A 72,089-nucleotide genomic window follows, 5' to 3' on the forward strand; every position below is an offset into this window, starting at 1 on the left:
ATTCTATTAGAGGAATAAGTTTATTTGATAGAATTCAGTTTTGATATGGCTGACATCCAAAAACAAAATAAAACTAAGTGGTCTTAATAAAAGGTGGGATTCCATCTTGTATTAAGACTACTCTTTTTTTTCTCTTTTTTTTTTAGGGGGGGGGGGAATCTTAGCCATTCCAAAACTGAATTTTATCAAATAAACTTTTAATTCTTCTTAGAATCGTATACTCTTCAATATTTCATATAAGTGGTTTCTAATCATCTCACAAAGAGTTAAAACCTGAATCCCCATGTCAACCAAAACTATACCGTCTCCTTAATTATTTCCCATTCGAGAGATGGTACACGTACACTTGTACATGTATGCAGTCCATCTTTGTGTTAGAGGCATTTTTTCTTTTTTCTGGTAGTTGTTTACTTTTGTTTTAGAACAAGCATTTTTTCTTCTGTTAGTTGATTGTTCACTTTTGATAAATTTGAATTGTTACCATCAACTGACTTGTCCCAGTCACTCAACATAGACAGTATGCATCTGGGTTGCCAAAATCACACCTGGGTGACCACAAGGTGACCTACAATGTACATGCATACACAAATGCACCATGCTGTACCTCAGGTACCATCATACCCTGGGTTGCAGCATTGTGTAAGTAGCACCATCTAGTGTTTGTAAGCTGTACAATTACACACTGCCATCTTTGATAACAGTTAACCCATTGAGGACGAGTCCCGAGTATACTCGGGCAGGTGTCTGTCAGAAAAGTGTGTTGTACCATCAAGTTCAGTTAGAAGCCTGGGTGTCGAAATTGACTCCTCAATGAAGCTGAATCACCACGTTTCTTCTCTAAGCAGTTCGCTTCATTTCCATCTCTCAAATATTGCACGTATCAGGCCTTTTCTCGATCAGAAAGCTTGTGAGCATGCTGTGAGAGCTCTCATTACCTCAAGAATAATGCCTCCATGTTGTCCGGTACTTCTTCAAGTAATGTCCAGCGCCTTCAACGTGCTCAAAACCGAGCTGCAAAGCTGGTTTTTCTAGCCAAGAAGCGTGACCATGCCTCTCGTCTTTTTCAGCAAGTACACTGGCTCCCTGTGCAAAAGCAAATCGCCTACAAAATCCCGTCAATCACGTACAAATGCCTTCAGAATTGTGCTCCATCTTACCTCCTGAATCTACTTTCACGTCACCAATCTGAAAGACAAGGATTGCGGTCAGGCCAAGACCCAACCCGCCTATCTGTCCCTAGGACTCTCACTCGGACAGGAGACAGATCCTTCTCAGCAGCTGCCCCACGCCTATGGAATCAGCTCCCTCAAAGTATCAGGGAATCACCATCTTTGCCAGTGTTCCAGAAATCGTTGAAGACTTTCCTTTTCAATAACTGATTGATTCTGATTATGTACTTTTATTTTTCTTTGTCTGTTGTACTTTTTTTTTCTTTTCTCCTACCTCCCAAGTGCAAGATGGATTTGTGAAGCACTGTGATACATTTGCACTATTTGTAAGAGCGCTATATAAATACCAATATTGTAATTGTAATTGTAGCAAAATCAGTCCATCCTCAACAGGTTAAGTTTCACCAGTCGGCAACAATAATCCTAGTACCACTTCAGCCCTGTTTTGACTCTTTCTTTTGCACAATAACAATAACAATAACAATATTCAGTAATACTTTTTATAATTTTTAAACATATTTTCACAATCTTGAACTTTTAATTCCAAAGGAGATCATTTAAATCCATGAGCTCATCCCATGATTACTTATTTTTCATCTTATATACCTGGAGTGGTAATGCACAGTGCGGTGCTGCTGTCTGTGCATGACACAGATCACTGGTGTAATATGTGTGATGAGTGCTGATGTTATGATGCTGTGCTGTTGTTGCAACCAAATTTTCTTCCATAGAGCACTATTGATCTCTGTCACCCATTATTTGGTAACCAAGAATACAGTGCTAAAATAATGATGATAATAATGATAATAATAATTCAACAAAATAGTGGATTTCCATTTGGTACCACAGAGTACTGAAAATCACTTTAAATGCTGAAATGTTTACAGTCATTTTTCGTATTTCAATTTGACATCACAACAGGTTGTATTGAATGTATTTGACATCATATACATGATACATACAATTGTGTTGACTCATTGTTTGTCAGAACTTCATACAGAGTACACCCTAGATGCAGAATGGATAGCAGTGGGTATGGAAGTACATCTGTATTGTCTTTTAACTTTGAACTAAACTGTTTTATCACTCATACACAAAGAGTTATTGACTTTTAATGTTGTATCTTTAGAGTGATGATTAGTGATGTCACTGGCAGGTTGTATTAAAAAATGATCAATTTTTTTGCTTATCTTTGCAGAAGAGACCTCCAGATAACAGCTTCTACGTCAAAACATGCAATAAGAGCCCAAAGAAGACAAAATGGTGGTATCACGGTAAGTGTGTATAGCATGCAATGATACTGATATGATGCATCTATCCATGATAAAACCCACCTTAATTCAGTTTGCAAAAAGGCCTGAAATGATGACTTCTCACTTGAGCATATTTTTCTGAATGTGAAGTCCTTCTCGTTTCAGAAGCCCTCACAGTTTGAAAACAGTGATCAGTGAACATTATGCCAGGGAGGATCCAAGAATTCCATAAACGGAGGGGGGGGGGGGGGGGGGGGAATGTAAAGCAAGGAAATGTAGGGACTGAGCCCGAGCCAGGGCCGGTGCTGAAAGTAGGGGGAGGGCAGTTAATATTTCTAGTGTCACTTCAGGCTTTCATCAGCTGACAAACAAACAAAAAAGCGAACAAAAGGCTTAAGCGCAGTGTCCCCCATCCCACAGTAGGGAGATTGTTTTTATATTTTTGTTGGTCATCGTGTAATTTTATGCATAATTTTTTTTTTTGTTTAAGATTAATAAAAATAAAGAGGGGTGTGCCCAGTGGGCCCTAATTTATCTTATTCTTAATTATAAAATAAATAAATAAATAAAAAAGATAAAGGGGAGGTTTCGTGCCTCGTGCCCTCCTCCCCCCCCCCCCCAATCCAGATTTGCCACTGAATGCAATTCAATAGACACTTGAAGCTGACGAGAGACCTTTTTCTGAAAAATTAACACCCCTGGAGAGGATACTGAGTAGGCGGAATTGGGTGTTTTAGCTACATGTATTTACCGTACTTTTGTTTACTGATTGGCATATATTCTGGAGTGCCCTCTTTGGCTATTTGCTCAGATGTGTGAAAACTTTTTGTCATAATTCCCACTGCGTCACTGTGGCCTTCCTGTTGAACTTTATAGGCACTTTGCTTCACCTGAGTGGGCTAGAGGCTAATCCACAACTAGGTCAAGTTTGGTTGCATTATTGTGTGCTGGTTCAAAAGGGCGCCCAGGTATCAAGGAATTATAAAGTGCATGGGCATATAATGAGTCACGTCATTCTTTGCCTGTCTGTCAAATGGTTACTGTCATACCAGCTGCTGTGTATCCCTCAAATGTTTTTTTAAGTACAGAAGAATTGATACCTAAAACAGCTAGACAGGTTAAATGTGTTTAAAATATCCCTGAGTCAATCTGCAGAAATGGCTTTATCCTCCGACTGTGTGCACTAGTAATGGAATGAAATATTATGGGTGATGATAATGGCAGGGCTTTTTGGAAGAACAGTGCTAATATGGATGAGGCTACCCTGAGTAAATAAGACCATTATTAACATCATACATTATGACATTTTTTTTTAGAGAAATGAATGAATGAAGTAATGATGATCATAGCACTGGGGACATTCAGGTCACGGCACCCTCACATGTCATCAGACACATGTAGAAATACTTTGATGATTGGAATTTTATGTCGTAAAAGCATATGCAACGTATTTAAACAGTATCAACGTTGATTAATAGTGCAGATGTGACCATCATAGAATGACCTTTTGGTAGACATGAAGGAAATTATCTTACATGCGTTGCAGGAATTCCTTTTTACTGCTGGATTTTTTTTTTTTCCTGTGCCCTTTGTGTTCATACCCCTTCAAGGTTGCTGAAAAAGTTTTTGACATGCTGCCCTCTTCTGTCAGAGGGGCACACATGTGTGGTTTCAGTATGTACGAGTAGAAATCCCTCTTTTGTTCATGGTGAAGTCAAAACACATACTAGCATTTTGTGTTTTTGTATAAAACTACTTCAGAATTTACGAACTACAACTTCCTGTTGTAATTTAGCAATTTCCCCAGGGCTGCTCCTTTGGCATCATTTGAAACAGAGCTCAGCGAAGGGGCCAAAAATGCCCCCAATCACAACCCCCTTGCTACCTCCACCATCCCACCCCTACCCAGCATTGCATGAAGTTTGATGTGATGACGTCTTCATATTGTAAAGTCTTGATGTGTGTTCCAGCATTAATGACACTGATAAAAAAAAAGAAGTAAATGAGATGCAAAAGGAGGTTAGAGATCATTATTTTTTGTCTGTGTTTGTTTGTTTTTTTACAGTTTCTGTTAGCTTGAGCAGCTTGAGCTTATAACAGGAATATGATTCACTCTGAAAGAAAGAAAAAAAAAAAACCAAACAAACACTAGTCCTATTCACAAACTCTCCATTTTGGTGCCACAAGTCTGATCTGAAAGAACAGGTTCTTAGACACACCTTTTGTGGCACAAATCTGTGAAAATATATGTGTGCATGTGCCAAAGGATCAAGATTTGTATCACAATGAGGGCGAGTGATGTGTCACAAACAGTTCAATGAATTTCAGCCAGTAACAAGTGTTTCTACTTTCGTGAAATAACTTTGTTTGTTTGGTTTGATTGTTCTATTGGACACTTTTAACTCTTATACATAACTACAGAAGCACAGAAGCAAATATAGAGGCTGTAATATCTGAAGAGTTTGATCGCAAAATGAGTTATCTCCATCCTTATCAGTTTGATATATTTTGTGATTAAATTTGCTAAAAAAGCACCTGAAATACTGTAAATTTTCGCAGTGTTAAAATTTTCATGCATTTCACGCAACCAAAAACTAGCGCGAAAATAAAGGCATGCCATATATTTCTATAGTTGATGTCTTGCTTGGGAGACCATGGAATTAAAAACATACAAAACTCATCTTATTTGGCTGAAAGTGAAAAATTACTGACATGAATATCCACTCTTACATTAGCTGTTATCAAAACTTCAAGAATATTCCTTTTCGTATAACAAGTGAAGTATCGTGGAAAGGTTTAATTTGCTCAACCTGATGATGAACTTTGAAATGCTAAGAAATGCCACTTTAAAACAGTTGTTTTGCAATCAAACTTTTTTACATAATACAGCTGAAATCATTAGTAGTGCAAAAAAACAAAACAAAAGAGGGAAAGAATAGACAAGAAAAAGAAATACCAAATAAGGAAAGCTATGTATGAACTTAAAGGGTGTGTACAGTTCTGGTTTAGTTGAGGATTTAGCTTTTGATGTTTTGCGAGGTATTCAGAAACCACTCTATGAGATGTCAAAGAGCATGCAATTCTAAGGGGTATCAAAAATTTATTTGATGAAAATTGGTTTTGAAATGGCTGAGATATTCCAAAGCAAGGTGAAACAAAGAGATCCCAATAAAAGGCATGGCCTGTCGCATTTTATTATCATCACTTTTTTGGTTATCTCAGCCATTTGAAAACCAATTTTCATCAAATAAATGATGAATCCTTCTTAAAATTACATGTTCTTTCATATTTCATAAAAGGTTTCTCATTATCTCACGTAGGAATGTTCAAAACATAAATCCCTACCTTAACCAGTAGTGTACAGTCCCTTTAAAAAGAACAAAATAATCAACTATGGCTGTCAGCCAAGCTGAATGACACATATGGGCACTTTCATTGGATGGAGGGTTAAGTGTTATTGTAGTTTATATTATTTTGATGCCATCAAAAGACTGTCTTTTGTCAGCAGGGCCTCAGCTGTATGCCTGTATTATGAATCACACCAGATGCAATTCACATGCTATGAGTGTACTGTACACTAAACAGGCTTGCACAATCTCATTATCTGTGAAAAGACTGCAGACCTTTCGTGCACAATATGCAGAGCTCTGCATTTATTTGTCAGTTGCACTTTTCAGTCTGACATGCAAGTATACCACAGGTCTTTTTACAAAGTTTTTGTTTCCTCTTCCTAGACCTTTGTTGTTATCAAATATAATCAGATGCATTTGTGTTTCTCTTTTCTTTCTTGAGGGGGCTGCATTTTGCAACATGTCTTGTACCATGACAACAGCAAAAATTATTAAAGTTATAAAATCAGCATTCAAAGCAAACTTGAATCTAAGCTGTGAGTGCAAGAAGAAAGAAAAGCTAAGATTGAAATCCATAGTTTCATTACAGGCAGGGTAGGTTGTGGTTTACCAGGGCCCTGTTTCATAAAGCTGTTCGTAAAGTTACAAACAACTTACGAGCGACTGGTGATCAGTTCTGACGTGCTATACTTATCAGAAATTCCATAATTCAGCACAAGAACTGATCACCAGTCGCTCGAAAGTCGTTCGTAACTTTACGAACAGCTTTGTGAAACACCCCCCAGGTCTGCCCCATTGGCCTTCAAAGCAAGACTGGACCTGTGATGTCACTTTCCTGATGACCTCTTGATGTTCAAAGATAGGGGATACACTGTATTAATGTCGTTTCTAGAGGTATTCTGGATGTGCTGGAGATTGCAGCTGATTCTCTCGTCTTTCTCTCTTCCCCTCCTGCAGATGACTCAGTATGACGTAACCCGTATGCCAAGGCTTCCATCCTACGCTCAGAGATCTTCAATTAAGGCCCCCCACACCCCTCTCTCACGCCAGATTTCCAGTTCACTCGTTCCCCCTCCCCCTTTCCTAATCGCCAGCAGAAATCAGACAGTACACTTCAATGCGTCGCTGCACCCTGGTCTGCACGTCTGCAGTGGCTGGCCTTCTTGTCGACAGTCATCAGAGGTGCGAGGTTCATGAAGAAGGAAAGCCTGAAATACAGTATGTGCAGATGGGGGGGGGGGGGAGGGTAGGGGTGGTGATGGGGGGAGGGGGAGAAGGGGCGATGGGAGTTGCCGTTTGAGGAGTAAAGAAGTTAGGGATTGCAGAATCAAGTCTCTGTGAAATTTATGTGTGTGTGTGTATTTGTCCTCCTTTATCCTAGCTTGGCTGGGTAAACAGGAAAGTGTTGTTTCCTCTTCTCCTTAACCCCCCCCCCCCCACTTTCCCCCCTGTCCCCTTCACAACTCACCCCACCCTTCCTCAGTCCAGACCTTTCAGTGATAGCCAGGGTGTCATCCTGTCCCCTGCGGATAAAGACATCATTTTCGTGATTAGCCAGTCGTACATATACTGCAGCTAGTGTTTTGGAAATCTCTCCTAGTTGGAGGGCACAACTTGCAACAACATAGAGAAGAGAGAGAGAGAAAGAGAAAGATAGAGAGGGAGAGAAATCAAGAGGGAGTAAGATATTAGTTTACGTTGCATGCATTCATTCAGCCTCCCCTGTTGTGCACCATTTTTACAGAATATATCGCAACAATGCGAGAAAAATGGTTCACCAAAACTACCACAAGAATGTCGAGACAAAATCACCCTTTGAAAAGTTGAGAGAGAAAGAGAGAGAATGTGTCTTTTTACATCATAAAAAAGAGTTGTTGTTTTTGTATTGGGCTTTAGAAGGGATTTTGTGAAAGAGTCAATATTCAGGATTAGCTCTATTACAGTACAAATGAACCTTGCATAGGTCAAATTGTGTGTCGGAATATCAAATGCTGCTCACATATGAATGCGTGAATCACATGACATGTTCAGACTTTGTCTTTAGCACAGTAGTACATGTAGGCAGTAGAAGTCAGAACTCGTGTGGATGGCAATTGACGGAGTTGGAGTGATGTGCACTGTCCTCACAATAATGGCTTTCTGCGTGCACACAGTACATGGCGTACTTTTGATATCTGTATTCCGTAGCGATTAAAGATGGCTGTTGTGTTTGCGAGTCAAAGTTAGAACGGAGTGGGGGACCCAAAGCACGGCAGCAGAAAAGGATGTTACATTTGCGATATGCTACCACACCTTCATGTTTATGAGAATTATGAAAGCACTTTTCAAGTTATGTCAAGAAGGCAATTGTGTCTTGAGCAATACTACACACAGTAACCTTCTTGTGTGGGGTCAAAAAATACTCCCCTCGTCTCCCATGCCCTTTGTAATTTTTCATTTTTGTATCTAAAGTGTATATTCCATTCTGTTACTTTTGTTTCAGACATCCTCTGTGTCATAATCTTTATCAATTTCCGCAAGTGTATAGAATGGATTGTCTGCAAAAATTATGCATACTCTGAAAATCTCTATGGGAGCACCTGTCACTGTGGGCCCCCATCCCTATCCCTAACCACTGCATATAGCCATTGTTGTAAAGCAAAAAAGTATTGTTTCTGTCACTTTTACCCCTACCCCTCCCCCTCCCCCCCCCCTTCTCTTTCGTGAGTTAGAAATGAAGAAACTAAACAGGGATAATTTATTCCAGATCATATAGACCAGGAAATATTATTACGGATTGTAGAAGCATCACCGATGGTGATACACATGTACTCTTAAGAAGTATCATGACATATTATACATGTTAGTTGAGATAGTACCTTATGAGGATGACTAGTATTTTTGTACAATTCTGTAATATTCTGAACATAGCAAAATAGGTAATCATGAACGTACATCACATGATGTGTATTAGCAAGATGTCAGACTCTTGATGTCCTTGTGTGTGAATCCTGTAGTTGCCATGGCGATATGATTTTGTCCTGGCTGTATAAGACAAAGCATTTTATACATATTGGTTGTTCTTCTCGGACATAAAGCGGTTATATCCCTTACGAAAAAAATATTTTAGCTCTGTAAGGAATGACATGTTGTTGCTACTCACCGCCCTCCCCCCTCCCTAAAAAAAAAGAAGAGAAATAAAAGCTATTTTAATATCTTTCATGGCTTTGAACATTGGTTACAGAAGATAATATATTTAGTGAGCTGGTTGGTTGTGTCATAGGAATGTACACATCATGTGCATTACAGTGCCGTGCTAGTCAGAAATGGCATGTTGTAACATATGATTATGGAGACAAGTGTAAATACACTTTTATAATGTTTTCGGTCCGTGTAGAGCAAGTGTGAGGGATGGTCATTCATTATGTGAGTACCTTTCTGCTTCAAAGCCGTATATCTGTAGTCGAGTCATCCTTGTTTCTGAACTGATGGAGAAAATAGAGACTGCACTTTAAATAGTGTGATGGTTATGTGTCTCAACTGGTGTAGCAAAATCTGTATATGTTATGAAGAAGACAGTTTTATTCCAGTATTTTCTCTTCTTTCATTGCAAAGATCGATGGTTTATGCAACTCTTGTAGCGCAATTGTGTGATGCAGCAGAATGGTTTGACAAAAGTGTAATAGTTGAGTGAAATTGTCTCTACACTGAAAGTCCTCTGCGTGTTGAGGACATTGAGTTTAGTGTTGGTCATTGTCCAATCTGTGGACATGTGAATATCCAAGAGCATGTTGTGAAGTTGTGTTGTTTGTGGGTTTTTTTTTTTTTCAGTATTGTTCACTTCATGCTTGTTCAGCACAGCATTGGTTATTGGACATGATTTTGAACGCAATGGTCAGTTTGTGATGAGAACCTCAATACCATTCAAGTCTGAACTGAAGGCCGATTTTTTTTTTTTTCTCCAGCAACTGATGTGAATGATGTGTGACTCAATGTGGGAGCGCAGTGCACCATTGAATGTTTCTGGGTGATAGATGGTGCTATATAGATGCTGTTTCATCATCATCATCATCATCATCATCATCATCATCATCAATCACCATCATCATCTTCACCATCATCATCATTTGTCATCCGCACATGGTGATGAAGAGATGAGGATGTTGTTTCCTGCAAAGGGGTATGTTTCGGAGAGAGAGAGAGAAAAAAAAAATAAGCTGCAATGCGTCTGCAAGAGGAGAGGTTACTTCTTTATCTTTAAATGCTTGAAGATGTTTTTGTTTTGTTTGTTTTTTTTTTCACCTGCATACCTGTTGTTTTATTTTGGAAGAAGTCAAGTTTCATGATGTGTTTGAAATCTAATGGCTGCTACCTCCCCATAATGGCAAGCTTCTACTTTTGTTTGTACTGAATTCATTTGGATCTACTGTGCATGGAACAGTCAATGACATGTCAGGCAAAAGTTGTGGTTGTCATGAGTAACATAGATATAGATCAAGTTTGGAAAGTGGTGTACTATCAAGAGTCATCTTGCATTTCTAGTTACCTTTGTGTCATGAAAGATTATCAACGTATGAGAAAGAAAGATAGAACAATGTTTTTTTCCAGAAAGTTTTCAGTTTTTTTTTTCTCCAAAGAAGCAATGATAGATGTTTTTCTCATTTGTAAGTCTGTGTACATGTGTTTTTAATACTTTTTTTTTTTTTATTGTGTCTGTAGTCATGCTTAAGTTCTGAAATAGTTCATAGACCTTTATTTGTTAGTCTTTAAGGAAAGGAGGCCTTTATTCGCCTAGTGGTCACCAAAATATTTGTTTTAGGATTCTGATTTTGGTTTCCTTAGGATGTGCACATCAACGGATTTTGTTACATAACAAACGCATGCTAGGGTGGTGGGTACATTTCTCGTTGATGAGTAGTTGAAAGATGGGCTATAAAGACGACTGATGGTAAGACTACTAGGCCCGAATTCACGAAGGTGATGGTACAAATGAAACCATGGTTTAAACCATGGGCAAAAACCATGGAGCGCCAAGTGTCGCATGGAATATTTCGTTATGAAATCAGTCATTTCGTCGATGAAATTATTATTTTGTAACGAAATGACAACATTTTGTAACTAAATGAACATTTCGTCCACGAAATGATAATTTCGTTAATGAAAGGTCATTTTGTTGACGAAATGACCAATTTCGTAGCGAAATATTCTGTGCGACACTTGGCGCTCCATGGCTTTTGCCCATGGTTTAAACCATGGTTTCATTTGTACCACCTTCGTAAATTCGGGCCCTAGTGTTTTAGTGAACGTGGATTGTCATCGCCAGAAATGACGAAAGTCTGCAGGCACAGACTACTGGCATCTTCGGATGTGTGACACGCAGGGCACGTAAGGTGATAGCTCGAAGCTCGTCTTCTCAATTAATGAATTCCTGCTATCCTACAGTATGTACATGTATGTGATTAATGGTACCTTCTTCGCTGAAGGCAGGTTTCTGAACATTGTCTGATGTCTTTGATGAATGCTTTACTCTAATTCTTTTGGTCATTTTTGTACAGTTTTTTTTTTTTGTGGTCATACTTCTGTTTGTTTTACAGAACTTTTGCAGGGAGAATGATAAAACAAACAGTAGTAAGGTACAAACCACACCACCAACAAATAGAACTACTTATGTATACTTAACCCTAAAGGGGCCGAGCTTTTTTGGCTATGCTCAGACCGGGGGGGCGGATTCCGCCCCCCCCCCCCCCCCCCGAGATCTCGGCCATCGGTAGTGCGATCGCGATGAAATTTTGCATGCGTGAGACCCGCGTCATAATCTACAAGATTGTGTTATAAGATTTTTTGAAACAATCAATTTCTAATTTTAATTAATTAATTATGCAAATTAAGCTCAAGGTGATATTTTAGCTTAATTAAAAGCATTGAGAGTCTAATTTTTGATCTGTAAATCTGTTTTAGCATATTCAACAATTGTACATCACAAAAACTTCCAAAACTCACTTCAATTCTTATGTATTTTATTGTTTTCAGAATTTCTTATGTATTTCTTTGTTTTTCAACTTTTGTTTTTTCTTTGTTTTTTCATTGGAAATTGTCACTGACCACTTTTCTACCATAATTAGCACAAAATTAATCAATGAAAGTGATTAATTGTAAAAATAATCAGGTTTTTATGCCTTTCATGACAGAGCACTGTTTTCCATAGGAAATGTACACAAAATCACAAAATTGTGCCCGTTTTGGAGCGACATTCCGTTACAAAAATGGGCGTGGCTTCGCAAAAGTATGCGCGGACGTTGCAAATTTGTTCTCAAAAGTTGCGCGAGACTTGAACGAAGAAAGTCAAGAAGCCTCGCGATGAGGCCTTCTCGCGTTACAGAATTATAGCGCGAAACGTCGAGGGGGGGGGGGGGCGCGGATTCCGCCCCCCCCCCCGGCCCTTTTAGGGTTAAGCTTGGTCAAATACCTCCACATTATGGGTCTACCAGGCAAACCACTCTGACAACGGCTAATTAAAGACGTAGGCCCATGGGTTTGTAGTGACAGAGACAATAGTATCATCCATATCATTCATTTTGTATTTCGTACTTGGTAGAAAGATAATGTCGTTGAAATGTGCAATTTCACGAAGGTGGTACAAATGAAACCATAGTTTAAACCATGGACAAAAACCAAGTGTCGCACGGAATATTTCGTTACGAAATTGGTCATTTCGTCGAAAATGACTGTTTCGTTAACAAAATTACAAAATGTCATTTCGTTACAAAATTATCATTTCATCGACGAAATGACTGAATTCGTAACGAAATATTTCATGCAGCACTTGGCGCTCCATGGTTTTTGTCCATGGTTTAAACCATGGTTTCATTTGTACCACCTTCGTGAATTCGGGCCAAAGGGGTTTACCCACTTCACACTCCTCAATCATGAATACTGTGTACCCATTCTCAGACATTACGATACGAAGAGTAATCTCGCTCAGTTGTGCAGGGGGCATTTCATGAAGCGTTTTGTTCGACAAATTTGTCAGACAAATTTGCTGTGAGCCAATCAGATGCAAGGATTTCATAGCTTATAACTTATGGCTTATATCTGACAAAATGCTTCATGAAATATTCCCAAGGTTTCGCGTATTGTTCGACAAATCAGAGATGAGGAAGCAGTGTTGTGTGAAGAGCATTGTGTAAGTTTTGATGATGAAAATCGACCATAAAGTACGAGAGTTATTGAATTTCAAAGTTTCGCGTGTTTTCACAAAAGAATGACGTTGTTTCCAATCGCCATGTGCAATTGAGATCAAGTGACGATGTGATCATGTCACAAGTCTGTGACTGACCCGCACCATAAATCTGCACCATTAAAAAAAAAAAAAAAAAAAAAAAAAAAAAAAACATCCAAACAAACAAAATTAAGTCACGAAATTAATCCAGCAACTACCACCGAAGAATCGACTTACTGAAGCGTAGACTACTTACAAAGCAATGCAGACTCTCAAATGAAAAGGGGCTGTAGTTTTTAACATAATCGACAAAGAATAATATAATATGTATGCCAGTTTTCATATTATTAAACCCATGGAAGATTTGACAGACAGTCACGCAATTGTCTTATCTAATTTGCATTTATAAACAAAATTATATGTTTAACAAGTGAAGCTTTGAAATACAGATTTTTTTTTTCATTTAACGGCCGTTTTTTAGTAAAAACGTGTACCATTGCGTCTGTGTTCGACTTTACTCTTCAAGATAAACTTGGACGTGGAGTCTACTTGATTTGTACTTTCATTAAACTGACAAAATTTCATGATAGATTGATTTATAATTATAGCATTGGTTAGCAATTGCAAATGTCATGTATATCGTTTTGTTTTTTCTTCGGGAGGGTATTTTGTTTTTACTTGCTTTTATGAGTTGGTCATATTGGCCCGTTTATATCCTAGTCACTCATTGAAGCCACGCAGTGCTCATATCATTGTGGAAGTCTTTTGTTTTAAAATGTTGCTATTGTAAAATATTCCTTGTATATCAAGAGATCGAGATTATATACATATTACTGTTGCTATTAAAGTTGAAGTGTGTACCTGTATATCATTGTTCCCTTACATGTGTGTGAAAGTAAGGATGAAAACGCTTGCGTTATAGAAAAGGTGTGTGTTTGTTTTATTTTATTCATTTCAATACAATTAAAAAAATACCATCAGCGTCAGGGATGTTTTTCAGTAGGTCCGTCTATCAGTATTTGTACAGCATGAGCAACAACACAGTATGATGCAGAAGAAAAGATAACATTCACAAAAGAAAGGTGTGCATGGCTCAGATCACGGGACCCAAAATGTTACATTTGAACTAAAAAAATTGAAACTAACATACAGACTTCAGTAACATAATTTTTGTAATCTCCAAACATTGCAAAATATTTACTGTAAGTGCTAGAGTATGAAACGTTATATACATCTGGCAATCAGCGAACCATGTTTGATGGTCAGAAAGTGTAACGTACATAACTCGGTGTCCTCTTTATGCTTTTATCTTGTTTTTAAATTTATTTTTGCAAATATACTTGTAATGTGTGGTGAAACTTCCCCCAAATAGAAATAAAACCAGTTAAAAAATTTAGATTTTTCGAATGAACATTGGAGGTATTTCCTGAAATATATATGGACACTGAGTTATGTACGTAACACTTAACATTCTACCATACAAACTTTGTCATTTCTTAATTTGATCCAAACAACATAATATCATGCTGTTCAGTGAAGCAGTATACAGCAATGCTGGCACAGAGGGTGATATTTTCTATGAAAACTTCTGAACCAGCTATCAACAAAAAACGTTGTCCATAACAAATATTGCGTACATAACACGGTGTCCTATGTTATCGTCTTATCTCTCAATGTACTTCATTTTTGCCAAATACACCCAATCATATTTTATTTATTTATTTATTTATTCAAGATTTCATGCGTGTTCACAAAAATAGGAATGCATACAAATGTATGCAAGTACATCTCATATAGCCAAGACGATTGATAAGAAGCAGTTAAAGGATAGTATACAACTCCACTAAGAGAGCTACATTATTCAAGGTAACGAACACGCAAAGGAATTGCAACATAAGCTTAAAGCTTGAAAATCGTTGGAAGCCCCGTGCACACAATCTATATGCTTGCAAATACATGTAGTTTAAATGATACTTGATAGGAGTTGGGGGGGGGGTATTTACAAAGACCGCATGGGAACATGAGGGGGAAAGAAGAAACAAATGCATGAGTGGTGCCTATTTGTCCTGTCGGACATTGACAAGAGAGAGCAAGAAAAAGTTTAAAGTGTCAAGTCATTATGAGCAAATTATACTGATTAAATTGATTAAGTTTCTCATAAATCCCATTCAAATGTCGATTTCAGGGGAAATATATATGATCACAGCAAGTTTAATAGTTAATAGTATCCAGGAGTTCAGCGTGAAGCTGATAATAGAATATGTTTGATCGACCTTTTGAAAGTAACTATTTTTTGTAAATTACGAACATGCTGAGGTAGCGCATTCCAGACATCAAGACCGCTATGTCTGACTCATTTATAGGCTAGTGCAGTACCAGGGTTCACTAAATGTATATCTGATGCTTGTCTCGTGGGATACGAGTGAACTGCACTGTTAAGTTGAAACATTGTCGAAAAAGAGACAGGTAATAGGTCTTGCTTAGAACGAAACATGAAGAGGGCAGTCTGTAGGAAATGTATATCATCTACTTTTAAACATGAGTGTTATCTATTATTTATGACATGGACACTTTTAAACAAATTGTAGATGCTTGTAGATTCCAAATTTTACCATGTGACAATCAATGTCATGTACATAACTAGGACACCGGTGTCCATGTTATGTACGTTACATCATATTGGGTCAATTAGCTAAGATTGGAGTCTGCTTCTCACCAATTTACTCATTATGTAAGTTTTATGATATAAAAACTTGTTTAGATGCAGAAACTAGTTCATAATGTGTAATTTTCATAGTGAATTGAAAGGTGTGTTCCGTACATAACCTGTCACGTACATAACTCGGTGTCCACTTTCAAGACCAATTTTGAAGGACACAATAGGTTTAAAATTTATAATTTAGGTTATAAGTGGTTTGCACTTAGGCATTAGCTGCCTGGTATTTGCCTTTTGTAAGAAAATATGATTATATTGACATAATAATATTCAATTGTTATGTACATAACCCTTGACACCAAGAAATTTAGTATATGAATTAACTGTAAAAATATTAAAAAGTACACTTCATGTTGCAGTGAATTCAATTTGAAGTAAAGATATTATATACATAAACATATGAATGGGAATATCATAAAGAATATGAACTGTTTTCCACAAGTTTTTTTCACTTAACAACTTCAAAGAATTGATGGACACCAAAAGTTATGTACGTGACATGCAATTTGCCTCAAGGCTGTTGGAAATTCAGAAGTGATGTAAATATGATAATATAATTTTAAGAGGAATTCAAAGTTTGACTGATGAAAATTGGTTTTGAAATAGTTGAGATGTCTATATGATCAAAGCAATCCTAATAAAAGGTGGGACTCGCCTTTTACAAGGATCGCTTTGTTTTACTTCGTTTTTTGACATCTCAGCCATTTCAAACCTAATTTTCATCAAATAAACTTTGAACTCCTCTTAAAATTGCATGCATTCTAACATTTCATGAAGTGGATTGTAATAAGTATTTCAAAAAAAAAAAAAAAAATTAAGAGCTGAATTTTGACCTCAACCAATATACCATCCCTTAAACTTCACAAAAGACTTTTATTTTGTGCAGTTTTTCATATTTCGATGAAAGCCATATGACCAACTGAATTGGAGAAATTTTATGAAAATCGCACACACAAGCAAAAAGTTTTACTTTTTGTATAGTTTCTAGTTCAAGTGCGATAGGAATTGATGATGATGTCAACTTCTCACACCAACCTCTGGTCTGTTCAACAAGATAATCATAAGTGTCTTGATATTTATTTCAATAACTTAGCAACACAGATCCTTGCCTTATAGTCTTTATGTTCTGTTATGACTACACTTGCATCAATTCGGTGAGAAGTTGTATTCCATAATTTTTTAGACATTTATTAATTTATTCTTTTTTTAAATGTATTTATTTGTTAACTTACGAAAGCATTTTTATTCATTTATTTATTCATCTATCTATTCATGCATTCATTCATTCATTCATTCATTCATTTTTTTTTCATTCATTCATTTAATCTCTCTTTATTGTGTGTGTGGTATCTACTGGAGATTTCTCTTCCATCGTGACTTCCAAATCTTCACAATTCCAAAACGTTCTTCTCTTTCTTCCGATTTCACTGAAACTTCAACAATTCTGGGGTTTTTAAATGATTGTATACCTTTCATGTCATCTAGAAAGAAAGAGTCATCTTACATTTTACAATCCCTCTGCACTATCCTGACAATATTGTGCGAAGTTATAAAGAAAACCTTAACTTGTTAACGCCGTACCAGAAATCGCGCGATATCCAACCATCTCTTTACGTCATCATTACCCAGCATGCCCCTTCTCACATCCTGTGACCTCTGACCCTCCCCTCCCTGTTTGCTGTTTGATGAGTCATCCGTGACTTCATTTCCTTTTCCCCTCTCTACGCAAAAAGGAAGAAAGTGGGAAAATTGTACACAGTGGCAGAAAGTCAGAGTGGATGTGCTTGGGAAACATTATGTTGTCACACTTAAAGGGAACGCAAACCCAAAGAGCAATGTGGACTGAGTGAAAGCAGCAATATTAGTAGATCACATCAGTGAAAGTTTGAGGAAAATCGGACAATCGATGCAATAGTCATGAAATTGTAAAGTTTTGGCGTTGGAACCACTGGACGAGGAGACTACTAGAGGCTATGACGTATGTGTGGACAACAATATACAGAAAATATAAAGAAAATTCCACAAATATTCACTTTTCTAGCATTATGAAAGAGCAATTTACTAACCGCTTTCAGAAAGCAGGGGTAATGATTGCTACTGCTATGTCAGTATCAAGTTGATGGAATATGTAATTTTCATGAAAAATGAATTTTTGTGGAATTCCCTGTATATTTTCTTTATATTGTTGTCCACTCATACGTCATAACCTCTTGTAGTCTACTCATCCAGCGGTTCCAACGCCAAAACTTTAAATATTCATAACTTTTGCATCGATTGTCCGATTTTCCTCAAACTTTCACTGATGTGTTCTACTGATATTGCTGCTTTCACTAAATCCACATTGCGCTTTGGGTTTGCGTTCCCTTTAACCTACATAAATACTCAAAATTATTGTGTCGATATCTGTAGCAGGTGCCTATTATAAAGCTCCATCAGTGTCCCTGATATCCATTCAATTGTATGTACAGTGGCGGTACTATACTGCTTTATAAAGTCCCCATAAGCATTCGATTGTTTGTTTATATTTTGTTTGTTTGTTTGTTTGTTTTGTTTGTTTTTAGTCTGATTTCTTCGTATTGTCATGTCTGGCATTCACAAAGAGTGGCTATGACCTTGAGAAGTTTATCTGAAGTGGGGTAGTACCAAAATTGATCAAAATTATTCATGAGAAACTGAGACTAATGATGTTCTAGTAAATCTTTCTATAGTACTATGACAGAGGATCAGAAATATCACTCTCAGCAAAACTTGTAGCTATTTTCTTTTTTTCCTCGGGGGATTATCTTTAACTTCCAAGGAGACTTTCGAGGCCTCATGAATTGGGACATGTTTGTAATAGCACGGTTAATACAACAACAACAACAACAACAACAACAACAATAATAATAATACTAACAACAAGAAACAAACAAACAAATAACTGACAGTTGAGGGTTGTTGTGTCGTTTCAATTTGAGGACATTGCCTCGTGTTTAAGAATATCTTAATTGAATCGCCGTCATTATCCCTGCTCGACATCCCACCCCCCCCCCCCCGCTCCTCCCCACCGCTTGCCCACAGTGCATTCTGTCGCCACAAACAATAACCAGAAAACGGAAATGAATGATCAGGCACTCGACTTGCTCCTTGCCGTGATTCACTCGCCCCAAATTTGCGTCCGCTCTTCAAAACTTCCTTTTCTCCTTCACATTTTAGCCAAGACGGTCGGTGGCCATTTCATCGAGAAGTCGGTCTATTTTCAACTTTTTCACATAAAGATTAGCCGACTTGTGTATATTGTGATCAACTTTTTGCAACAACGTATATTCATAAAAACACATAGGCTTTAAATTGCAGGGAGTAGAATATTTTTATTTCATTAATTATTTATTCATAAATCTTTTTTTCATCATTGGAATTGTTACAGTTGTTGAGAAAAGCCTATGAACGAAATGCTAAATTTCTTGCCTTTAGTTGTTGCATTGGCAAGGGACGTTGAGTGGGACGCTGAACAATAGTGTTATATCATTGGGAAGAGCAATCCTTAAACTTTCACTGGGTGCCTCAACACTTTTCTAAGAATTATGACTAAAGGAACTCGACTTTTCATCATGTTTACATGAAGTGAGGCTTTCTTAAACGCTTATGTTAATCCGTGTCATTGATTTGGGCGTCATCGGCTCGCCATCTCTCCCTCTCTGTTTTGTTGTTTTTGTTCCTGATTTTTCTCTCCACATGTAGAAAGACATTCACCAAGCTTGTGGATCTTATACAAGGACTATACCCATAGAACGAAACTCGTCACCCTCCGAGGCGGGCGTGTAGCAAATCCATATGAACCCACGCAGGAAAGTTCCGTGGGATATTGGCGAATATAATATCTGCACCTTGAGAACACACTTGTGCTGTGCTGTGAGCTGACACTTTTTCAATCGATCGAACCAATGTTTAGGCCGAAGGATATCTATCCAACCAATCACTTGAGCATTGTGACTATGAATACAATATTAACGAAGCTGTGATTACAGTCTTTCCATTGTTTTCTGGACGAAGTCTTCCGATTTGTGCGACTTGGCTTTGTTCCTGGAGACAGCCCCCTTACGTGTTGTGCTAACGGAGTGCAGTTTAGCTCCCGACGCGTCAAAAACTTAGGAGTGCAAACTCGAATTTGCGCTCTAGCTTTTAGCTCAGTCGCAGTTCGCTGGGGAACTCCGTCACCAAAAGTCTGTGGCGTTTTGAACCCGCTGAGGACCAACAATTCTTTCTTTCGGGACGAACAAGAAGGGAACACATCAGACAAGATGGGCTGCATGTACATGGTTCAGATGATAATGGAGATAAGTCTCCTCCTTGTGGCATTTTTGGCTGGAATAACGGCCGCCATCGCCATCGGCATCGTGAGAGTAAGTATACCTCATAATTGACATATTGATACATTGAATATCCCTGCGTTGCTCTATATGATATGACTGTGTAAAAGGGCTAAACACCAAGACAAATAAAGTGAGGAAATCGAAAGAAATTTTTGTCTCGGTTTAAATAAAGGCACAACGATAATAACAGAAGAGGGGAGAAGGGAGGCGTGTTTATCCTGTAAGCTGAAGTCATGTTATCGAAAACACTTAATTCCATCATTGTTCAAAATGACTTGCGGTAGTAGCGTCTGAATAGTATATTTTCCGCAACAACCTGAAAATCGTGGAAATATGATGAAATGAATGCTACAAAACGTTATGTCGATAACTATAAATGCTTATTTAGACGTCATGTACAAGAAAAATATCTTATGTGTTAGAATTTGGATATGGTCTGGGTTAGAGGGTTTCTGAAAGCCCCTCCTTGATCAGTGTTGATATCCCGGTATCCCCTCCTTTATATGTTAATGCATACGAGTGTGTTTGTGTGTGTGCGTATGTGGGAGCATGTCTGATGGTGAATGAAGATAGAGAGAGAGAGAGAGACAGACAGACAGACAGACAGACAGACAGACAGACAGACAGACAGACAGACAGACAGAAAGACCGAAAGAGAAAGGAAAGGGGTTACTTAATCAAAATGAGGAATGTGATTGATGAGTTTTTATTCCCATATTGCAATTCAAGACGGCCTCGATTTGAAACGTAGGTAAAGAAGCAGATCGTGCATGCAGTTTGACACGCATTTTTTTATCATAAGAGTATTTGCACGTCAGTAAATAATACCAATAATTTTACCAAATGAAACCAAAAGAATGTAACAAAGATACGATGTGCCCTGCAATAATGGTTTATGAATTAAAGAGCTGCATTAATGCAAAACATAATTAGGACCCTCCGCTGTGGAATGAAACCACCTCCCAGTGTATTTCGAACAAACTTTCTATAAAAAGAAACGAAATCCAGAAAGGAGAAATATGAAACAAGCTGATCGTGATGACTAAGACAAACACGAAGAAGAACAAGAGGAGGAAGAAGACGACAACGACGACGACGACGACGAAGAAGAAGAAGAAGAAGAAGAAGAAGAAGAAGAAGAAGACCAATCTGAAAGCCCATTTTGGCTTCACGATATCAGACCGTACGTCACTATATAACAGCAAGCAGGGGGTATTATAGGGATAGACAGGTACTTTCAATAAAGCGACCTCGCACCCCACCCCCCTCCCCCCCCCCCCCGGGCCACCCGACCCATGTACGTCATGCGGTGTATGGTGTTGCTATGACACACACTGCTCACATCAAACCTGTGACATGATTAATCAACTTCCTATAGTCTGGCTGTCGAATTCTGTTCCTTTCACTCTCTCCTGTATACACTGGTATAGCGGCAGTGTAACTTTGGATTCATCTTTTCCATATTATTATTTTGCTTCTTTGTTTTTTACGTAGCCTTTATTTTGGAAATAGAAAAGCCATTCTTGGCATGAATACATAGATAGCTACACTACCATTTTAGATACGCGTTTTGTGTTGGTTTAGCGTTTGTTGTCACACAAAGTATTCGGCCTTTTATGGTGTTCGAATAGTATCATTAAAGGGATAGTACAGTTTTGGTGGAGATGAGAATTGGGTTTTTAACTTTTTGAGAGATACCAAGAAATCACTTACGATATAGTACAGAACATACCATTTTAAGAGGAATTCAAAGTTTATTTGACGAAAATCGGGTTTGGAATGACTGAAACATTCAAAAACAAAGGAAAACAAAGCGATCGTAATAAAGTGTGGGTCCCACACTTTATTAGAATCACTCTTTTTTTGATATCTCAGCCATTTCAAAACCAATTTTCACCGAATAAACGTTGAATTCCTCATAGAATTACATGCTCTTTCACATTTTATAAGAGGTTTCTCATTATCTCAACAAAAAATGTTAGAAACCTGAAATCAGGTCTCAAACATAACTGTACAATCCCTTTAAACCTTCAAGGAAAGATTAACTGTGAAGTGCAAGAATCTCTTGATGTAACACTTTCATCGAACAACGATGATGTGTTAATTCTTTTCTGTTTCTTTCTGACTTCGTAACTACATTCATCTTTTCATACTTTTTTTTTATATCTCGTACCTTACAATAACATGCGTGATTCATACATAAGATTAAGCAGAGGAGAGATTGTATGTATATATATATATATATATATATATATATATATATATATATATATACATAGACCTATTCTTATGATCTTTTTACTACACCTTATTTCGATGCCGCGAAATATTCTTGAGACACAAGGGGCCCTCTACATCCAGAGGTGACGTACACCGTCAAATTTTGGCATCATTCCGTATAGGGCTGGTATATCAGTGAGAGTCGATTCTAACCACCACTTCCGATTCAGAAATTCACCTTTGACCTTTCTAAAATCTTCTCGCGGCGGGATCTTATTTTAATGCACACTGATAGGTCCACATAAGAATTATGTATTTTGCATAGTTATCAGCTTTCTTGTTTGTTTGCGACATGTGAAAACATTTGTAGGTAGAATCTACAAGTTATCGTTGGAATAATTTTTGATTTCATACTGACACTGATGAACGAGAAATCAAATATCAATTTTTTCTAAATCGTGGAATTGAATTGAAGTCACTTAATAGATATAAGAACCCCCATATATACACATTCGTGAATCTTAAAAGGTTACTAAATGTTGTCTTGCGCAAAAATTCGCTCTTAAATAGCGTGAAGGTTTACGTTTAGACTGATGTTGGAAGGTTTAAGTGGTTTCTGTCCATTCATTACATTTTCTTTCATCTTTCTTTATTGGTGTTTTGTGATGTATGGCTTGTTTGGCGTGTGTTTAGGGGATATTTTTAAAACAATATATTCACATAACGTGCATGGTCTCTTCTGCCGGAACATCAGAACAAAATTAATAGTAAAGTCTTCGGCATTAGATTACTCTTCATTTGGAAACGTTTATTGAAATAAATGTTATTCGTCGATTAAAAAAAAAAAATATGATAATAACAATATACTTTTGGTGAGAATACCCTAGTATAGTAAGAGTAAAATACCTTGTTTCAGTTGACTTTCCCCTTGACAAACAATCATTTACAAACAATGCTTAGTCACTGAACTGAGGTCCTATTGGTAAAATGCGATGTAAGGATGTTTTTGTTTCTTTGTTTTTTTAATCTACAGATTACAAAATCAACAGTTAATTCTTCGCAGATGCTCTGATATCCGGAGGCCTATTGTGCAAAAACATCTCGAACTAATTACTGGCAAATTTTGTTGTCAACTGTATGGCATTGTTAAAATAGCTGTTAATTGAAATGGGAGGGGCCTTGAAAAAAAGAGTATCAGTCTTGTAATGCCATTTCAAGTCACAATAGCTATGTATGCGAACAAATTTATAACGGAATGAGCGCAAAGAATCACGAAGCGAAACAATGTAAGGATATACATGCTTAAAGATAATTACAAGTGTTTCGTAAAGGCACCGTGTTGTACAATGTACATCTACAATTCGACGTGGCTATGTTATTTTCCATCTTGGAGGTAAAAATATGGACATGAATGTTATTAGCGGTGTATCTCCTCCCAAATAGTATTCACTTCGTCAGAAGCTGGAACACGTGTTTACAAGTAATATTGGATTTATGATACAATATAAATATTTATGACCTTGACGATGATTTTTTTTTTTGCGACAAATTAAATATTTGAATCTAATATCCGGATATGTATACAAAGTTCCTTTCAGCAACCGTGTGGGATTAATACGAACAATAACGTTTCCATAATTTTGTTGTAAAAAGTCAATTTCTGTATTATTCTGATATTGCGGGTTTGCGGGTGAAGATTATGATAAAAAAAGGCATGCAGAAAATTCTGCTTTTATGCAAAATAAAAGAAAACATTACGCTGTGAGGGCATGTGTTCATGGGAAAAGAGTATAATATTTTGTGTTCATGGGAAAAGAGTATAGTATTTTGTGTTCATAAGAAAAAAGTATAGTATTTTAACTTGTCAATATTATCATTCAGCTGTCCTTATAACATGGATTCGTCAGAACATTACTTGAATTGTATGGAATTGAGTTGAACTGAATTGAATTGGATTGGATTGAATTGAACTGGATTGAATTGAATATAACTTGTCAATATATTCCACTGTCCTTATAACATGGATTCGTCAGAACATGACTTGATCAGGTGTTTGTCCATATCATCTTTTTAGAAGCTACAAGAAGACAGACTTTGTCTTTTCTTTCTTTATTTCTATGGTTTCTCCGATTCATTTAAAGTGCGTCGATATAGGGAACTGTCCGCCCTCGAGTTTTGCACGTTTCCCCTTCAGTAGATTTAAGGGAGCTCCACCCAAATAATTCTTACCTTTGACCTTAAAGCTTCACCCGATCCTGAATCAAATCTCTCTCCTGTTTTTCCTCCTGTCTGTCTCCTTCTCTCTCTCTCTCCCTCTCTGAAATGACGAACGGATTATATAGAGCAGTTGATGTTTCGTCAGAACAGGACACAGAACAAAGAATAATGGAAATAAGTTTTGCATAAGTTCCCATGGACGTAGTTTAAGCACACATTCTTATGCAACTAAAAAAGTAAATTAATGTTTTGTTTTCTTTTGCTTCGTTTTGGCCAACGCAGCCTAAAGTAAATTACTTCAAGAGATAATTCACATACAGAGCTGCAGCAAATAATTATTAGACGGTATCTCTTGGTTTTAATACGACAGCTTTCTTCGTTCCCCTCTTTTTAAGTTTAACCCTATAAAGCCCAAGGGGGGGGGGGGGGGGGCACATCGTGCCCCCCTACCATATCTTCGTTTGCCACTCCTACACCCTTTACGCGATTTCAACCAAATTTGGTGACTTTTCCTAAAATCTTATTGCGAACATTTTGATATACAATTTAGCTATGTCCGATATTGCTGGTTGCCATGGCAACCGTAAACTGACAACCATGTCAGTCAGATTTTGAATGATTTTCTGTTCCAATTTCACTTAACAATATAATAATGGATGAAATGGGGGTTTTCTTGGCTGTAATTTGCTGAAGGACCAAAATGTGAATTAATTATGGTTGTGAATTACCCTGAAATGGTCTTCTTATTATTTCCTTTATTTTTTTATATGACATAGGCATCAAACAATAGATATAATAGAAATAATCGAAAATACAGCATTTTCCAAAGACTACCCTTTTATTTTGTGTTATCTTCACACAAGCTTTGCCTGTAATATCATTTTTTTAATCATATTATCAATCTGCAAACTCAAAATTTCAATATTTTGGAAATATGAAATATGATACCAATATTATGTACCCATTCCAAGCAATACATCATAGGTTTCATATATTTCTTTATATTGTAACGAGTAGCGCCCCCACGTGTTGACCTTGAGAAATTTCAACCATAACAAATAGTGAAGGTTGACTTGCTTTTCCTTTTTGGTAAATATGAAAATGATTGATATGAAATAAAAACATATATACTGGGATAAAGAAATAAAAAGAAAATACATGATTTTAGCGTATTTCCTATGTATTTCTGTATATTTTGGTAAATAGCGCCCTCAGTGGATGACCTTGAGAAATTTCAAATGTTGGGCCATGTAGAGTATGAGTTGCTTTACCCATGTGCCAAATATGACGGTCATACATCATATAATAAAGAAGTTATATAGGGGGGGGCACAATGTGCCCCCCCCCCCCCCCCCCCCTTGGGCCTGGAAGGGGTCAAAATAGCTTGGGCTTTATAGGGTTAATTTGAACAGAAGTGAAATCTCTTCAATGTGTGTTCATATATTTTGGATTCGTCTTGTCATGGCTTACGTCAACCCTGCTAACAATAATCAATTATGCAATTCATGCAATCTCATACTATTGTACCGTTCTATGCTTTGATTGTAATGATATGATATATCCTAATTATCACTCCATTTATTCTATGTGTGAAATTACCTTTTGTAAATCAGAGCCTCATGAAAGACCAGGAACCCATGTCAGAAAAAGTTGATACGGTAGCAACTCTTGATGGAATGACAATTGTCATGATAATGACAAGAATCCCTGTTCCTGATTGGCTGTTGCTATTGGAAGTTGCCATTCCAGCAGGAGTTGCCATCCTAACATTTTTATGAAATGGGACCCAGAAGTGACAATCATAGTAATATGGGGAAAAAGATAAGCTTTAAATTCTTATAACTTGCATCTATTATGTTATGTCCAATTCCAGCTTCCAGGGCCACATACATACCCAAGAAGAATACGTGGTGCACCGTTAAGCCTTCTACCACCCAACGAACCGTCAGGGAAACCTTCAATAATCTAAACCTCTATACCGCTATGTTTGTTCAATATTTTTCCATTCATTTGAGTCAACTTCAACAAACTGGAATGACATTCATTTCACTTTAAGCGCACCATGTTACAATCGTGTGTCTCGAGATAGCGTCTCTCTGCGCAGCCCCATGATCCGTGACTCAGGCGAACGAGGATAGAAACCATATACAGTAACACATGATGCACCTTCACCTGGCTCGGATTTCTGATTTGGCGGACTTAGATATGCGATGACCTCCCCATAGAATCATCAGATCAGACCCGCATTCCAAAGCTACGTGACCCCCCCCCCCCTTTTCCCCCCTTTAATCAGTAAAAACTACGAAAGAAATTATAATTAAATGAGTTTAGACTCTATGCCATTCACCCATGGTTTAATGATTAAGATCTCATTATCTTAACCTTAGAGCCATTACATCCTTATTGTGAGTATTTTGGTGACCATTGTTTCTGACGTCCTTGTATAAAAAAACGCAATAGAAACTATGTCAGTGATAAACCTGATCTTCAGAATGATGACTGAATAGTACTGTTCCATCCATGGTGAAATTAACTGTGATGATTCTGTCTGAAGGTCTGATACGAAGTAAAATATATTATGTATTATATATTATGTTCAACAAACTGTTGAGTTATTTTGATATTGAATTTTTGAAATTGAAATTGAATTGAAATTGAATTGACATTGACCATAACCTCTTCATTGCACAGTCTGACAGTGATGACAACAAGACAGGAGGTATACCGCTACTTGTGAAACTACAGTACTATAGTAGCAAATGACAACTGCAAATCCACAGCTTCCACACGTTTTTATGCTGACATTCTTGTTCTTTCGCCTTTTCTTGTGTTTTGTTATCTGATGCTATTACGTAGACGACTTCTACTACCCCCCCCCCCAAAAAAAAAGAAATACATAAATAAACCTGCCACAATTCACAACTCAATCCACTACACCTGAAAAACAGAGCTGGAATTATGAATTAGTTTAAAACGGACTTCGAAATGCAGAAGAGCTCAGAAACTCTGAAAGTGTCAATGAAAATTTTAATGCTAAGACACATGCACATGATAATGTTCACGCATTTTAGAAGATAATTAATAGGCCTACACTGAAGAGATCGGGATAAATTGACAGAGTTGATAGGAACTAATCACTCTATAATTATACGTATTCATAAAATGCTGTATCGTACTGACGTATAATGGTGGAGGATTAATCTCATTATATACTATTTATGGCTTCAGTTGGAGTCTCCGTGATTTCCTCTTGACCGAAAGGAAGGGTGTTAAGAGAAGCCAGTGAATGAGACAGTGTTAAACTGGTCACCGAAGAATAAACTGGGCAGTGGGTGGTGCTGATGGAGGTTGTGGTGTGTGCATTGGCGGGGAAGTATAACTGGTACATTATTTAGCAAAACACATACACCGAATGCAGAACATAATGTTCCATTCATTCCCTCGCCGTATTGGCTAAGCAAATAAGAGATACATATTTTTTTTTCAATATTCAGTGAAATTACAGTTGTTTGAAATTTAGATAATTCAGGAAAATTGTCCATCACCCACTGAAGTGTTTGTACACTGTAGTTTAAGCTAATACCTATATATAACTACTGTTCAAAGAAAACATATGGCGAAAGACTGAATGCTCGCAAAAAAGAAAGAAAGGCACTCTTCAAGAGTGTTGTCACTCTGATGAAAGCTTTGCCTAGTATCATGTGGTTTATACGAAATGAAAATGAACTTACGTTTGTCCTTTTAATGTCCCATCTTTGAACGTTGTGTGGATAAAAGTCTGCAACATTATTTGGGCTGATATAAAATTTTCTTGAGAGATAAACCCCCTTAGAGACAAAGTGATATCGAAGAATGGGATAACTACCACGGGTGACCACCTGCAGCTATGGAAAAATATCAACAGATGAAAATTCGTATGGTTATCATTCTGTGAAATGCTGTTCATTGTAACATTTTCTTGATAAATTTGGATTGTAAGTAGAAAAGTGATTAGCACGTACGTTTTACTTATCGGCAACCATCCCCAGCAACCAACCGGCGGGTATACGGAAAAATTCTAACACAATAAACTTTTGACACCAAAAAAAAAAAAAAAAAAAAAAAATTGACATTTGAAACTATGGAATTTTTATATCCCGAAACATTTTACGCCACATCTAAGGGGATGGGAAAATTAGTGACCATAAAACCTATCAATTGTCCTGATACAGTTCTAGATTTGCATTTCAGAGGCAACCGTGGGTGTAATTCTCTCAAAATGATTGCTCTGTAAATTAATCAGCGGCACACACCGATGACAGATACTACTTTGCTGTGATCTATTGCCACTGGTTATGCCAAGTGTATAGCTCTTCAAAAGGGCGTTGGCATTATCTACGTAGAACAGGTTATCAGTAGCAAATAACACATTGCGACTGTTGTTTGTACCCTACATATTCAAGCACAAGCTGACATTTACATTCTCATGCACTCAGGTTCTATTCAGCGATCCTACGCGGGGTCTGTTGTCAGTATACACATAGCGCATTACAACTTGACACTTTAACAGACGGGAAATTGATTAATTAAGAATCCACTGCTCCCCATTTTCGCCGTCACCATCACATGACAAAGAAGAGTATCCAACGTCACACTGTTTCTCTGCCAGAGGATGGTTTTCCTGTTGCTATTATTACTTCCATCCATGACGCATGAAGTACGTATAGTCCTTACATGAGATACATTCAGGCAAGTTTGTGTATGTAAGACCAGCGGGTAAAATGGTAGAGGTACAGTGGAGAAAGTGCGGCAAAGGTAGAATAGAACATGCATCAAAGTTGATCTTTGCCGAACAGTACAGCTGCCTAATAGCAGCATGACAAATCAAAGCAAGAAATTATTAAGCAGAGGGGTGAAGATATGAGATATGAGTTTTCTTCAATTATTGTCTACCCTCGATCTCTCCTCTTTGGACAGAGGGCAGACAAATTCATACAAAACTCATACCTCAGCATTAAAAACGTTTCCCTTCTTAATTCTTTAAGGAAGGAAGGAAGTGTAAATTGATTGCAGTGTCTTATCAATTCAATCTGACGCCATACCAGAGTAACATGGAACTAAGCGATTTTGTATTGTAGTGCTCATACAGGGCAGAATACCGTCATTTTCAAACGAAGACAATATATCGTGTATGCTTTAACTCCTTAATTCAGAAGGTCTTTGATCAAAAGATCCTGAAGATTAAAAATAAAAAAGAAAATGCATCTTTTGAAACAGATTAATTTCATTCGCCTTTTACTCTTACGTGTAGGAAGCGAACACAAGTTTTCTTGTGCCCTCAGGTGAAGACAGTAAAAAATCGTCATAAATCATTAAAAAATTCAGTAAATCAGATTTATGTAAGATATTCAATAAAAGTACACATTCAATCGATGTAAGACATCACTCCGTAAATAAATTCTCGACGTATCGATGACGTCAAATATCACAGTGATATTTTTGTAGTGATTATTACGTCACTGACAACACCAGCTAAAGTATTTTCTTGTTCAGTTTTACATCAGCACTGGTGGAAAAATGTAAACATGATACAGTTGAGCTTTTTAATTTTCAGTTTATTCTTACGTGAACAATAACAGAAATGCAATCTCCAGAAACAAAAACAAATGCACTTTTTGCGCAAAGATGCTCGGCGTATGTGTGCATTTCCTTATTTCATTCATTTCAAGGTCATTTCGAGAACTGTTAAGATAATCATCATGTTTGTGCCGTGTGACTGTACATTTTTTGCGTCATTAATGAATGAGACGTAATTTTTTTTTCTCTCTCTCGCTATCTATCTCTTTATTTTTTGTACCGCTCTTCAGGACGACTTTCGTGGTGACTGTCTCATCTACGCACAGGTTCAATACGACACACCTAACTCCTTCTCTGTACACGCTAACGGAACTGGCCCAAAATGCGACTTCGCTCTCGCTGCACAGGTAAGTTAACTGAACCCCCCCCCCCCAATCTATCTATCTATCTATCTATCTATCTATCTGCCTTACTTCCTTTCTATACCTGAATCACTCTGTCCATTTTTACTATGTATCTATCTGTCTATCTATTGGTCTATCCATCTATCTATCTATCTATCTATCTATCTATCTATCTATATAATTATATATGAAGAGTTTGTTTGCAAAAACCGATAAGTCCATATTTGCCAAATGGAGATATTTGCGATTAAAGGTCAAGAAAAATAAAGAGAATAACAAGACAAATTTTGCTCTTTTGACCATAACTTTCAAAATGTACCGTTACATGTAGTGACCGATATATCATTTTTTTGTACTTTATGACAGAGACCGTACTTAAAAATCTTCAAAAATGGACTTATCGGTTTTTGCGAACAAACTCTTCATATATCTTTCTTTCTTTCTCTTCAACCTGTATGTCTTTCACTTTTTCTCTCTCCATAGTTACAAACTGTGTAACCCTATAACATGAATAATCAAATTACGCACCGATGTACTTTATACATATAAAGTGGACGCACTGTCATGACTGTTATTCATGTAAAGGTCACTCTAAGCAAAAATATCCAAACGTGAAATAATGGTTTACTGTAAAGTTTGACATGAAGTGTCCCACGTTTTTGCTGAGATGCAAAACATTGCAAATCATCAATTTCGATGTGTGTGAATTTTGATATAGGGCAAGTGTTTTATTTCACTGAGAATTCTGTTATTCCAACGACATGTGCCTGATATACTGCTGTATTACCAAACAACCATTTCTTAGCGGTAGTAGTAATTTCAGCTTATGTAGTTTACAGGGCAGACCCCTGCATTAGTTGCTTGCATTGGGGAGCCAGCGTCCGGGCAAGCTGCCAGTAAGTGCCTCGGTGCGGGTTCATCGTTGCTGGGTGACGTAAGGAGGAGAAAGCAGCGGAAGGGATGAGAAATGAGGGGGGGGGGGGCTGGAATAAGGGAGGGGGTAGCGTGAGAGGGAGGGAGGGAGTTCATTACATCACGCATGATGACGAAATCGCTTAAAACTTTTTTTTTTTTCAGCTGAGATCACAAAATCATGATCTTCCCAGAATGGCAACTATTCGAGATTGGAGTATATACGAATGATACAGAAATACTGAGCGTGTATGATCTAAAAACGTTTTTGTTTCTGTAGTTGAAAAACCTCAAACATGGAGTAGCCCCCCCCCCCCCACAAAAAAAAGAAAAAGAAAAACACACAGTGTACATTTTTGCAAAATTATTAGTGTTGATTTTTAAGCGGTTTCCCCGACAGCATGTCTTTATACATTAGGCCTACGTTTCCTCTAAGGCACGCTACTTAATTCATTATCAAGATTATTGGTCATCAGCGTATGAGCTTATTGGCAAAAAGAGACGTGGGTACCATAATGTCAACATGAGGTGAATTAATGTCTGTCATTATAGCTGTTTTTATTGTCCTTGTGGTTTTTGTCTTTGGTGTTGTTGTTGAAATAAAGCATAGCAGCGCCCGTCTTTGAATGTTAAAAACCGGCATGATCCATTTGGAAATCGTAACAATATCCGCAATGTCTCGTTTACATTCCAGGTCATCATTTCACTGCTGGGATTTCTGTACGCCCTCTACAAAATCATCGTCTTCTTTACGCGGAGATTTGACATGTAAGTATCCGGGGACTTGTGGGCTGGACCAGCGGCTGGTTTCGAGGCTGGCAGCTGGCACAAAACCAAGCTAAGGAACGGTGCCAAAAGCCTCTAACACTGCCTCATATGGGAAAAGAGAGAAATAGGTACAGCTGAGCACGCGAGGGATCGAATTATAGAAGGATGACCTTTTTGAAAGACAGAACTTATTCTTGTTTAATTTAAGCCCCCTACATTGTACACAGAAAGTTCTGTCTAACGTTGGCTTTTCCGAGATTTTTTCGATGTTAAGTTTGGAACAAATTTCAACCGATTTTGCTGTGAAAAAGAATGGAATCGGTGTCTACAGTGGTTTTCCTGAAGAGAGTTTTTTTTTTTTTTTTTTTTTTTTGCTTGTCCTAATTATGGTTTCCCCCTACTTTTGTTGCTTGTTTTTATATGTTTTAGGGGGATTAAAAACGTTAGATATGCACAATTTACATAATAACAGAAATTTAGGGACACTATGTTTACATACCAGGTATTCAAAAATGTATGGCACATGAGTTTCACAGTCTGTCGGAAAACATGAACTCCCTTCCAATGACATTCTACGGACTATAATTTTAGCGTTAGCACTAACTGTCTTTAAGAAACAGCTTAAGATACCCCTTACTACATGATTTTACGTCTGAGTATTCAAAGCGATACGTCGCACTATTAAATAAAGTGTGTTTTTATACTTCAGTATATTTCTTAAGTATAGTGCTAAACTGCAGAATGCTTTTTGTGGTTTTTCTTTTTCACCGTATCAATGGTATATCCATAAATTTCATTCATCATACTTTGTACCGTTGACATTATATTTACTTACATCTTATGTGAAAACAAAAATATTCACAAGTTTTGTTGGAGATGGGAAAATGAAGTGAATGAAAGAATGAAACTGTATCTTACGATTCCTCCTTCTTCTTTCCGTTTCCTACTTTTCCTTCCCTTTTCTCTTCTCTTTCTCCGTTATCATCGTCTTCTCCTTCTCCTTTACTCTTCATCTTCTTCTATTTCCTCCTCTTCATCATCCCCCTCCCCATCTTCCTCATCGTCGCATGTTCTTCCGCATCCTCCTCCTCCTCCTCCTCCTCCTCCTCCAGCCCTGCTCTTCGTCTGATCATCCTCCCGGTCTACTGTATCATGTGCTTCATCTCTCTGATCGAGGCCTGCCTGGTGACGGTGGGCTTCACCTTCTTCTGCAAGCAGCTGACCCAGACACCCATCAGGAGCATCGAGGTCGAGTAAGTCAAAGGGGGGCAATTCCGCTCCATCTTGAAGGGGTAAAAGAAACAAAAGTTAAAGACCAGAAAGAGGAACAATGGGAACATTCCAAACATAAAAAAGAATGGGAAAGTTTATTTTCTTTTTACATATCGTTTTTGTCATGAAATACAAAATGAAGAATTGAAGAGTTTGTTTGCAAAAACCAATAAGTCCATATTTGCCAAATGGAGATATTTGCGATCAAAGGTCAGGAAAAATAAGGAGAATAAAAAGAAATTTTGTGCCTCTTTTGACCATAACTTCGAAAATGTACCTTTATAATGTAGTGACCAATATCTCATTTAAAAGGTATTATTTTGTACTCTATGACAGAGATCATACTTCAGAATCTTCAAAAATGGACTTATCGGTTTTTGCGAACAAACTCTTCAATTGTTAAATTCGATTGGTTCTTAATGCTAATCTGAATTATTTTCTAATCTGTCTGAAAAAAAAAAGAGTAAAGAAAAAATAATCACAAGCAGCAAACTCATTCTGTGCAACAGATATGATGAAGGCCATGGCAGCTCACAGTTCGTATCATCGTTACGAATACATTGGAAACGGGCGAAAAAGTGTTACGATTAGACAGCATATAGTAAAACTCGACATTAAAGGGCCGGTAGCGTGGTATATTTATGAAGGGAGGTTGGCCCAGCTCGGAAAACATTCGACAACCCCATAACGACTCGGGTACAGCTTATGTCATAGTCACTGATCTCTGATGTCAAAGTCAGTACGCACACAGCCAAAGAATCGAGTCGACCGTTACCAATGAACGTACGCTTCAATGCACATATTTGCTGATTCGTAGGTGCTATGCCTGGTTTTCAAATGTACGACTGTGGGCAGCGAATGAATCGGGCCATCCATGTACCCCCATGCTACAGTGCCTTTAATCAAACGTTAATAAAAATATAGATTTATGATAGAGAGAGAGAGGGGGGGCGGGTATACAGATCGACAATCAGAAAGAAATGATGCAAAGAATTGAATCAATGGAATTTGATGATTAACAAAAATGAAAACAAAGTTAATGCGAGAAAACAAAAAACAAAAACTTAAACATAGCAATACATGCATAGATAATTATGATATATGGTAAAGAGATATGATAAAGAGAGACAGATGGAAGAGAAAAATACAGAGAAAAAGAGAGAGAAGGAGAGAGGGACAGATAGAAATGGAGGAGAGAAATGCCTAGCCAGACAGATAAAGACAGACGGATAGACAGAGAATATTAGTTCTTTTTTTTATCTCATTCTTATACCGTCATTGGTTCTCTCCTGCCACCAGATGCAGCCGATTCCAGAATGCGCAGTGGAACGTGTATCAAGGGAAAAACTTCTACGTGAGGCTCAACCTAGCATGCGTAAGTTACACGAAACACGGACACATGAATAGACAAAAAAGAAAGAAAGAAAGCAACAATATTATATTATATCATGTATAATATATCATAATTATACACTTTTTGTAATGTGATATAATATCTTGAATTATGGAGACAATGAATAACCTGTTGGGGTAAACAAACAACAATATATTATGTTATTTATATCTTTAGAAGAATGCAAGAATAGGTACTAGTCTATGAACTAGACTCTAGTTTACCAAGTCTCCTCTTCATTAGTTTACATCAATTCTTATACGGAGTTAAACATACGGAGTTAAACATACGGTACTTAAACATAAAAAAAAACATAAAAAATAGCCTTAACATAAAACTGTCAACGAAAATGAGACACACTGTGCATGAAATCGAACATTGCTGTGGCGTTATCTCAGAATGACAGTTATCCTATACCAAACACATCGCAGTTCGTAATTTGGCTGATAAGGGCCCATATTTCGGGCGGCTGCCAGCTTACCGCGTTTCTAAGAGACGCGTGGTGTCCACGTGACATTTGCTGTGGTCGCCGACCCCCTGCCAAATGTGTCGATCATTTTACTACACCGCCGTTATTATGCTTGTTTATTACCCCCAGTAACTGAATATTATGAGCTTTACACGGAGTAAACATTTCAGTGATATTCCCTAGCTCCGTGATGCCCATTTAGGGCCAGCCTTCATCGATTGATATTGCGATAAGTGAATATCGGACGAATATCAAACAAAGAATCGTGGATAAACACCTTAATGCCAAAGGGTGCAGGCACATACGAGGTAACGAATGGACGACTTAATGTCGGTAATGTCGGAGAAGACTGTCATTAAGCTTTTTGCCCCGTATTTCAATGAATAGAAACGCAAATGATTGAGCATTGTCATAGTGAAGTGCTCGTCTGTTTCAGTGTATGAAATGTAGCAAGGCAAATACACGGAAGGGAAAACTATTATCTGAGGGGTGAATAAAAATCTATATAATTTTTTTTTCGTTTTGTTTTACCAGTACTTACGAATGTATTTACGAAATTCTATGATATTTGAGTTATGAATGAACGTTTTGTCTGTATAATTACTAACGAACTTATTTCTGTCTACTTTAATAATAACACATATCAGGATTGTTTGCATTTATTCTGATTCTCAAGTCAAAACAAAATAAAATTACGTTGTAAAGAAGAAAGCACATCTCATAACTAGATAAAAGAGCAATAAAACCGTCACGTACAATCTAATGTATTTTTTTTTTTTTGCAGCATTGATTATCATAGAAACATTTATGGTTGTTTAAATCATACAAGGCAGTGCACTTGATTCAGCCATGGCTTGTGAATATACTCGATTATTGTCAGTACTATATATATATATATATATATATATATATATATATATATATATATACATATACATATATATATATATGTTACATATATATATATGTGTATATATATAGATATAGATATATATATATATAACACGAAGAATCAAGAAATAAACTAGTAATGCATTATTTCGCTAATAAAGATGAGTTTATTGTACTCTAATTTTCGGTGGCCTCCACCTTCTTCAGGAGTCTCGATTTGAGTACAATAAACTCATTTTTTATTGGGGAAATAATGCATTACTATAGTTTATTTCTTGATTCTTCGTTATATTGGAGCCAGTACGTGAATTCGCAACATATGTTTGGGACATAGATATTATATATATATATATATATATATATATATATATATATAGAGAGAGAGAGAGAGAGAGAGAGAGAGAGAGAGATATAGATATATATAGATAACATGTATATAATTTGTATTTCGTTTTTCGACCTGTCTTGTGTCAGATCGGTCCTGGATCTCCTTTGCCTGCTGGTTGATCCTGGTCCCGATGTCCATCATGGTCTTCGTCATGGACCGACGCGGGACCGCTCCCAAGCCCAAAGGGGACCCGATCAGCATGCCCAACGCCGAAAACCAAGACCCGTAGATCTTGACCGACGATGGCCGCACGTACACGTAGACGTCTGAAGCCATTCTACCATACCTGGCTTTCAGCAAGGAGCGTCGGCTGGTGCCTTGCCTCTCATCACGATTAACGAATAGTAGACTTGCTGACAGTCCTTCTCGAAGTTGGTCAAACTTGCTGTCATGGTTTGGCTATAAACAGATTTATAAAAACGACTGAATTTCTCTCTCAACATGATATCAATCACACCATAGCGTCATCGCAACTTTTTTTCGATCAAATATTACACTACTAACTTGAAAGAGCATGCAATTTTGTTTCAATGTAAATACACTTCGTTAAATTGAAAGTCTCTCATAATCACCGACATTCTGTCTACATTGGTTGCATTTTTTTTATACAAGAAAAAATATATACATTAGACTGGACCACAAGCATGGCAAGATTGACTGGATGTAGGCTTACGATATCTCTGCTTATTTTCAACGAGTCCTGATCCATTTCTATGCAAAGCATGTTCACTTTAATAACATCTAACACTTAACATTGCATTGTGACATCATGATGATCATTTCTCAACGAGGTCTGTAGTTCAGTGGACATTTTGTTGGAAATTGAAATATTTTAAATGCGCTCAATATAGCTTAGCTGCACTGCAAAGAAGATGAGTGATTATTTTTAAAAAGTGATGAACATGTCTTTCTTCTATTATCACGTCTAAAGAGACAAAGGCGACTGCATGCGTCTATATCAGTTGAGAGCTGAAGTGAATAAGACGGGTTATCTTGTACCAGGTAATCAATATGATAATATCAAGCAAAATTCATACACTGTCACTGGATAGCTGCAGCAATTAAACCTTTCTATGCCAATGAGTAAAATGTGTACAACTCTCACACACAAACTTATGGGCAGATAAAATATTGTGGCAAGCTGAGGGTTGATATCAATCACATCTTGTTGACATCTCGTTCGTTTGGAAGCGTATTTGTCTGTCACGTCTGGAAAGTGATCACGGAAAGCAGCAAACACTTTTCTACGTAGGTAGAGAAATAGTTACAATAGGATTTACTAAGAAAAAAAAAGAAACGTTATCATTATTAAAGTATCTAGAAATGTGATATTTAGGGTATTAATATATGGGTATGAGGATAGCGAAGTTTCAATGATTATCCATAGTAAGATATCAAGCAAGATTTGTTTTGGAATAAACTGACAGAAGAAAAGAAATGTGTAAGAGGGCTAAACACAAGAGACAAACGTTTTGTACAAAATATACTTAATGCTGATTAACTAAGTGAAAATAAAGTCGAGCATTTAAATAGCTTTAGTGTCCTAAACAGATGATTTTATTAGTATGTCTTATCGTGAAATATCTGCAGAAAGTTTCATAGTATAAGATGCATAATGTTTATCATGTATTATATACCGTATATGCATAATATACAGTGTGTCCAAAAAAAAAATTACATCAAATTTCGCATTGATAACACCGAATATGATTAAACTGTCTAAATGCTACTGGAAATATAAAATCTTAGCTCTATTTTGCAGAAAACCTCATTCAATTGGCTAATGGGTCACAGAGAAATGTGGAATGTTGTAAAGCATGTCATGGGTCTGATTCTCCCAAGTTTAGCACTTTGATGTTTTTGTGTGTGAATACAATTGACAGATCTTGGAGGGAAGAGATTCTTGACATCCTCTACAAAATTCCTCTTTTCTCTTTGACCACTGCAGCAAATCGAATGGGGTTTTCTGTAAGATGTTGACAATGAGTTAAAGTTACCTGACTATTTAAACCTGAATAACCTGAATTTGTATTTGGATTGATTCCCTATTTTTAAAGATATCATTACAGAGGTCCCATTGTAATTCTTTGGAGACATACGGTATTACGAATGTTTGCCTATTAAACACAGAATCAGACTGGGGATTTTCATCCAACCAGCTTTTTACAAATCATTCCGAGAGATATTTTGATATCTCAGTAAACTTGGTACATGCCTCGCTGGGCTCTCTATGGGCTCTCTTCATGCTATCGATTAATATACAAATAATGGAAGTTTATGAGTGCAATGGACACAATATTTCATGAGGTGAAAGATGAAATGATCCATTTGAAGCCTCGTTGAATGGATCAAAGATTTAACCTTTCACCGAATGCAATATTCTGTCCATTGCACGAATGAAAAACATGTATTATTTGTTTTGTATAACGCCTGAAATAGGTCCTTGTCATTTGATGTTTTATTAATTTAGAAACAAGAGAGAATCTGAGATCGAGGGAGTGCTCACTGAGCGCTTTACGCTAGCGCGCTGTCGCATTACACACTGGCACTGCAAACGCAAGCGTTTTACATGCGTAGTGTGCCGGGCTCTCGGCGCGCGTGCAATGGAGCAAATCGTATGGATCCAAAATTGCACGGTAAATGGAGCCACAACTGCACGGATGATAACGTCATAGTGAAATGGGACGAATGATCAATGCCAAACAACCATTCAAATGACAAGGATCTACATTAAGTATTTAAGCGTTATACAATAAAAAGATAAGACTCTTTCTCACTGAATGTTGCTGCCTTATACCAAGCTTTCCCCATAATTAAAGCCTTTGGTAAACTTTGTGGATTAAAGTAAGATATAGTCTGATATCTGGATATGATGAATTTTATAAGATTTTTTATTAATGAGTATCACGTGTACATGTGTAAAAAAAAAGTGTAATATGTATTTTATTTTCCGTTGTACAGTAGAAGTGTATCCCTCCATACATACATTATATCTGACTGCAACATGACAAGGTGCCTTCATTTTGTAAATCATTATGCACTGAGTTATGCCCATGAGCATGGCGGCAAAAAATGCTGAGTCACTGTGTACATGAAGAATATTTGGCTTTGCAAAGCTTCTCTTCCAATGTGGAAGAAGGAAACTGAAAAAAAGAAAGAAAAGCTTCTTGTCTATAGATAGATCTATTTTGTTCTACGTGACACATGTAATGTAAGTAATTATCTGCACAAGAAAGAAACAAGATGTTGTAAGGGTTTGTAAAGACATTGATGTGGGACCAATATTGGTTTTTTGCTTGTTTAATCAACTCTGCATGCTGGAGAAATTATATTAATACTTTTGTGCTAAACGATACCCGAGGCATAAAATTACATAAATGAAACAGAAATAAAAGCGCATAGATTTTCATAACCTATGGTGCAATTGCTCATGTACAAAGTATTCATTTATTGTGTCTATCTGTGCCTAAAAGTGCAGGAGCAAAGGTAATTGCAAAAACAAAAACCAAAAAAAAAAAAAGCAAAACAGGAACGACAATCTCCTTAACATAATGAAGAACGGACTCGATATAAAGCGTGTATATAGCATTTGGTATTTTTCCACAAACTCTATTAAAGTGCACAAAATTCTACGAAATTCATTTCTGATTTTTGTAAGGATAATTTCTCATCAGTGTCATATCATCAAATAAAAAAAACAAGGCCTATGATATCCCGGATGGGTTAAAGACCGTCGTAAATCTTATGTGTAATAAATGCAAAATGCATTTTAGTTGTGTAGAATCGTAACATTACAACTGTAAACATATTTTTATGTATCTCTTTAATTGGCTAGTGAATTTAGTTGGCCAGTGAACCTTAAGTATTAAGATGATATTGCTATTGTAATGTGTTTGAATGTCTGAAGAAATAAAATTGGGAACATACAGCTTGAAGTGTCTAAAACTTGTCAAAAAAATTTCAACCTAGAGTAATAGTTTCATTGTTAATCAGTTTTTTTTTTTCGGACATGACACAGTACTTTATGTGCTGCGATTTCGTTTTAGTGCTCGTGGTACGGTCATGTATCACGCATGTATACATAATATCTATTATATATATATATCTATCTATCTATATATATATATATATATATATTATATATGTGTACATTATATATATGTGGCTAACAAAATTGAGTGTGCGTGTGTGTAATCCGTTATCGCTATAGTTATGTAGTCTGTTATTAAGAAGATTTGGAGTAGTTTTTGGAAATAACACGAAATAACAGTTATTTGATATCTTATAATAGTATCAATGAGCTTCAGGAGGTAATTAATTAGCACTTAATACCACAGTAGTTATGAGCTTCTGAGCGGAAACAGATGGTCCATTTTCTCGGAAAAGAAAGAAAGACACACACACACACACACACACACACACACACACACACACACACACACATATATATATATATATATATATATATATATATATATATATATATACATATGTATGATTATTTTGTATAATAATCATTATGTTCATTATGTTTCACACAATTTTCTGAAATGGACCTGGGTCTAATTTATATTTAGGTATTCATATCAATAGGAGTTATAGTATATATATATATATATATATATATATATATATATATATATATATATACATATATAATATATAATGTATATAAACCCTTTAAAAAAGTTTGGAAATCTGATTTCAGTTGTAAATTTCTCCAGTTTGTAAGCACTATACAATACATGCTTGATATCAATGGAAAGAGTATTAAATTTTCTTTAAAATGATATCCTACTCATTATGATTGTGCTATCAAGTAATGAAGTAATTTACTCAAAAGTATCTGATAAGGTCTGATAAGAACTGTCCTTATGAATGAGAATGGTCGTGAAGAGTACATAAAGAACATGTTCTTTTGTGTTATGTATTTTGTTCTCAACTGGTCAGCCATGAAGGCAAATTTCAATAGACATGACTTCACATTCAAGTTTTCAGTGGTGGCATGCCAGGCAATTTTGATAGCTCATCAAATTTTATGGTTGTACACCATGGCATTTGTAAAGCAATGTTCAAAAACCCCGCGCCATATAGGGCAATTTTAAGCTGAGATGCTTCAAAAAGATGACAACGCAAAACCACATAGAGCGAGACATGTGCGCAACTTTCATGAGAGAGAGAGAGAGGGCATCATTAGAATGGACTGGCCTGCATGCAGCCCCGACCTCAACCCCATAGAACATTTTTAGGATCAACTTGGCCGAGCTGTGGGGAAGTGGGTCACAAATGCAACGACATATAGGCAGGACTCCGTCAGATACTGGTTGACGCCAATCAACAGCATGAGGACACGGTGCCAGGCGGTGGTGCAAGCACTTGGCTCGTCCACCAGATGCTGAGCCCCGATCATGTTCATTGACAAGATAAGGACAAAGTAAACATAAAGTAAACACAAAATAACGACAAAATGAAGACAAAATAAAGATGAAATTCCAATAAAATCAAAACCATGCCATTTCACCTCTTTATGTCTTTGTTACGGTTAATGTGGCGAGGTTCTGTGAGATGAAATGGTTTGAGTCATGATCGTTTGTGTGTGTGTGTGTGTGTTTATCTGTTTGGTTGAACGCATACATGTTTCACTCCATAAAAATGCTGATGTTACAGTAAATGAACACCAAAGAATAAATGGGGAACTCACTCATCACGAGGAAACTGCATTACGGACGTCAAAAATTGGGCCATTTTGCAGCTTATCAATTCTGACTTTACCTCATATTTGTAAGCACTGCACCTCCATGTATACGATAATCATAACAAGTATGGTATCATTTTAAAGAGAATTAAGCAATCTTTCTGTGGTACTAAGCACAAATGAATCATTTCTAAGGAAAGATGAGAAATGATTGATCAAACTCAGATTTCCAAAAGTTTTTTGAATGGTTTATATATGTGTGTGTGTGTGTGTGTGTGTGTGTGTGGGTGTGGGTGTGGGTGTGGGTGTGTGTATATGTAGGTATGCATTAATACCTAAACAGTAGAAAGCCCACAAGTTCATTGGAGAGAATTTTGAGGAAAAAAGCATACATTTACAAATGTAAAAGAGGAGTTTGGACGATTTCCTGTGTCTGCATCACTTCGAAAGGATTCTTCAAAAATGATGGTCAGGATTTGTTGTTGTTGTTTTTTTATTTTTTTTGGGGGGGGGGATTTAAGCCGTTCTTATATTCAGTTGTATATCCATATATATTCATATTATATAATATTCATATATATATATATATATACATATATATATATATATATATATATATATATATATATATATATATACGTATGAATATATATTACATACATTATATGTGTAATATCAACTTATGGTACATGGAGTACAAAGACATTTTATGGCATATGATATGACTACAACTTTTCACAAAAATATTTTATTTTATGATAGTTGGTATCAAATCGGAATTGCATTTTCAAAGTCATTTTCAAGAATGGCAATTTCATTTCCACAAAAGAAATATTCGCTCAACTTTAACGACAGATTTTTTTTTTTTTTTTCATTATAGTTTACTACCCCCGGCTATCCCAAAATCATGGACAAGCAATACTATATATGGTATCATGTACAAAATTTGATTACAGATTATTCGAAATTTCTAAGATAAGGATAGGAATAAGAAATTAGAAAAGATTTACTGATAGATGTTGCAACTAAACAATTCTATAGATTTCTGTGTACACATTGTCCAGATAACAACAAATTTTGTATATATTAGGAAAAAATAATGACACATTATTTGATTGGACGAATATATCTAAAAGAAACCTATGTCATTGTAAAGAACACAAATTAAAAGAACTTAATTTTAAGATTTTTGTTTATTATTAACAGTAAAAAAAAATATATGTATATATAGATGATATCAAAACGGATGGAAAATGTCAACATCGCGGTGTAGATAAAGATAATCTACGTACGTTTTTTGAGTGTAAATTAAATAACTTCTACAATGCCAATTCTATATCTGCTAAGTCTCAATTGGTGTATCTCCATCTCTCTCTCTCTCTCTCTCTCTCTCTCTTTCCATCTCTTTCTCTGTGTGTTCTTCTTTCTCAGACGCACTTTCATGATGAGAGTCTACACATAGACGTGTTGGTGTGCCAAAAGCCCAAAGCACGGCAAAAATCACTGGCAATAGTGTTGTATGATTATTATGATATATGAATTTAGCATTAGCGTTGTTTAGTCATTTGTGAGAATTTTTTCTTCTTTCTGTGACATCCTATACTCATTTACTCCCCTTGCCCTCCCCCCTTCCCCCACCCACACACGCACTCACAACACACAGAGATACACACGAAGAGAGGGAGAGGGTGATGAGGTGGCGAAGGAATGTACAGTTAGAAATTGAAAAAATCTTGCTGGCGATGTCAATCATTTTTTTTTATTGTTTTCCATTTCAGTTTTTCTCACGAATTGTTTGCAGATAGCTCTTATAGAAATTGGCGTATAGTGTTGTCATCGTTACCTCCCCAGTAATCAAGGAAAATGATATCCAGTATGTATGTGAGTATGTGCGGGGTTTTTTTGTGTGTGCTCATGTCTGTATGTGTGTGATGTGCGTGCGTGTTCATGGATGTGTGTGCAACAAGCAAATAACGACTCCTGTACGCCAGTCTGTTTGCATGGTAGCAGCCGTAGAACCAGTCATTGCAAATGGTCGTGTTTGCCGCTGCCAATGAAACAACGAGCAATTCGACCCTTCAGAAGCCAAAACTAAACACGTCCACACATGATTGTGATGTACTACTAGAGAAATCAAGACAAAGTGGGCGCAAATGTAACGGAGAGGATAATGAATTATGGATACGATCAAAGATCCTACACTACGTACAATGTATCAAGATTGGCAAGAGGTCCAGTGAGGCCTCAATGACGGTAGATTACCATAAAACTGTTTGGATAAAAAGAAAAAAAAACTATAATCGTCTCGACGAACAATATCTAAGACATTCAAGTCGCGTCTTGTGTGTGGACGAATAAGAGCAAATTAACGGAATAAACAACTAACACATTGCTCATACCACCATGTGTTCGCAACGCTGATCAACTCTTGCGTCTGCTTTTAATAATTATCGTCAGTCATTCACGCTGGAATTTAAGAAAGCAAGCCGCGGAGGATGCTATGTCAGGGACTACATTCAGCGAGGACCGATTCAGCCGTCGATTCTTCGCTTTCGGACAAATACAGAGTAGCAACATATTTTTACAAGGTTAGTGTTAGTACATGGCTTGACTAAAGAACAATTGTATGCATTAGTTCATGACTTCATTTCACATGTTTCCATACCATTTGTGGTCCATTTTCGGTCATTCGCTAGCGATACCAATGCCATTGAAGATCACATTTGTATCGCTGATATGTTTTGTTGTACATCGTAAAGACAGTGAAGAAGCTTACTTTGTTAACAACTAATATTTATGCTCATGTATGGCACCAACAATGTTACATGCATGTGTATGTATCTGGATGTGCAGTGATAATGCAGGAACCAATAAATCAAATCAAATCAAATCAAATCAAATCAAATCAAATCACATTTGCTATCAGTAGCGCAGGTCAATGAACACGAGATAGAGTTTGGAAACCATGCATCATCGCCCAACTTGGTTTGCAACGAAATCTCATTTCCGTCTCATCATTTTAGTGGAACTTGAAAAAGTTCATTCTGAAGGCGTCAGAAAGACAGAACTTGTAAACCTTTATCTTGTTTTGTTTTGCTTTTTTTTTTTTCGTCGATGACATTGTTCTAATCTATAGGAAAGTTAACAAAATCATCTCAAATGAATCAGTATGAGCAACTTGTTAAAGAATACAACATATTTGATTCAGACCCGTATGTTTTGACCTGCACTGCACACGCTGACTATTTCTACACCTGAATATGAAATTTACTTCAACTCGAGGAAACCATTTCGATATGTTGCGGCCTGTATAGTAAGATTTACAGGGTTGATGATACAATACTTATTTCGCCACCAGAAAATAAACAATGCCTGTCCTGAACCGCAGAATAACTCTATAACTCGTCAGTATTTGTCCTCATTGTATAATAATGGCCCCACCCATATGGGTACTTCAAATCCCCGGTTAGACGGTGAGTGTTCACGAAGTCCCTCATTACCCATCAAAAATCGCTCATCACAAGATTTTTTTTTATCACAAAATCATTTGTACGATATGATTTGAATATCTATTCAAATTCATGAAATTCTACCGTCGAGATGTTTTCATTTCAACTGATTGCCAAATTGCCCTACATCGACGTAAATAAGCATGGAAATGATCAGTGTTTTAGCAGTAGCCATGATAAAAAATCATGGGCTTACATACTCGAGTGCATACTTCAGTGCTTATTTACGTCGATGTAGGGCAATTTGGCAATCAGTTGCAATGATTTGAATATTATTCACTGAAAAATCCACGCTCTTTTGTGTATCTACGATTCTGTGTGTGTGTTTGTGCGTGTGTGTGTGTGTGTGTGTGTATAAAATATCATTATTTTTCTCCACCATTATTATTCACTTTTGTCATCCTTGCTATTACGGATGGAGTTTTAGGGCTCAGTTCAATTGTAGGTATGTTATATTTTGTAACATACGTCATAATTCACTTTGTACTTAATGTATTTCCTAGACATTCTTAAAATAATTCCATTCGTGACAATCAGTTATGGGTGTCCTTTTGTTTGACAGAAAAAAAAACTACAATTTAAATGATAAAAAAAAAATGGTTAAAAAGGCAAACCATCAGTCGCCCGAACACACAAAAAAGGCAAACACAAACAAATTATAAGATCAGATAACGTAGAGTATGGATGAGACAACTCATGTAGAAATAAAACTTTTACATCTTGCTAATCGGTGAAGGTACCTGTTTTGGACAACCAGTGATCGCGCTCGTGGACCTGCCCTCATCTAATTTCCGTCTTTCTCCCCAACCCCTCATCTTTATAACATTTAGTGAAGTCGTGTGACAAAAAATGACATTAGATAGGGCATACGTACAATCCTCAATGTGAAAGCCTGCACCGTCCATATCAAAGAGTTCGTACAAAGTTACAAAACCATTGTCTGTTAATTTTCTTTGATTCACACATATACACTCTTCAAAAAAGGAAAGTAAACACTTTTTTTTTCCAATTCAGATTTTTCATAAAAGATTTTGAAAGAAATCATTGTGTCATATACCATATCATTAAAGTTTATTTAATTGGCTATCAACCTGGTAGGTTTTTACAAAGGGAAACTTAACGCATGAGTGAACACATTCGTTTTTGTCCTGTAAGGTACAGAAGTAAAAATTTGCAGAAATTGACGTTTTCACATTCATTTTCAAATGCCCTTCAAGACAGCAATGATAACAAACGACCAATTTAACGCAATGAGATACATGAGACAAAATTAATTCAAGAATCAAATATTATTTAAAATTTTCTTAATTTGGAATAACATTTCAAATTTCTACCATCTTTGTTATCATTGCTTCTTCTCTTATGTCTTTTGAATATGGATTTGACAGAAGATTCTTCATTTTCCTCCATTATTTTTAGCCATTCTTTATCTTTGGACGGTTACAGAGACAGTCTAGAGATTATAGGTTGATTCTTTTTGCAAATTTAATTTGCATTTTTTATTGTGTTGAATTTGCCTTTTGTTCTCATTGTGTATGGAAGAGAACATACGCATGAATAAAAACTTGTCCATTTTTGCAAATGTTACTTTTGTGCCTTGAAAGAGAAAACGAACGTGTTTGCTCATGCGTAAAGTTTCCCTTTTTATTGGCTCACTAGGTTGATAGTTAATTAAATTACCTTCAACATGGTATATTGAATATCAATATTAACCGAATAATCGATGAAAAAGACGAACTTGAAAAAGTGTTTACTGTCTTTCTTTCTTTCTTTTTTGCTGAGTGTATGAATAAACACACACAAACACATTATACTCACACGATATCCATGGCAAAAAAAAGAAAAGTGAAGACATGCAGTTTATCAAACGCTGTATTCTAGTATTGAGAACTTCCACCATTTCCACTTTATTCTGCACTAGACGATTTTTCGATCTCTGGAACAGTTGAAAGGTTGAAACGTTTAAAAAGCTGCAAACACACACCACGCTAGTTGACCGATGTCATCCGTACTATCTGTAGAAAATTAGAATGGCCTTTTATTGTTATGAGTAGGTCCCATACAAGATGAAGAGTGAAAAAAAGAGAGAAGTAATAGTGAAAATTAAAGTTTTCGTTGTAACCCGTTCTCTGTTTGTTGGCTTTCGGCCTGTAATAACTTTCGCACAATTTCCATTCATTATTACGGAAAATGAACATGATATTATGGAAAGGAAAGTCATTCAGCACTATAAATGTAATAAAACATTGAATTAAGTCATTATCATGACGTTACTCATATTTTTACGTTTCTCATGAAATACGTTCTCATACAGACTTCCTTAACTATCGTGATGTCTATCACATGCATATTTCTTTTTACGCCGATTCCTATTTGCGGCGGGACTCCAGTAATTTACTGCAAGACAACACCAAAAGCATGCGAGTGAACACCATTACCTATAATATCTATCGCTAGATAACAAACTGTCATACCGCCCCCACAACATCTCCCTCCCCAGGATAATCGAGATGTGGTTTAATGAGTGGAGGGAATATTACTCCTACTGTCGCGACTGTAGTGTGTGTAAAGGTGAACCGCTGTCCTGTCATGTGACAGTGCCTTGCTTCCCCACCAACTCTCACGTGATCTCGATATGACAGCCAAGAGAGTGTGGGAAACGTCTTTACCACGTGACTACCATGCCGCTATTGAGGCGTTGAATGGAGATTAAAAAACAACAACACACAAACACGCTTTATCGGTCACATATTTTTCATTTATCGTAATCAAATAACTTCGCTTGAAATATTATAGAGTGGAAATTTGGTTGCCTCCTACAGCTGTACACAAGATTTATGAGTTGCACGAAACAACTCTTCCATTTAATAAACATGATATAAGTGAATGATATCAATGGAAAATAATTGTCGAATTCAACGTCAAATTTATGGCAGACTGACGAGGGAGAGTGTTGCCCGACTGTGTAGTGCATTCAGCCTTTTAGATTTCTCATCATTGCAGTTTGCCAATGTGTTTTTCGCTTTTTTCGCGATTTTAATAATTAAAGACAATATTTCAGAGCCTGATTGCTCGATTTTAGAAATTGTCAAACTCTTCCTTTAGAGACATGACAAAAAAAAAACAACCAACAACAACAACAACAACAACACACACACACGCTCTTTAAAAAAAAAATACATCAACATCAGCAGAAGATCTATGAACAAAATAGTGTTACAGTTCTGAGTTTGATGGTTCAGCCCTACTCTAAAACTACTGTTTAAATATTATATAACGGGAATCGTTGAGTGAGCTTGGTAAATTCGTTAACTCAAACAATTTCACTCTTCTTCTAAAGACGTGAGGGCTTTAAGGTTTAATCCCATTTTTCATTGATTCAAGTTTTGATTAAAGAAAACAAGAGAGTTTAAAGAAGAAATGTGTTACCATAAAACTCATTTTTAGAGACATTACGAAACAGTTCCTTTATTGAACTCTGGTTTTCCAAAATTACCAACGTGAGATTCTTATAGTTTTACAACACGTATACGTTGTTAATATATAACATGGTCTTACTCTAGAATCTTCGCCACAAGAAAGGAGTATGGGTGTGTAAATCAATTTTGCCATTTTTTAAGACATAAGTAATTACACTCTAAAAACACAAATGTTGAATTAACATTTAAAAGGGCCGAGGAGTGACAACATTTTCAAAAAGTTGTTTTTCCTGCTAGATTCAACATTTAAAATGTTATCTTAAAAGTTGGATGCAACACTTCAAAAAATGATGTCACTCCTCGGCCCTTTTAAATGTTGATTCAACATTTGCGTTTTTAGAGTGTATGATGACGTTGCTGTCGCTGCCATTTTAATCGTGACTGATATTACTGCTGTCATTATTCTATAAGCAATCGAGGAATTGGTATAATCTGCACTTCTATACCCCTTTTTCCCGGATGATACCATATCACCTTTTTTTTAATGCTGTATCATAAGTTTTGAGAACATGCATTCTAAAAAAAAAAATATATATATATATATATATATATATGAAGAGTTTGTTTGCAAAAACCGATAAGTCCATATTTGCCAAATGGAGATATTTGCGATTAAAGGTCAAGAAAAATAAAGAGAACAATAAGAAAATTTTTGCTTCTTTTGACCATATCTTCAAAAATATAGCTTTATATGTAGTGACCAATATATCATTTAAAAGGTATTATTTTGTACTTTATGACAGAGATCGTACTTCAAAATCTTCAAAAATAGACTTATCGGTTTTTGCAAACAAACCCTTCATATATATATATATATATATATACTTTTGAAACACATGTAGAGACTCAAATGTAATTTTCAGTTCGAATGTAAGTTTGATGATTTAGCTGATTTACTGTCTGCTTAAATGTTTCCCGTGGGGGGATGATTTTCATCATCTACTAATGTAAAATGACTATAATGGGCCTACTTGCTTTTGCAATGTACTTCTTCCGTAGATGTGAAACAACCAAACACTTACGAAGGCTGCAAGTCTTGGGGTGAATGAAAAATGTTAATGCTAGGTCCTTTGTGCCAGATTTAAGAAAATTCTAGATACTCCCAAAACTCTGCTCACCAAAAAAGAATTATGCATGCTATGCACATGATAATTATTATATACACAAAGGAGACTTGATTTATAACATGTTATATTCTATATAACTTTCCAGAATGAAAACAAAAAAACGTTATGAGGGGAGCTTTTTTTTTTTTGTTAATAATGTCAATTGTGTGTATGGGAGTGTGTGGTTAACACCCAGACAATGGTCCTGAACAATGTCCAGGGTTTGAATGCTCTATTACATATTCATGAGAAATTCCACTATCACAGTTACATGTGTAGTTTTTATACATTGGAGAAATTATGTAGTGTACGCAAACACATGAAAACATGTGCGTATACTTTTTTATGTGCATACATTTTGTCATTTACCATGAATTCAGACTAGCAGTCCCCAGGGCAATCCATCATGAAAGCATTCATGTGCCTTGGAGCAAGAAACAAGAAGCCTAGTCAGCAGAGCTCTGAAAAGAATGATGGTATTCGTGGTATTCATGTCTATTGTTCAGGGTCATTGTAAGCACACACTCACCTACACATCACTGGTTCCTGTGTAAAGTTCAATTCTGTACAAAGGGTTTAAATTTGACCAAAATCTGGAACTTAACTTTAAAATCAATCATGGATTTAATGAAACTAATTCATGTTTTCATATTCAAATCACCTCCAACTAACAATTGTACACTATTCAGCTATCACTCATATCAATGACAGTGTTATCTGATATATAGTTTTCGAACTATTAAAGATCAAAAGTGGGAAATGTTTTTGTAACACCTAGTAATAGATCTTAATGTCAACACAGAGCTGAAAACAATTTCACTGTTTTTCATCAAGGTAAGTTTTAGGTCATCTCACTTCGATTATAACATTAAATAACTTCTGTAAATTCTGTAGCAGTGCTGCCATGGTGGCGCGTTATCAACCCATTTAATCATCGGTGCAAACAACTCGCAACTTGCCATAAAGTGTCACGACATCACCAGCGAGACATGTCTCCATTCCTCGATGTCGTTTGATTACATTATCCATCTCCGTAAAACATTCATGTTATCTCGATTGTAAATCATAAACCGTCTCTCTCAAGTATTCCTGTTAGATAACACGTACTTATTATATATACATACATACATATTATATTCATCTTTCTCTCTCTCTCTCTCTCTCTCTCTGTACATTGTCTCATGTCTTGACACTGATTACTTTCAAGAACTTTGAACTCGTTCATTCAAGCCCTATAACATTCATAATATGTCCGCAATATGCACCCGATGTGTAATGATAAAATAACCCTATCACTGCAAAAAGATCGGTGTTAGATTTAACACCATCTAATGTGACACCAATAAAGTGTCAATAGAGAACCACATCGACAGGTGTATATATTGTGATGGTATTGTAAAGTGTTCACCTGGCACTTTGAGGTGTAAATTTGACACTGTAACTGGTGATATTTTTGACACTGCGCTGGCACTAATTCACCAATGACATTACATTGTGTTGATTTGACATTGCTGGTGTTGATTTCAATGGTATAACACCCTCCCAGTGTCAATAGGAGACCACACCAACTGGTCTTACTGGTCTTACTGCGGTGTAATTAATGTGTTCACATTTTTTTTTTCAAAACTCAAGTACTTTATCGGTAAGTTCTTGTTCATCTTGTTGAAGTTCAAAATCAACAAGAAGAACAGGAATTCCTATTTAAAAATAAGTTATATTTTTTGGTAGTGACACCCGGAGGTATTAATTTAACGCCACAACTGAGCACCGGAAATTTAACACCAGCTCGTGTTTCATATCTAACACCCAACTTTTTGCACGGTTTGAATTGACTGTTCAAAATGCATTGATTACGTGGATCGGTACAAGATACACAGACGTTTGATGTGCTTTTAATATTCAAGACGTGCAGACTGTTTTACCTCTGTTATTACCAGTGACCAGTGGTGACCAGGGTCACACCTATAGTTCGTATAAATAGGAAGATTGGTTATCACGAATGTTCGTTAATCCAAAAATGAAATAGATGCCGTTGTTTCAAAGGTTCGTTAAGCCGAAAACAAAATAAAGTTTGTCATTCCGAAGGTTTCTCTCGCACCTGCTTTTCATTACGGATTAACGAACCTTGAATGAATGAAAATGAATCTTCAGAATAAGATACGTTCATCCGTTTTTCGATTATGAACTTTCGAAATAACGCCATAAATGTTAAACGAACCTTTTTGGATTTTCCGATTAACGAACATCATGGAATGGGAAATTTGTGTGTTTCGGAATAATGAACCGTATTTCAGTGTCGCATTAACGAGCCTTCGGAATAACGAACATCACCCGGTGACCAGAAGTGTTTTATTTGCATTGTCGCAAATTTGCATTGTGCAATTTGAGTTTAAAGGTCCAGTTTACCTTTGGGAGCAGTGATTTCAAAAATGTTCAAGATATCACATTTGATACATATATGTAGGTCTGTTGTGTCACAAAACATCCTACCATATAACATTTTCGCAATAAATCCTAAAATATAAGGAGATATCAATGCTTTTCTCAACAAACCGTAACTGTATCCGGTTTAGTCTGGAAACATTCTTATTTTAACTATTGTTCACATTTTGTGTATTTAACAACACATAACATCAAGTATACAGATTTAAATTTTTACAGTGGTTGTTTCTATACCTGACTCACATTTTAGAACTATTTTCAAGCACTAATGCTGGGTTTTTGTTTCATCTGCAAATGGTAAATTATGCCTTTAAAGATCGGGAGAAGGAGATCAATGAGATTCTAAAAGGTCGGAGTGACTGGTCATCACATGAAAGGATTATTAAGAGTATAGGAATTCCTACATCAGAAACAATGTGCACCATTTATTCAGCTTCGCTCTACTGTTAATGATCACGCCTTATATCAATTGATTGCATATTTACTATTTACAGATGAATCACCCCTGGAAAATTATTCGGGTATACGTGTAGTTACTTGAATCTTATCGTTGGCATGGTTGGGGCGCTGTAGCATAGTAGATAAGACTCCCGACTCCCGAACGGAGGACCGCGAGTTCGAATCCCGCCCAGTGCTTACATCCTTGGACAAGATGTTTTTACCCACAATGTCCCTCTCGACCCAGGTGTATAAATGGGTACCTGGCAACGCTAGGGTAATAATAATAGCAGGGCCCTCTGGTAGAGCAGTGGCAACACTGAAGAGGCTACCCTGGGTAAATAAGACCTTACTATTATTATTGTTATAAATAGTGACGTCACAGACTACCACGCTCCTTTATTGCACAAATATTTCATGTAGTTTTCAATTCATATCGAAGTCGTAATTAATTGGGGCTATCAACTACCACGATCGACATTTTCTGAATCATTCCGTAAATATATCTTCCGCATGAATGGTTGATAAGAAGATTTCACATTGATTCAACTGCACTTTCAGGTAGATATCCTCACAGCCGGTGTCATAAATACGGTCGTAATGAAATAAGCCATTCCAGCTCAATTCCTTTCCCTTCTTTTTCTGTTTCATTTATAGCAAGATATAGACGACGAAAACAGACAAACAAAAAAGCACACACACTCATCCACACACCGTGAAAAGTGCAGTTGTAGCTGATGAACCTACCTAGATTTCTATATCAGTCATGGGAATGGTTACGGTAAGCGACGAACGTGCCCTGTAAACATGGTTCTTTCGGTTGACTTACAAAAGCGGAATGCACGCCGCGGGGGAAGCAGTTGGGATTCGAACACCCAGCTGATCAGAGCGCCATTGATTCGTGCGTCGGGAATCCGGATGGTGAGGACTTCTTTGGCTGAAATTTCCCTTTGATCCAGTGATTGTTCGCCTTGTCTTGCCCATCCCCCCTTCCCCCTTTGTTTTCTTGAGCGAGCCCCTTTCAGCGTCTAGAATTTGGTATCTTCTGTTTACCATACACGCCGTTCGGATCTTTAAATTTGGAAGACAAGCACATTGTTCACAAACGATAACAGAACACAACGTGTTTGTAATCGCTCTTTTTTTTTTTCATGTACTTTTACTATAGAAAGAACACCGGTGCAAGCTTGCCTTTTCTTCATGGAACTATGCTTCTCCTGTGATGCCAGCGGTTGTACGCTCTTGTCATCTGAAAAAAAAAAAACCACAACAACAACATAAGTTTGTTTTCATTATTTTCCATCGCAAAAGACCGCAGAATGCGGGAGAGCATGCCATCGCTAAAGCAGAGCACCAGCTAAACTTATCAGAGTCCTTACATTTCCTTGCTGTGAAAAGGTGAGTTGCGCTAATGAGTAGAAGCTCGAAAGCTCCTTTATTGCCCTATTTCATCTCGGTCTTCTTTTCTCTTACTCGTCCTTTTTCCCTCATCTTCTCCTTCTTCTCCTCATCAACATCAGCGGTATATTAGCCTTCCTCCTAATCGTTGTTACTTACCTTGAAAATAGATCGGGTGTTAACTCTAACACAAACCAGTGTCAACAGAGGACCACACCGACAGGTGTAGAAAGTGTGTTGTGATGGTGTTGAAAAGTGTTTACCTGGCATTTCGTGGTGTTAATTTGACACTGTATATAGCTGGTGATAGACAATGCGCTGGCGTTAATTCAACGATGACTCTACATGGTTTTGACTTGACATTGGTGGTGTCATTTTGAATGGTAGTCCTAACGCCCACCCAACACCACCAACTGGTGTTACTGTGCATGGGGTAAATGTGTGGGGTTTTTTTGAACTTATCGGGAAGTTATTGTTCGTCTTGTTGAAGTTCAAAATCAACAAGAAGAACTAATAACCTATTAAAAAGAAATATTATACGTTGGAGTGAAACCCGGAGTTGTTAATTCACATCACAAATGAGCAACGAAAATTTAACACCAGCTCGGTGTTTCGTATTCAACACCTGACTTTTTGAAGTGTATAATGTGTGTGTTCGCTGTCTCACAGATAGTATCCGTATTATGTAAGCTGACGGTATAAGTTGTAAATATTATAATTTTGTACATTATAGTTTCCTTGAAGATACTCCTATGTTTATCCCTATAGGTAGAGAAAAAAAAAGAGATAGGTCTATCATTATGTAAGTGGTAAGGACTATATCGTCTGTTGAGAATGAGAAGGGCTTTAAGTTGTCTCGAACACAATGGCCCGAATTCACGAAGGTGGTACAAATGAAACCATGGTTTAAACCATGGACAAAAACCATGGAATGCCAAGTGTCGCATGGGATATTTCGCTACGAAATCAGTAATTTCGTCGATGAAATGATTATTTTTTAAAGAAATGACAACATTTTGTAACTAAATGAACATTTCGTCCACAAAATGATAATTGCGTTAACGAAACAGTCACTTTGTCGACGAAATGACCAATTTCGTAACGAAATATTCCGTGTGACACTTGGCGCTCCATGGTTTTTGTCCTTGGTTTAGACCATGGTTTCATTTGTACCACCTTCGTGAATTCGGGCCTATGGGTTTAGTGACAACTTAACGCCCTTGTACTTTCATCTGAGATTCAAACAGCACACTGCATACACGAGAAGAAAATATAATTCGTCCTCATTAGTGAACGGAGATATTCAGAAAATATTAGATTAGGAAAATCGTAGAATAATAAATCCACAGAATAGAAAGAAAGATAGATAGGTAGATTGATAAGTAAATAAATGAATGCATGAATGAATAAATGAATAGATAAATAAAAAAAAATAGATAGATAGATAAATAAATGCTGGACTGTAAGCCAAATACTATTTTATCCTGTCGTATTGGCACAAAATAACAGTCGCAAACAAAAAGAATCAGTTTAGAATTATCTCTCCTGTTATATACTATGCTGGACTGGAGTTACCTTTAGGTGTGTCTCTGTAGTCTGGCTGCTGGTTGTGAAGTGCTGCATATAGCATGCTGTCTTGAACTGCGGTACTGTGGTATAGCACTGGCATTCCAATGTTCATTCAGGCCTGGGCATAATTATTCGGAACTATGCACAGCAGTCGTGCTGCACTGCCAGGCAGGGCTCCTATTCATTAGGGCACTGAGCTATTCTATTTACATAACACTCCTCCTTCATCAGATTGTTTGTTGATCATCCAAAATAATCAATCATTCCCAAAACGTTGATGATCCTCATTTCATAACAGAACTGAACTTGTTTCAGCAATTTTGTCCTCCAGTAATTTTGTTACTATTGTTCTGTTCAGCACTCTAGTTTGCAGTGTCATTTTCTTGAAGTTTTAAAACTAAAAGGTAATTGATTTGCATGCATAATTCAAAGATCCTCCTGGGAACACATAACAAAACAATGCATGCTCTCCTTTTCTTTTACGATTACAGTGAAACCCCGTTATAACGAGTTCGGTTATAACGAGGTGATCGCGTCGGTCCCGTTTTCCTTTGCGTGTAAACCTATGGCAGAACGAATCGGTTATAACGAGCTCGGTTATAACGAGATTCCGGTTATAACGAGGACATTTTCGGTACATCATAATAAAGAAAAACATAAGCAATTTGATCGAATACAACGAGGTTCCATTTCTTGACCTGCCGCTTTCAAACACGCGACATACGAAACATTGAAAAGCGAATTCACGCTATCCCCGTTTTACAGAGTCGGTGCTGAACGCAGTATAACACACTCACAAAGTGCCCGTCCCGTCTCGATCTCTACATGTACTACCGCGGTAGCTGAAGCGAGAAGACTCGGAAACAAACATGTTTCAGTCCCGCCGTAATCCTTCTTCATCGCCCATTATCAGTGACGAATAACCGAGTACCGTTCCTTCCATATTTCTTCTAAACCACATAACATAATCATAATCATTCCATTTTCTTTTTCGTTCCGTTTCTTGACTTGCCGCTTTCAAACAAGCGACAAACGAAACATTGAAAACCGAATTCACGCTATCCATGTCTCTTTCCCGTTTTGCGTAGTTCATGTTTTCTTCTAAACCACGCGATAAGACAAAGAAATACCTTCCGATGTTACTACTAAGTTACCGGTATCGAATACAATCATTCGATTTTCTTTTTCGCGAAATACGCGTGCGTGATATTAGGTCATACCACACCTCAACGAGAGAAAGAGAAAAATATAAAACATTCAAAAACTGTTCATGTGCGACACTCGTGGCCAAAAATGGACAATAATATTGGAATGAGTGTTCAACTCATCATTATCTCTTTTCTATTTTTACTTCCGACTTCCAGTTGTTTTGCTGGTTAGTAAATATGAGTGTATATGATTAAATCGAAATAATGAAATCATAGCGATCCCGCCGGGTGACAGTAGCGTAAAAATAGAAGAATAACGCATGTTAATCTATCTAATTGAGTTGGTGTTCAGAAAAAGAAACAAACGGATTTAACAGTTTGAATAGATCTAGAATTGTTCATTATCATGTAACAAATGATAAATAAATGAGTGTGTATGATTAAAGTCGAAATAATTAATGAAATCATCGCGATCCCGCCGGTTGACAGTAGCGTAAAAATAGTTGAATAGCGCATGTTAATCTATCTAGAATTGAGTTGGTGTTCAGAAAAAGAAACAAACGCATTTAACAGTTTGAATAGATCTAGAATTGTTCATTATCATGTACAAATGATAAATGAATGAGTGTGTATTATTAAAGTCGAAATAATTAATGAAATCATCGCGATCCCGCCGGGTGATAGTAGCGTAAAAATAGTTGAATAGCGCATGTTAATTTATCTAATTGAGTTGGTGTTCAGAAAAAGAAACAAACGAATTTTTAATAGTTTGAATAGATCTGGGTTTGTTCATTATCATTTAACACTGCAACGAAGATTTTTCTTTCTTTCAGAATGGTCTATGAGGTACAGATTTGCGTAAAAAGGGTCACAACCTTCCAAATTCAACCCTGTCGCATATTTTTCAAGAAAGGGTGTACAAAACGCGAAGAGATTTTCGGAAGAAAATAAAGAACGCATTTTTTAATCCCTTCGGGCGCAACGATCATACATTCAATTTGTATAGGATTACAGCCGAAATGATTCATGAAATCATCGCATTCCCGCTGGGCACCAACAGCGTAACATACCTCGCATATTACGATTAACAACGCATGTATGTTACTCTATTTGCGCTGGTGTTTGGAAAAACTTAACAAACGCATTTTATACAATCTGATTTTGTTCATTGTCACGAATCACAAATATGATCCTGCCAAATAGGCCTTCTTCTCAAGAACATAGTGTTCAACTATTATGCGAAGAGATCTTTGGAAGAAAAATAAAGAATTAACGCATTTCAACCCCCATTTTTTCCCCGTATTTTGTATGTATCAATTCACAAATAATTTTCCTTTATTGTCTCAATAATAACGCTCCATAATTGTGTAATAACAACGCAAGCGATGTTCTTGAGTTTGATTGATGGGTATAGTACGTCGTGCTTATGTTTTTCTTTGTTTTTGATGCGTACGGTTATAACGAGGTACCGGTTATAACGAGGTAATATCGCCGGTCCCACGGACCTCGTTAAAACGGGGTTTCACTGTATTTATAATCCAATCTGTCCGGAGGCCGTCGATTCCGGACTGGGAATCTGCGAGGGCTTGGTGCCGATTCAGGTTCAGTCTGAGGTGCAGGTGGTTCCTCAGGTTGATTACATGGTGTATTGTCTTTCCCTTGCACATTGTGTGAAAAGGGGATATCCTCCTCATCATCTGTCACTGTAGATTGCATGTTCGATGCTCCCCTAATCAAGTGATCAATATGTACATGACGTTGTTTATCACCAACTTGAACAACATATCCAACTGGTCCCAAAGCCTGCAAAATTACTCCATGGTCCCATTTGTCCTTCCCTCTGAATGAACGAACCATAACATGATCACCAGGTGCAAAGTGCCGAACACTGGTTTTTCCTTTGTCATGAGTTTCCTTGATTGCTTCTTGTTTTCTCTCCACGGTTTCTGCTAAGGAAGGTTTGATGAGGCTCATGCGTGTACGTGGTTGTCTCTTCAGTAGTAACTCAGCTGGGGTATGTTCAGTCAGTGAATGTGGTGTGTTGCGATAAACAAAAAGAAAATTGGCAATCTGATGCTGGATTGACAGTCCACTCTGCTTGTACGCCTTAAGGTATTGTTTCAAGGTTTGAACACAGCGTTCTACTGCTCCATTGGAAGCAGGGTGATATGGCGGAACTCTGATGTGATTCACACCATTCTTTTTCAAGAATTCAGCAAATTGGGCAGAAATGAACTGTGGTCCATTGTCTGAAACAAATTGTTCAGGTAGACCATGTATGGCGAAAATGTGCCTCAAAATGTCGATCATTGCACTATAGTCGTCGTAGTGTTCATTGGATACGCTTCCATCCATTTTGAATAAACGTCAACAAGTATGAAGAAATGCTGACCATCTAGCTCTGCAAAATCTGCATGAACTCTCTCCCAAACTCTTGAAGGCCATTTCCATGAGTGAAGTGGTGCTGTTGGTGGTTGATTCCTGGTATGACGACAAATGTGGCAATTCCTTGCCAATGACTCAATGTCTTGATCCAAACGAGGCCACCAGAAGAAACTGCGTGCCAGATTCTTCATACGGCTCATACCGATATGCCCATCATGTAGTTCTGTCAACATCTGAGTTTGCAGACTTGCAGGAATGATGACTCTTAATCCCCAAATCAAAACATTCTGTTCCACTGACATTTCATGTCGACGATAGAAGTAGGGTCTAAGACGTTCATCGTAGATTGTGCTGGGCCATCCTCTCTTGGTGTATTCTAACACCTGTCGTAGCACTGGGTCCTTGGCTGTGGCAGCAGCAATTTCCTTAGATGTCAAAGGCAGTTCATTTAATGTAATGGAAAATGTTCTCTTCTATGCTATCAGCATGATCCACATTGATAGGAAGTCTAGACAGGCCATCAGCATTCTTGTGATGTGCGCTGCCTTTGTATTTGATGTCATAGCTGTAGGCTGATAAGATCAGCGCCCAGCGCTGCATTCGAGCTGCCGCTATAGTTGGAACTCCCGTCTTGGGTCCAAGTATCGTTACTAACGGTTTGTGATCTGTCACAAGGGTGAATTGTCGTCCATAAATATATGGATGAAACTTCTTTACTCCAAATATCAGTGAGAGTGCTTCCTTCTCTAGCTGTGCATAGTTCCGCTCACTGCTGGTCAATGTGCGAGATGCAAAAGCAATCGGACGTTCCTCTCCATCTGGCATGATGTGGGACAAGACAGCTCCTACCCCGTATGATGAAGCATCACATGCAAGACACAGAGGGAGATTTGCATCATAATGAGCAAGCACTTGAGCAGATGCCAGCTGGTCCTTTGAAGCCTCAAATGCCTTGTCACAGTCAACTGTCAATTTCCACGGGGTACTGCTTGATAGCAATGCATTCAGTGGATGAATCATAGAAGACAGGTTTGGCAGGAATCTAGCATAGTACTGCAACATGCCCAAGTACGAACGTAGTTCCTGCACATTCCTTGGCTTAGGTGCATCTTTCACTGCTTGCACCTTCTCTGGTGTGGGATGTAGTCCTTCAGCATCCACGATGTAGCCCAAGTACTCTACACTTGGCTTCATGAACTCACATTTGGCCAACTTAAGTCGAAGACCATTCTGCTCCAGACGTTGGAGTACAGCATCCAATCTCTCCAAATGTTCCGACTCTGTTTTTCCTGAAATGAGCATATCATCCAGATAGCAAACAACTCCATCCAGTCCTTGCAAGACTTGTTCCATAGCGGCTTGGAAGATAGCAGGTGCACTTGCAACACCGAATGGAAGTCGCGTATACTGATAAAGTCCACGATGAGTGGTGATCGTGAGATACTTGCGAGAGTCTTCCTCCAGAATCATCTGCTGATAAGCCTGTGATAAGTCTAGCTTGGTAAAATAGCATCCACCAGCTAGAGTTCAGAACAAATCCTGTGGATTAGGTAATGGGTACTGGTCGACATCCAACACAGGATTGATGGTTGTCTTGTAATCACCACAAATGCGAACTGAGTTATCCGTCTTGGGAACAACTACGATTGGAGCTGCCCATTCACTATGTGAAACTGGAATGAGTATTCCTTGCTCGACAAGTTTATCGAGTTGAGCTTCCACTTTTTCTTTCAATGCATATGGCACATGTCTTGCCTTGTTGAAGCGAGGATGTGCTTCACTTTTCACTTTGATTTTTGCCTTGTGATTTGTCATGGTTCCAAGTCCAGGCTCAAACACTGCCTTGTGTCTTGACTGGATCAACGGTAAGTCATCCTTCAGTGACTACAGTAAACATCGACTTCCAATCCACTTTGATCCTATTCAACCAGTTCCTTCCAAAAATTGCTGGTTGGCCTGTAGTATCCGCCACTACAACAACATCAGATATGATCTGGTCGGCGTATCGTACTTTCACTTGTGCTTGCCCCAATACAGGCAATGCATCTCCTGAGTATGTCCTGAACTTGTATGCAGACTTTTCCAAATTGATGTGTTGCAGATTCTTGCGATAAAGATCAGCTGGGATGACACTCATTGATGCACCTGTGTCGATTTCCATCTCCAGCGGTCTATCGTTAATCTCAACTGTAACCTTGAGCGCATCTTCACCGGACTTCTGCGAGACAGTGAACAATCCAATTGTGTGCATTTCCTTGACTTCACAATTGTCATCTATGGATGATTCAGATGCAACATACTTAGTTGATTTGCTTTTGCACTTTGCAGCCAAATGACCTAATTTTCCACAATAAAGTTGCACTTGTACGACTTGTACCTACACATTGCTTGATTGTGAACACCTTTTCCACATCGATAACACTCTCTTCTCTCCCTTGAATCTGAGAAGTTTGACTGCTGCTCTCTCTTCTTTGGTGGTCCACGCGAATGGAATCCAGTGTAGCCACCACTGACTTTCTTGACTTCACTTTCTCCAACAGCTTCTCCTTTCATTTCACGCGTATTTCTGTCAGCAAGCTCCATGGCTAATGCAAGATCCAGTGCTTTGTCGAATGTGAGATTCGCTTCGCTTAACAACCTCTTCTGAATGACTGTGCTTTGAAGACCACAAACAAATTTATCTCTCGGGGCTTCCTTCAAAAATGCATCAAACTTGCATGTGTCGGACAAACGCCTCAACTCTGCAGCATACTCTGACACTGATTCATGTGAATGCTGATTCCGCTGATGAAATTTGAATCTTTCCGCAATAACCAATGGTTGAGGGGACAAGTGGGTGGTCAAAGCTGAAATTAATTCAGAATATTTCTTCTGGGAGGGTAGATCTGGGCTCACTAAGTTCTTCAAAAGTGCATAAGTTTTTGCACCAATGACACTCAAAAACACTGCAACTTTCTTCCCTTCTTGCACATCATTTGCCACCATAAACTGCTCAAATCTTTCAATGTAGGTGGAAAAATCCTCAGTTCCAGGATTATATTCCCCAATGCGGCCGAAATTCATGGTGATGGTGTTCAGTTTCTCCTCGTCGCCACTGTTATATACTATGCTGGACTGGAGTTACCTTTAGGTGTGTCTCTGTAGTCTGGCTGCTGGTTGTGAAGTGCTGCATATAGCATGCTGTCTTGAACTGCGGTACTGTGGTATAGCACTGACATTCCAATGTTCATTCAAGCCTGGGCATGATTATTCGGAACTATGCACAGCAGTCATGCTGCACTGCCAGGCAGGGCTCCTATTCATTAGGGCACTGAGCTATTCTATTTACATAACATCTCCATTGCTCTTTTCAAACTTTTCTACCCATTATATCCACCTGCAGAGTCATATGGATTAATTTCTTTGTGTATTATTTGATTGAGATTGATAGATAGACATATATATATATATATATATATATATATATATATAAACATACATATATACGTAGAGAGAAAGAGAGACAGACAGACGGACCGACTTGCAGCCAAACACTTATAAATGCTTTTTTTTTTTTTAAATAAGGAATATCGCGGTGTAAAGTGGTCCATTTCTTTATATAAAATTCTTACGTTCAAGTAATGATAGGATAACCTCTCAATATAGAACTTGAAGAATTTGATCCCCAAATAGGGTAAGAGCCATTTCCAAGCATTTGAAAATGAATCCATCATCAGACGGTAAACACAATTTAATGACGCACGGGTCTGCGTGTGTCAGTAAGAATTGTGTGCATATTCTGTTGAGAATGAGAAGGGCGTTTAGTTGTCTTGAACACTATGGGTTTGGTGGCCACTTGCCCTTATCATTCTCAACCGACGTACGGACAGACACTTATAAGTGTTTTTAAAGTAAGGAATATCACGGTGTAAAGTGGTGTATTTCTTTATATAAACTTCTTGTATGCGTTCAAGTAATGATAGGATAACCTTTTAATATAAAAATTAAAGATTTTGATCGCAAATGGGTTAAAGGCCATTTGCAACCGTTTCAGAATAAATCCATCAGCAGACAGTATACACTATTTAATGATGCACGGGTCTGAGTGTGTCAGTAGGAATTGTGTGTATAAGGTAATTATGGAATGCTTACCCCACAAGGCGAAGCCGAGTGGGTTAAGGCTAAATTCCATAGTTACCGCATATACACCATTCTTTCTGACGTAGGAAAAGACACGTAGGCCATACATCGCTCTTTTTTGGCTTGCCATAGATGAAATCATGAATCAGTAAAATTATTGCTGATGCATGAAAATTTTTACTGATGTATTTTATTGATGCGCGAACATGTTTACTACGTCTTTCGCCTGTGATAAAACGTGATGCCAGTAAACAAAAGAAGAAAATGATACATGGATCTCGACCAATGAGATTGCAGGATTCTATCTACCAGTTCTATAATGCAAAACGAAAGCCTTTCATCTGTACTTCCCCTTTAGCATAAAATGGAATATTTTTGAAGTTATGATTAAGAATATTCCATATTCTCCTGATGTTTTCTTGAGTTTTTGCGCAGGTTTAATCGCAAATAACTCAACATGACAAAAAAAAAAAATCAGTTAACTCATTTTTGCTGTCAAATTCTTCACTTCCAACGGATGCTCTTTCGAATAGTCAGGACATTCCTGTGATTATATAGATCTAGTTTTCTCCTGCATGAAAGGAATACGGGAAAGATTGAAACCGATTGGAACCGGATATGCTTATAGCGCACAATACAGTACTTTGCAGACGTCGCCCACCACAGAACTTCCCTGTGATTGCACTTAAAATTTTCCCAGAAGCTGTATGGTGGCGGGTGGTGTTCATGGTTGATGTAAGCAAGCTATTGATAATCTACAAAAGCCTGTCAGATTAGTCGTCCCTGGGTATATTATAATATGCCGTGAAGCGATGAATGGTATGGTATGGAATGGTTTATTGATCAAACTTCGCAGCCGAACGGCTGAATTGTGTCTGATTTACATCGATAAAAATACAGTGAGACAAAATAACTTACATACATTTGTATACAACACACGAACAAAATACAACCATTACGACAACAACAAAACAAATCATCGGTACATCAGTAGTGGAAGTAGATTCAGTATATAAATTACTTGTATATTGGAACAAAAACAGAGTTGAGTGAAAAAAAAAACCGTTTTACATACATGTATCTTATTTCCTCCATTAGTGACGTATCACAACCCTTTAAGCTAATGAAAAGGGTATAGAAGGATAAGGGAGGAGACGTGGAATGAGGAATGTTGAGAGATAGAAGATGCTACATGTAGTGTGAGGCTGAGACAGGAACAGAGTGAGGGGGAGACAGGAGAACAAAGAAAACAAAGGCTGGGGGAGAAGAAAAGGGAGGCACAAAGAGAGAGCAGGAGGAATGTAAGGATAAAGGAGAAGAGGAGTGAGTAGAGGGGGAAAGGAAGGAAACAAAGGGAAAAAAGCTGTATGCGTCTGGATAAATATAAAAACAAGACAATTCAAACAAAATGGACATACAGATGTAAGCACATATATTGCACTTCAGTTGAAGGACAAATACTAACAAACATATTTCTATATAAACTTCTGCATTTAAATACTTCAAATTATTCAATCTTCGTACCAGTTCTTTGATTGTCAAAATATATACAAATATAAATACACTAAGCGAGTCTGAACATTATTATGCAACAACAGTAGTGATGATATGATTCCAACATTAAATAGTTGAGCCTTGACCTTTCACCAAATCTTTACACCATACATGCGTGTATTGAAAATTTCAGAAACATAACTTGCTTCCTTCCTATTCTCTTAACCGTTAACCTTTAGACTCTGGCCCAATGACACAAGCCCCCACCCCAAAAAAGTCTGATATCTAATACAAGTTTGTAAACGCATTGTGTTTCATGAAAATCATGCGCTATACCATCAGACGGGAGTAAACCTGACATGAGTTGTGTAGTAAAATCACAAAACGTTACTAATTTCAAATATACAAAAACAAAATGACATGTAAATAATATATACACAAGAAACTGCAACTTTAAAACTCAGCATACAATGTGCATCAATGCACATACCTGTACATTACCATTTGTTCATTAGATCCACTAGGAATGGTATGGGGCTTTTCTTGTACCTGTTAGTTCTGCATCTGATACCAGTGAATGTGACGGCTCTCCTCACGGAGCTAGTGTATGGGTTTTGTCTAGGAGCGGCCATTCTCGAAAATGTGGTGATTTTAACAATGATTTTGCGAACTGACTGCATAAATCCGTTCTTCTTTCATAGAGGGGTTGGAGATTGGTTATTTGCAGGGCATTATCATATGTCTCATATAAATGTCCAAGCACGACTCTGAGGGCTCTTTTTTGAATCCTTTCTAGCTGGTTTCGTTGTTTGGTAGTGAGGCCGGGATGCCAAACTGGACAGGCATACTCAACCACTGGTCTAACGTACCCCTTGTAAACTGTGAGGAGGTCTTTCCATCTAAGTTTGAATTGTTTAAGTGACCTGAGCATGTACAATCTTCTGTTGGCCTGGGCAAGCATATTATTCACCTGGTCATCCCATTTTAGATCTGACCGCAATAGTATACCAAGAACCTTCACTGCTTGAACCTGAAAGTTTCAGGCATCTGCATTGTTCCTTTGCATGCACAAGCTGCAGCACGAAGCGAACAAACATAAAAACAACACCACCAACGCCACCACCACCAACAACAACACAGCTGATATTTCTCTTCATATCGTCACATCCAGGACACGAGGTTTCGTTGTCCTTGCCCCTCTTTTTTCAGCATCACTACCGAACGCTGAGGATATAAAATATTACCGGCTGATCACGATTAATGCCTCTATTCTCACAGTTCTGCATCATCGTTAATTCATGATTTCATGAGATGATGTGATGTGACATAAAATCATTCCTATAAGGGAGTGTATGTGCGTGTGCCGGACAGTAAAACGACGAGCCTGTGGATATCATGCCTAAATTAATGTACCTATGAAAGATATACATTGAGAAAAGTCCATTGTGAATTCCGTAAATAGTGGCTTCCACTGTACGAACTTATTTGTCATCCGTTTTTCAGGAACCTGATGTAAATCTCCGTCTGTATACATTTACAAAATATTTTTTTTTCCTATCCTCAAACCTCTGTTGAGATTTTTTTCTTCAAATAAATTTCCAATGGTCTAGAAACACCCGACACCCCTCTGCAAACATTTTCTAAAATTGAATACCTCGTGGTTAACGGTAACTCAAATCAAATGATCAATGATGAATGGGTTTCCCAGTTGTATTCACCTAAACATGCCTAAAAATGGATGTCCAGGGGTGGTTGCTAGGAACGCTTCCCGCGCGCTGTGTGCTCAACCTGTCAAACTCATACTCAGTCATTTAGATATACGTTGCCACTGGGAGCGGTGGTGGCCGGTGGAGACGGAGGAAGGTGATGACACCACATGCTGCAGTATTGAAAACTGAACGTTACTTGGGTCACTTAAACATGGATCAAAGTTTATTAAGTAAATTTCTTTGTTTCCTCTTAGGCATATCATTTTGCCATGTTCTTTATGTTGAATACAGTTCGATATTCCGAAGTTTCGTATATAGTTTGTAGTAAGCACCTTATTTTCTTTATTTATTTTCTTCTTTTTTAATTACGAACAAAGTTTATTTGATATTTCATTTTTGGATGAACGAACCTTTGAAAAAGTGCAGCTCATTTCATTTTAGAAATTACGAATCTTCGGAATAATGAACGTCACCCGTTTACTTGGTGTCCTATGGATGACCCCGACATTATGTTACACTGAAAGATAATAACCTATAACATTGAATAATAATAATAATAGAAGGTACCTTTGACGCTGTAAAATGAACATGTCTCTCCATTGTAGACAGGATATGAGAATAACAGTCAGTAGATGTTTTCTCCCAATTTTTTTATGTGTTTCCCCCATTTTTTTTTTTGTGCCTACTGTTATAAGTTGTTTAATTTATTTACCTTTGTTTGTTTCTATATGTTTTAATTCTTACTAATTTCAATGTAGTCTGTATTCATAGCATACAGTCGCCTCTACTAAAAGCATGAGTAGTTCATCCGATCAAGAAAAACATTCATTATCACTTGGTTGAATTAAAGGATTTGTACACTGACAGTCGAATCCAGTATTTTAGCTCAGCCAGACCATGTGCAAGACAACAAGATGTAGATATGCGATAATCAAAATTATGTTGAATGAATCTGTCCCAAGGCATCTTTTTATAACCAAGTGTGAGGGAAGGAAGTTATCGAATTAGGCTGAAAGGCAGCTTACATAAGGTCTGGAAAAGGAAACATGGAATGTATTAATCTAATAATTTCAAGGGACATTCCATTTTGATAATGTTTCGTTCTGTTATAATGTATACATGCACGGACTTGCAGAATAACAGCCGATGGCTGAGCAAGTTTCCTTTTCATTACCGTGTTGAAATAAAAAATGAACATGAAATGAATGTGATTAACCCGTAATCCGATAAGATGCACGTCAACAAGCATGTTTATACGCTGCTCCTTATCTTAAAGATGTTCATAGCGTGGACCCATAAGCTATCCTCGTCATATCAGTGTGCAGATTCCTTTCCTCATTCATTCCCACTGACTGACTGGTCTTGTTGACAGTATAATGAAGAGTACACATTGTACTGTTAATGCTTTCCTCACATTACCAAGGTCAAAGTTTTGCATGCCATGGTGGGTAATTGTAGCCAACTCGGTGTTGTCACCACGGCGTTTAAAACTCCCACATCAAGTCCAAGTGTATGATTTATATTACCACTATACAACTTTTACTGCGATTACCATTGAACTAATTTTTATTTATCTGTTTCGAAACCGTCCTTTTAACATGTAATCATATACATCTGCAAAGATAATTTCCAGTTTCTTCAAGGCAGTAGTCTGAATGGAAAATCAATGAAAAATCATGATGGTGTAAAAAAAAAAAAAATCGCTTCCAAATACAATGTCCTCAAAAGTACTTATCTTCTTAGCAAATACACTACTAAGTAACTCACTTAATATTTGTTCGTGTGAGGCAAGACCACTTTTACCAGGTTATGCCGCCTGCTCTTTGCAATGAATGAAATGAAATGAAATGAAATGAAATGAAATGAAATGAAATGAAATGAAATGAAATGAAATGAAATGAAATGAAATGAAATGAAATGAAATGAATGAAATGAAGTCAAAACAGTCAATAATTAAAGTACAGTTTTGGCGAAAAAAAAAGAAGAAGAACGGGCAATAGCGTACAGGCTATACAGTCGAGGCCAGTCCTTTCAATGATATAGATTATTTGTAGCGTATTTACAATATTCACCGAAGCAATGTTATATGTACGTATTTACAGGATAAGAGATACTTTCGTAATGATTTCCGAAAAGCGCTGGGTTTTGTGTTCATCTTTTTTACATCATATGGAAATCCTCTCCAAATTATACTGCCCGCATATGACATGGAGTGTTTATCAGTTTTAGATCTGTTTTTTTTTTTTGTTGGTTTATAATTCATATTTTTTAAATCAGAATCATGCTCGATTTTAAGACAATAATCGGAGACATCGTGCGTTAAAGTATGTTTGATTTGGTCAAACATTACAGTTCCAATTACAAATTGGAATACTCTATAAACATCTAGCATTTTTAAGCTATGAAATTGATAAAGGACCAGTATGCTGTCAAGGTCATTTGAAACAGATTGCACGCACTAATTTCTTTTGTAACAAAAATATAGATTGAAGATATGAATGGTATGTACATCCCCAACCTTCTAGTCCATAAGACATACGCGGAAGGATAAGGGTGTTATATGATAATTGTAAGGTTTGTCTAGGCACAAGTTGTTTATTTCTAAATATTCCAATTGTTTTCCTCATTGAGGAAGAGACACACTCGATATGTTTTTGCCATGATAAGTCTTCGTTTATATTAACTCCTAGAAACAGAGTCGAAAGAATGAAAAGGGATATTTTACCTGCAGGTGTTGTGATTCTCTCACACACGGAACTTCCATTTTATGTCCTATCCGAGGGACAGGGTGTTTTGCCTCTTGCTAGAAGGGACGGTAAGATTACACACACAACATTGCTCAGCACCTCCCTGGACTCGGGAATCGAACCCGGGTCCTTTGCATCTGGAGGCAGACGCACTACGTTACTGAACCAGATCACTGGTAGCGTGGACTTACAAAAGACTGAGATGGATTTCCATTAAACGCCACGCTGGCATAAAAGAATCAACAGTCCCCATCTGTTCAAAGTAACACTTACCCAATCATAAAAATACAAAGATTAAATTGATAAAACTTGTTGTCTTCATCGTTTGTGATTCACCATTCGTGAAATATTGAAGGCTTTATTTTGACATAATTTGTATTTGTTTCATATAAGGGATATTTAAAGGGTAAAGGTATGAATATGATTATCCATGTCGTATAAATCAACAACACTGGATGCACCTGTAACATGTAGGTTAGGACTTTCCGTGAACTACAGTTACTCAGTTTACTTTGCAAAATGCCTGACAACCTGGTCAGGTGCATCCAGTGTTTAAGTATTTTTGTGTTATTGTAATGATGAATTATTTTCAGTTTTGAATTTGGTTTTGTGTTGTATGTCTTCTTCTTCCAAAAAAAAAAAATAATGATAATAACAATAATGATAACAAGAAGGAAATATTACAAAGCTAAATTAACTTGGCTATCGATCTTGGACTATCTGTACTATAATAATAATAATAATACATAACATTTATAAAGCGCTTAATATAATATTTCTAAGCGCTACATGTATTACGTTTGATGGCATGAAAGAAATTCATTACCAATCTTGTACGAACAGCCTAGAGATCATAACATCTTATACATTCACAATTAAAGGGTTCTTTAGCTATGTAATTTTTTTTTTATCTAATGTTGTTGTAGTGTCTTTCTCACCCCCCCCCCCTTATAATCCGAAGCAAACAGAAATGGGCTTTGGGGATTTGTTGTTCAATCTAGAAAAGTTTAACAACTAAAGCAGATGTTTAGCAAGGCACCGTGTTAATATGCTGTCTCATGTAGTTTTCCACCGAGGTAGCTTAGTGGAAAGGCGCACAGTTGTGGTGATGTTGCAGTAATTTATATTCCGGTGATAGGTTTCCGAGTAATTCTAAAAAGTAGAACGTCAGTTGGCACATTCGTCCATGCAGAGGTAATGATGAATGCTTGGTGAGGTATTAAATCTGATTCGTTGGAAAAATTGGACAAGAAGCAACAGGCGGATGGCTGTTACAATGGCGTCTGCAGTCGCGACAAGAATAAATTGCTGACATCTAATTACAAATATTTACTCATTACCTGTGAGAGCTCATTCAGCCCTGTACATGCTGTATAAGAGTTTGGGGGACTTCTCAGAATATCGCAGGCCACGAACATGCAATTTCCTTAATAGCTTGAGTAGTTATCGTTTAAGAGAAAGAGAGCGAACAGCTGAAAAAAAACAATTTGATCATGGGAAACCTTCTCGTCACAGAAAGGATTTCTGCTGTCTCTCATGACAATCTATTCTGTGATGACATGGATGAGTGAGGAGATAATTATATTCTTTTCTTTCCAATGAAACATTGTTTCATGTGTATACTGGATTTTTCTTTTGCTGCTAAACTGTACAATGCTACGAAGAAAACTATAAATTTCCATGAAAATGATGTAGGTGAATAGGAATACGTACACGCACGCACGCACACACACACACACACACACGCACACACACACACACACACACACACACACACAAACACACAGTCACGCACACACATGGGACCCACACGCCCAAACTGGCACCGTTTCTTTCAGTGAATCGACTGTTTAACAAAGAAGGACCGCCTCCAAAATGCCCGCATACCCAAATTGATATAAGCCAATCTGCCTCCCTGCATACGGCGGTGGAACAGTTGGTATATTGGACTACTGAACAACATCTTCACCAAAGAAAAAGACTCTAACACGTAAAGAAGCTGCCGTATTCAACACCAATCACAACTGCACATATCCAGATGCACCTGCATTGGGAGTGTTCGAGTTGGATCAGTCGAAAAAAGAAAATCAAGACTATGGTGTTCCTCTTTAAGTTGTACGTCACAGTTTTATGCCTCTACAGCCTGTCGTCAATGACTGTTTCAACAAAATGTTTGTTCTCTAGAATTCATCGACACAATTTCTGTTTAACCATCAATGGGCTATCATTCAAAACGCTCCGTAATTTTGTAAAAGTCAATTCTCCTTGATTCTGTGTTTTCCCTGTGATGAATGAACGAAAAAGGTAAGTTTCCCTTTAGTTC

General features: G+C 37.2%; 3 protein-coding genes across 3 annotated transcripts in view; all 3 read left to right on the plus strand.

The window, feature by feature from the left end:
* LOC140234161 (ubiquitin-conjugating enzyme E2 W-like) overlaps positions 1–6,898 on the plus strand; it is a 21,317-nt gene extending 14,419 nt beyond the window's left edge. Inside the window, exons 5-6 of the mRNA XM_072314234.1 lie at positions 2,368–2,443; positions 6,730–6,898. Coding sequence (XP_072170335.1) covers positions 2,368–2,443; positions 6,730–6,743 — 90 coding nt within the window. The 3' untranslated portion in view covers positions 6,744–6,898. The remainder of the gene's footprint in view (positions 1–2,367; positions 2,444–6,729) is intronic.
* Positions 6,899–19,966: 13,068 nt separating this feature from the next.
* Positions 19,967–36,757, plus strand: LOC140234015 (transmembrane protein 179B-like). Its single transcript, XM_072314097.1, has 6 exons — positions 19,967–20,068; positions 30,322–30,438; positions 32,042–32,115; positions 33,228–33,368; positions 34,687–34,766; positions 36,615–36,757. Exons 1-6 carry the CDS (start codon positions 19,967–19,969, stop codon positions 36,755–36,757), a joined length of 657 nt encoding a protein of 218 aa, XP_072170198.1.
* A 30,277-nt stretch (positions 36,758–67,034) lies between these two features.
* Positions 67,035–72,089, plus strand: part of LOC140233807 (sodium-dependent phosphate transport protein 2A-like) — a 23,363-nt gene continuing 18,308 nt past the window's right edge. Inside the window, exon 1 of the mRNA XM_072313901.1 lies at positions 67,035–67,173. Coding sequence (XP_072170002.1) covers positions 67,035–67,173 — 139 coding nt within the window. The remainder of the gene's footprint in view (positions 67,174–72,089) is intronic.

Source organism: Diadema setosum, chromosome 10, assembly GCF_964275005.1.
Source record: "Diadema setosum chromosome 10, eeDiaSeto1, whole genome shotgun sequence".
Taxonomy (NCBI): domain Eukaryota; kingdom Metazoa; phylum Echinodermata; class Echinoidea; order Diadematoida; family Diadematidae; genus Diadema; species Diadema setosum.

What these genes read in the sequence shown, in the direction of transcription:
- LOC140234015 (XM_072314097.1), top strand. Translation starts at nt 19,967, where the DNA reads ATGGGCTGCATGTACATGGTTCAGATGATAATGGAGATAAGTCTCCTC. An exon ending in ACTTCGCTCTCGCTGCACAG is followed by an intron (nt 30,439 to 32,041) that starts GTAAGTTAACTG and finishes TTTACATTCCAG; the next exon opens with GTCATCATTTCACTGCTGGG. An exon ending in TTTACGCGGAGATTTGACAT is followed by an intron (nt 32,116 to 33,227) that starts GTAAGTATCCGG and finishes CTCCTCCTCCAG; the next exon opens with CCCTGCTCTTCGTCTGATCA.